The sequence below is a fragment of the Amaranthus tricolor genome, chromosome 9 (genome assembly GCF_026212465.1).
Source record: "Amaranthus tricolor cultivar Red isolate AtriRed21 chromosome 9, ASM2621246v1, whole genome shotgun sequence".
Lineage (NCBI taxonomy): Eukaryota > Viridiplantae > Streptophyta > Magnoliopsida > Caryophyllales > Amaranthaceae > Amaranthus > Amaranthus tricolor.
In genome coordinates this window covers 2207821-2279909 of record NC_080055.1, presented here as the reverse complement: position 1 = coordinate 2279909, position 72089 = coordinate 2207821, and the positions used below count along the sequence as shown (strand labels likewise).

The 72089-nt window shown below is 33.4% G+C and overlaps 1 protein-coding gene and 1 non-coding gene across 2 annotated transcripts; one reads left to right on the top strand and one right to left on the bottom strand.

Moving 5' to 3' along the window:
- The first annotated feature begins 20067 nt into the window (after nt 1-20067).
- LOC130824314 (uncharacterized) lies at nt 20068-30227 on the top strand. The gene is made up of 3 exons (XM_057689247.1): nt 20068-23054; nt 24364-24549; nt 29494-30227. Exons 1-3 carry the CDS (start codon nt 22512-22514, stop codon nt 29779-29781), a joined length of 1017 nt encoding a protein of 338 aa, XP_057545230.1. The 5' UTR covers nt 20068-22511; the 3' UTR covers nt 29782-30227.
- A 28032-nt stretch (nt 30228-58259) lies between these two features.
- On the bottom strand, nt 58260-58375 carry LOC130824681 (U5 spliceosomal RNA). The gene has a single exon (XR_009046772.1). It is a non-coding gene; the product is annotated as a U5 spliceosomal RNA (small nuclear RNA).
- Nucleotides 58376-72089: the final 13714 nt, after the last annotated feature.

The window sequence follows — 72089 nt, the reverse complement described above, 5'->3', positions numbered from 1 at the left end:
ACCCTTATAAAAGAGGCAGGTCCAACAGGGTCTTGGACCCATGACTATCCCTAGTGGCAGATCTAGGGTTCAGAGTCCCTTGGGCACCAACTAATGTACGCAATTAGCTATGTAAACCATTCTCTCAAACGAGGAAAAAAGGTTTAATAGCAAGCAATTCCCCAGCAAAACAGAGAAGTGGGAACTGGGAGGTATAGTCAACCACTCACTTGAGATTCATATTGATCAATCGAAAAAGTCAACCATGGTGTTTTGTTATTCAGCCAACATAAATCTTGATTTCACCTAAACATAGTATTCATAAAATGAATTAAGCAATAAACTCAAATCTATCCACCCCAAACCAAGACTCTTGAATTTGGATTTGTAGTCTAGCTTCATAGTAATTCACGTGAGATTCTAATCAAATACCTAAAAACATAATCTGCAACTCCCATTTCTAATTTCTAAAGAATCCATGTTATTCTGTGAATCTGTGTACTTAGTGTGCTATTTAGTTCACATAGCCTGAATGAACATCAGAGTGGCTTCGCAATTCTAACTTCACTTAAATTTAGATGACATTTTTATCAAATGGAAAAAAAATACTTATATGCAATAAGAATCAAGATTAAGAATAAAAATTAGAACAACATGATTAAGGATTTTAGATTAAGATTAGGATTAAAGATTAGAACATAAAGATTAAGACTAAGATTAAGAGCTTTCTCCTTCTTCTTCTCTCAATTTCAGAATTTATAGGTATAAGATTTTCTTGTCCTTGACACCTAGTTTGCATACACTACACTCAAAAATCAGGGTCAAGTGTAAAGTGAAGAGAAAAATGAAAACAACTCAAAATGTTAAAGAACAATGAACTAACTAATCAAGAAAAACAATTAACAAAGTCGCCACTCCCCGGCAACGGCGCCAAAAACTTGATCGGGACCTTACGTCCTTTAATATTAATACCGCAAGTGCACGGCGTAGCGTAGTACATCGGCAAGTATGGGTCGAACCCACAAGGAGTGAGGGTTAAGTTAATAGTTTCTCGATCGATTAGTGTGTTCAAAAACGTAGAATATGATGTTTGGAGATAGATATAATTAAAACAAGAAATTAAAAGTACTTAAAGCATAAAAGTATATAGGATACAATGAACTGAAAGCAAGGATAAAATGATCAATAAGCTAAGAGGCATAGGCTAGACTTTCTCACCAAAGTAGTCTTTACTAAACCTTAACCTATGGTCATGGATATTTTGTTATAGGGAAGAACGTGTCATAAGTACTAATGTTCTCTCTCGAGCAACATAAGCTTCATAAACATACTTAACTACCTATTCTCATGGAGCAAAGCATAATTTAAGAAATGAAGCACACATTCAACATTTCCAATCAAAGCATCTACTTATTCTCATAGAGATGTCTTAAATTTTAAGCATAGATTATCATTAAAAATCGACTCTCGCCCTCAATTCAACGACACTACAAGATGAAATCAAAATCCATCTTAAACTATAAACAACACAACCAAGCCAAAGGTAAAGAAAGCAATTCAACCTACATACATGGTGATGATGCCTAGCCTAAGCCAAAACAAACTACTTACTCATACTCATAATGTAGATTGCAAATAAGTCAAGAATCATATATGAATAAAATAAACTAGAGTATCCTAAAGAGATGAGTACAATATAAGTTAAAGAACTACAAGCATGAATATATAAAACTAAAGGCAAACAATAAAAGATAACTAAATGACATGAATTGAAAACAATATAATCAAGGATAGAAGTTACTCTTTTAAGCTCAATCTAAGGATGAACAAGATGATTTGATGATTCAAAGAAATACCTGCCAAAAGCTTCAATAATAGTACATCAATGGTTGAAGAATTCCAAGTTGCAAAATATTACAATAAAGGATGTAGTTAAGATTGTATTTGGATAGTCAAAATACTTAATTGAATTGAAAGGGAAATTATGCTAACACTAATTCTTAATTGAAATGAAAGTAAAGCTATGAAGAATACATAAAAATTACTCAAAATGAAAGGTGAAAACTGAGATTATAGCTCCCTCTTCCTCTTCTCTATTTATAGGCTTCATAAACAAGTGGGGGGTGGTGGTTCATGATTGCTCCACAACCCCTAGGTTGTAGGAGGGGGGTGCCACCCGTAGTAGATAGGGTAGGGTGGCTGGCAGTCTTGGCAGCAGCAATTAGAAGAAACAAATGTAATTAGACCTCGAATGATGCTTAAAAAGATTGCACATGCTGCTGCCGCCCATTTCGCTCGACCAGTTGAGCCATCATCAAGTCCAACATCAGAAACTTAAAAAATTGGACAGAATGTGAAATTTAGCTCCGCTCGACCCGAGCCATCTTGCTCGACCAGTCGAGCGGATGTACTGTACACCTGGATTGAGTCTTGCTGATGATTGTTGGCCTCTTAGGTTTTGATGATGACTTCACTTTTAATAAACAAACATATTTTAGAGATTGTTTTGTAGGTGAATATCCGATTTTGTTAATCGTTGATGAAGCCTATGACTTGGTTCGTGGAAGTTGTACATGTCTCAAATATCCAAGAAGTTGGAAAATTGCTTTAGAAGTCAGTTTACTGTTCCTAGAGTTAAAGTCCTGACGAAAGTTGTAGATGGAGACAGTGCGCTGTTCCCCACGATACAGGTCTGAAGAAGACATTGACTGGAAGTTACGAAAATTACGTTTTCTGTTTTTAGTTAATGTAAAAGGTTAAAAGTTTAATTAGTTGCTTAATTAAATTAATTTATTAATTGGCAAAAAGTTTTTTAAACGCCTAAAAATATGGAGAAGACTTATTCCTCACTTTGAATTAGTCTCCTATAAATTCGGACACCCAAGAGATTTATTCTCTACTTTGAACAAGTCTCCTATAATTTAGGATCTTCCTAGTGACTCATGTACTATTAACCGTACAAGAGAACCGCAGTCATTTTCCACCTCTACTTTCAATATCTTCCCAATTTTCTTTGGGAGCAAGTAAGTAAATGGAAGTCATGGGGTGAGTGCACTACATGGAAATCGTGGGTTGAGTGCACTGATGGCTGTTCCCTTTATAAACGAGGGAAGCTACGATCAACCAATATCCATCTTAGAGTGTCCTTAAGGTGAGATCAAAATAAGAAAAATATTCAAAGTTATTTTAATGCCAATTAATTCATCATATTTTTCTTGAGCAACTATTTAATTTTAATCTTCTTAAGAATTGGCCTTGTAAGGGTAATTGAGTGTTTTTGTTGTAACTAGACTTACGAAAAAGTCTAAGGGAATTGAAAAGAGAATTGTGAGAATAGAGAAAGAGAAAGGGAGAATTGAGAAAGAGAATTAGGCCTAGAGTAGAGAAGCTTCAAGTGAAGCATATTTGTTTTATGTAATTGTAACTGATTGCCTAAAACATAGTGAGAATTTTGAAATCCCGGGGGGTCGTGGTTTTTCCTTCTTATTAGGCCAAGAAGGTTTCCGCGTAAAATCTTTGTCTCCTTTTATTATTTTTCTTTTCGTTTTTAAGTTTAAGTTTTGTTCTTTACTTGATACAATTCCGCAAAAATTAGAGGCAAAAATCTTAAACCTAATACACAACAATTCACCCCCCCCTCTTGTTGCATTCGATCATCTATTAGCATTTCTACAATGATGAGAAGCTCTGGAAGTTTGAATGCACTTCGCTCGACCCAAGCCAGCTTTGCTCAACCGATCGAAGGAGCTCAGATATGTAATACGCAGCTTCTGGCTCGAGCATTGCTGCTCGAGCCTATTTTGGTCAAGTGGATTTATTTTGGCTTCTTTTTGGCTTGTTCTTGTGTCTTGGCTCATGATATTTCACTTCTTTGAGCCCTCGGTGTTTAGGTGAGCAATGCATGCAACCAAAGGGGCTAGTTTGTGCTCGGTGTTGATGATTAGATTCTGAAATGAAATAAAATACCAAAGCAACAAAATAAGCGTAAAATCCAATAAACCAATGCGATAACATGTAGTTTCCTCACACTAAACAAGTCACTTATAGGGGTAAAAATAAAGATAAAATGTAGCTAACACATCCAAGAATACTAAACTAATGAAACTTAAATCATTAGAGTAATCTTCTACTAAAATTATACTCCACAATAAGTTCTTATCATCATATTGGCTTATATTTATCAATAACAAATGTTTCTTAACCAATCTTAAATTTCCATATCCACTAATCTAATCTCAACCCACAAGTCCATCTAATTCGATATGGACAAGCATACCCACACTAACTCTTGAAATTTTCATATCACTTACATGAGGCTACAAGATCTTGATGAGCACTAATATTAGGTATCATAATGAAATAAAATTCACAATAATCAATTATTAATTTCATAGTGTCATCCCAACAATAAAGAAGAAAAATAGAATAAAAATAAAACCAAATAATATAAATAAAAGAAAAGGAATGAAGAAATGGACCTGCTTGTTTATGGCAAGAATCAGAAGCAAAATATAGATTTGGTGCACAATTAAAACAGAAGTGAAATAGAATTCGGTTTCATCATTTTTGGCAGAATTCAGAGGCAACATAAATTGATTTGGCTTTCCCTTATTTTCGGCAGAATTTGAAGACCAAGGGCTCGAAATTTCAAAAATTTAAAAAGAAGAAAACGAAAATTAATTTAAAGAATTAATATAATTGATGCTACACAGAAACGCAAAGAGGAAAGGAACTAAAAGAGGACTATACTTGTTTCATTCACTCGAAAATCAGAGGGAGAGGAAGAAGAATCTTGTTTCTTCGAAAATCAGAGGCAGAAATCAGATGGATTAGGGCTTTGTTGCTTCGAAAATCAAATGAAGAAGATGTATAGGGCTCTACTTTCCTTCGAAAATCAAATGAAGAAGACGGATTAGGGCTTTGCTTCCCTTCAAAACCAAATGAAGAAGGCTGATTAGGGCTTTGTTTTCCTTCGAAAATTGAAGACAAAGAAGGATAAGAAGGAGAGGGGAAAGGATTCGAATGGCTTGAGAAGGAAGCCATTGATGTTTTAGTTCTTAAAACTCATGAAATTAGGGTTTGAAAAGTTAGAGTTAATGAAGATGATGAATGGAGGCACAAAACTAATTGCTGTTTCTTTTTATTTTATTTTCTTTTTTAATTTTTTTCTTTTCCTTTATTTTTATACTTACATGACTCATAAAAGGTTTCCTAATTGTTTTGAAACCTAAACACCTATTCTCGATTTCATTCGAATCTCACCAAAATATTATTTATTTATTTATTTATTTATTTTAAATTCCCGAATTAATTTCTTGAATGTTATAGTGATATGTTGTGGTTGTGGTGATGTTGTGTTAGGATGATTTTGTGGTCGACAAGGGGTTTGAATTTTTATGGGACTTTCAAAATGAGATCATCAGTGAGAGAAAAAAAGGGTTAAGATATGAAGCCTCTTACTTTTTGGGAGTCATAAGAAGAACTAGTGTTTCATATTATTAAAGGTAATGTTGGAACTCGTGGTGTTATCCTAGTTCAACATTGATGTTTCATGAGGTAGGCTTCCTTCTTTATTTTCTATTGTTTAACTGATTTATCTAGGCTAATTGAAGACCCTATATTTATAAAGTGTTTCTGAACGATCTCTTGCTACCCACACTAGTGGAAAAAAAATGAATCTGCTGCGTTTTTTTTAAGCCAGCAAAAAAAAAAACAGAAAATTGACTATATATTGCGGTTCCATGAAGCTTGCAGGCAAAAAAAAATAGAGCATATGCTGCAACTTTTCATAAGCCCGCAAAAAAAGGCCTTTACACTGAAATTGAAAATTGAAAATTGACTATATATTGCGGTTTTCATAAGCCCGCAACAAATAAGGCATCTCCAAAAAACTGAAAATTGACTATATACTGCGGTTCCATGAAGCTTGCAGCAAATACTCTTTTTTGTACTGCGGTTCAGCCTAACCCGCAGCAAATAATCCTTTCTAAAAATTTAAACCCTCCTTTCAACATTCCATTTCACAAAAGCTACTATTGTATTCTCCAAAAGCCCTCCTAAAACCCATACGAAAAATCTCCTATTGTCTTCTTCAATTGTCTTCTTCTTCAAGTTCGTTCTTCTTCTTCCTCTTCTTCTTCTTCAAGTTTGCATACTATTGTACTGAAATACACATTATTCATCATCTTCGCATACTACTGCTTCTTCAAGTTCTTGTTCAACCCACGAAATATCTCCCATTGTTGTCTTCTTCAAGTTCTCAAACCCATGAAATTTGGGCTTTGTTCTTGTTCTTGTTCTTCTTCTTCTTCAAGGTATAATTTTTTAAAGCTTATTTTAGGATGTTCAAGCTTCATGGACTTAGTTTTGTTATACTAATTTTTATTTTATTTTACATTGTATAGGTTACCTAACCCAAAACCCACAAAAATTCAAGGTATAATTTTTATTTTTGATTTTGTTTGATATTTTTATATGTTTATATATTTGATGTTATAATTACTTTATTCATTATTTTTTAAGTTTTACATTTTTTAAAGTTCTTCAAGTTATTAATTTAACTTCTTTAAGTTTTTTAATTTTTAAGTTTTACATTCTTTTCAAGTTATTATATTTAGTTTGTTAATAATTTTGATATGTATAGTTTGTTTACTTATTCATGTAGTTTGTTAATTAATTATGTATGTAGTTTACTTATGTATATGTATATAGTTTAATTAATTATATATGTAGTTTAATTATGTATGTATTTTACTTCTATATGAATAATCACAATAGTTTACTTATGTATGTAGTTTGTTTATTAATTAAAATATACATAATTTGAATTATTTAAATAATATGAAGGTTAAATAGGGTTTTTAAAGCATTTTTGTCACTTTCTCGCATATAGTAGTTCAAAATGGGTTTGTTTTGCATGAAACATGGCACACAACACTATTTGGTATATATTATTGTGTTGAAATGATTAGAATAGAAAACAATAGTCATATGCTTGATATTACGTGCTGAGATGCGTTTTTAATGTTTTTAAATTGATTTTTTGCACTTTCTCGCATAAAATGGTTCGAACTTGGTTTCTTTGCCACGAAACTTGGCACACAAAACTATTTGTTATATTTTATTGTGTTGAAATGGTTAGAATCCAAAAAAAAGACATGTGCTTGATATTACGTGCTAAGTTGCGTTTTTGAGGCTTTTTAAACGTTTTTGGCACTTTCTCGCATAAAGTGGTTCAAACTTGGTTCGTTTGCCACAAAACTTGGCACAGAACACTATTTTGTATAGATTATTGTGTTGAAATTTTTAGAATCGAGAGTAATAGTAATATGCTTGAACTTACGTGCTAAGCTGTGTATTTAAGGTTTTTAAACCGTTTTTGGCACTTTCTCGCATAAAATAGTTCAAACTTGGTTTGTATTGTATGAAACTTTAAAGACAACACTATTTGGTTTATATTATTTTTTTGAAATGGTTAGATTAAAAAAGAATCGTCATATGCTTGATATTATTGTTTTTAAAGTGTTTTTGGCACTTTCTAGCATAAACAGTTCAAACTTGGTATGTCTTAAATGAAACTTGGCACACAACACTATTTGGTATATATTATTGTGTTGAAATGGATAGAACCCAAAACAATAGCCATATAGTTGAAATTACGTGCTAAGTTGTGTTTTTGAGTTTTTAAAACATTTTTGGCACTTTCTCACATAAAGTGGTATAAACTTCGTTTGTTTTGCATAAAGCTTGGCGTACAACACTATTTGGTATATTATTGGGTTGAAATGGTTAGAATTCAAAACAATAGTCATATGCTTGATATTACGTGCTATGTTGCATTTTTGATGTTTTAAAGTGTTTTTGGCACTTTCTCGTATAAAGTTTTCGAACTTGGTTTGTTTCCACGAAACTTGGCACACAACACTATTTAGTATATATTATTTTTTTGAAATACTTGGAATCGAAAACAATAGTCATATTCTTGAACTTACGTGCTAAGTTGCATATTTAAGGTTTTTAAATCGTTTTTAGCACTTTCTCGCATAAAGTGGTTCGAACTTGGTTTGTTTGCCATGAAACTTAGCACACAATAATATTTGGTATATATTATTGTGTTGAAATGGTTAGAATCCAAAAAAATAGTCATATGGTTGAACTTACGTGCTAAGCTGCATATTTAAGTTTCTTAAACTGTTTTTGGCACTTTCTCGCATAAAATAGTTCAAACTTGGTTTGTTTTGTATAAAACTTCAAAGACAACACTATTTGGTTTATATTATTGTGTTGAAATGGTTAGATTAAAAACAATCGTCATATGCTTGATATTAATGTTTTTAAAGTGTTTTTTCTGCACTTTCTAGCATAAAACAGTTCAAACTTGGTTTGTCTTGAATGAAACTTGCACACAACACTATTTGGTATATATTATTGTGTTGAAATGGTTAGAACCTAAAAAAAAGTCATTTAATTGAAATTACGTGCTAAGTTGTGTTTTTGAGTCTTTTAAGCGTTTTTGGCACTTTCTCACATAAAGTGGTATAAACTTCGTTTGATTAGCATGAAACTTGGCATACAACACTATTTGGTATATATTATCGTGTTGAAATGGTTAGAATTCAAAACAATAGTCAAATGCTTGATATTACGTGCTATGTTGCGTTTTTGATGTTTTAAAGCATTATTGGCACTTTCTCGTATAAAGGTTTTCGAACTTGGATTGTTTCCACAAAATTTGGCACACAATACTATTTAGTATATACTATTTTGTCGAAATACTTAGAATCGAAAACAATAGTCATATGCTTGAACTTACGTGCTAAGTTGCGTATTTAAGGCTTTTGAACCGTTTTTAGCACTTTCTCGCATAAAAGCTGTTCGAACTTCGTTTTTTTTGCCATGAAATTTGACACACAATAATTTTTGGTATATATTATTGTGTTGAAATGGTTAGAATCCAAACATTAGTCATATGCTTGAACTTACGTGCTAAGTTGCGTATTTAAGATTTTTAAACTGTTTTTTGGCACTTTCTCGCATAAAGTAGATCAAACCTTGTTTTTTTGCATGAAACTTGGCACATAACACTATTTGGTATATATTATTGTGTTGAAATGGTTAGAATAAAAAAAATCGTCATATGCTTGATATTAATGTTTTTAAAGCGTTTTTTGACACTTTTTGGCATAAAGCAGTTCAAACTTTGTTTGTCTAACATGAAACTTGGCACACAACACTATTTGGTATATATTATTGTGTTGAAATGCTTAGAACCCAAAACTATAGTCATATGCTTGAAATTATGTGCTAAGTTGTGTTTTTGAGGTTTTTAATCGTTTTTGGCACTTTCTCGCATAAAGTGGTATAAACTTGGTTTGTTTTGCATAAAACTTGGTATACAACACTATTTCGTATATATTATTATGTTGAAATGGTTAGAATACAAAACAATAGTCATATGCTTGATATTACGTGCTATGTTGTGTTTTTGATGTTTTAAAGTTTTTTTGGCACTTTCCCGCATAAAGTGGTTCAAACTTGGTTTGTTTTGCACGAATCTTGGCACAAAAAACTATTTGGTATATATGAATTTGTTGAAATGGTAAGAATTGACAACAATAGTAATAAGCTTGAGAGTACATGCTGAGTTGCGTTTTTGATGTTTTTAAAGCGTTTTTGGCTCTTTATCTCATAAAGTGGTACGAACTTAGTTTGTTTGCAACGAAACATAGCACACAACACTATTTCATATATATAATTGTTTTGAAATTGTAAGAATCCAAAACAAAAGTCATATGCATGAAATTACGTGCCAAGTTTCATTTTTGAGATTTTTTAAGTATTTTGGCATTTTCTCGCATAAAGTGGTTCAAACTTGGTTTGGTTGCGACAACACCTAGCACTCAACTCTATTTTGTATCTATTATTGTGTTGAAGTTTTTAGACTTGAAAACAATAGTTATATGCTTGAACTTACGTGCTAAGTTGCGTATTTAAGATTTTTAAGCCATTTTTGGCACTTTCCTGCGTAAAGTAGTTTAAACTCGAGTTTTTTTCACATGAAACTTGCACTAGTGAAAAAATTTCATTTGCTGTGGTTTTTTGGCCATAATTTGCTGCGGTTTTGGCCCCAAGCAATGTTAATAGCTGCAAATGGCCCATTTTAAATGCTGCGGTTTTAAACCGCAGCAAAAACGGACATTAGTTGCTGCGGTCAACCCTTAACCGCAGCAAATAAAGAAGAGTATTTGCTGCGGTCAACCTCAAAATCGCAGCAAATAGTTAATATTATTTGCTACGGTTTTGTGGCTGACCGCATCAAATACTCTTCTTTATTTGCTGCAGTTAGGGGTTGACCGCAGCAAATAGTTGGTTTTTTTTTCTTTTTTCGTTTACTACTAATAATAATCCAATGATAATGTACAATGTAATAAACAATGATTAATCCAATAATCCAATGATAATCACAAATAATCACCAATAATCTCTTTGTAATAATAAACTCTTGATCGTATCAATATTATAAATTATGTACGTACATATATATAATATTATATACATTAAAGTCCTAAAAAATCTATACTAATTACAATTTATCAAGGACAAAAATTAGCAAGATACGCGGCAATCTTGTCTTTTAATTCGCGCATCTATCCATCTCTCAGAGGGCGTGTTTCCCTGGGAATGTCGTATAAAACCTATAATATAATATAAAATCAATAGATTAATAAACTTTAGATTTTACCAATAATAATTAATATAGTAAATATATATATTATAATATAATTTAAAGAATGTAACAAATACTTACGGCATCTATATTTTCGACTCCAACATCCTTCACGGATTTTATAATATCGTCCATTTTTTTTAGCGTGTAGTAGCCGCAATCAACGGAAGTATAAGGTTGTTGAAAGCACTAAGAGAAAATAGATGTTAGTGCCAAAAAAGCTTAAAAACGCATAAAATCGCAACTTAACACGTAGTTTCTAGCATATGACTATGATTTTCAATTCTAACCACTTCAACACAATAACATATACCAAATAGTATTGTGTGCCAAGTTTCATGCAAAACAAACCAAGTTTGAGCTACTTTACGCGTAAAAGTGCCAAAAATGCTTAAAAACCCACAAAATCGCAACTTAACACGTAATTTCTAGCATATGACTACGATTTATAATTCTAACCACTTCAACACAATAATATATACCAAATAGTTTTGTGTGCCAAGTTTCGTGTAAAACAAACCAAGTTTGAACTGCTTTATGCGCAAAAGTGCCAAAAACGCTTAAAAACCCTTAAAATTGCAACTTAACACGTAATTTCTAGCATACGACAATGATTTTTAAGTCTAACCACTTCAACACAATAATATATACCAAATAATATTGTGTGCCAAGTTTCGTGCAAAACAAACCAAGTTTGAGCTACTTTATGCGCAAAAGTGCCAAAAACGCTTAAAAACGCATAAAATCGCAACTTAACACGTAATTTCTAGCATAGGACAATGATTTTCAATTCTAACCACTTCAACACAATAATATATACCAAATAATGTTGTGTACCAAGTTTCGTGCAAATCAAGCCAAGTTTGAGCTACTTTATGCGCAAAAGTGCCAAAAACGCTTAAAAACGCATAAAATCGCAACTTAACACGTAATTTCTAGCATATAACTATGATTTTCAATTCTAACCACTTCAACACAATATTATATACCTAATAGTTTTGTGTGCCAAGTTTCGTGCAAAACAAACCAAGTTTGAGCTACTTTATGTGCAAAAGTCCAAAAAAAGCTTTAAAAACCCATAAAATCGAATTTGTGTACCTTTATTGCTGTCCATTTCGGAAATGTGGCACTGGATGTAGATCCCATTTGTCCACGCACTTTTTTCATTGTGCTAAAACGCATGGGAAAAGTAATACTATTTATATATATATAACACTTAATTAAATCAAATTGGTAAAATAATTAATATTACGTACGCATTCAACAACGCTTTGAATTTTGTGTTGCGAGGCGGGCTTTGAGGTTTTTGTAATGAGTCGAAGATGTGCACAATGTTTTTTAAAGCACAAATGACCAAAAGTATTTAATGCAAACTACAAACGCAAAGTTAAAGTCAACAAATTAGAGATTATGTGAACTTAAAAATCAAAAGATAAGTTCAATTTCATAAATAATACTTACTTTTCCACATATGGAGCCAGAATGAACGTGTGTTTACATGTAAGGGAATTAGTTAAAAAAGTCTTAATTATTCTCTGACGTCATTTGGATCATTTACACATTTAGTACCCGAAATCGACTCAGGACAAAACCATCCAAATTTTATTGGAGGTTCGCAAGAATTTAGCTCCTCGTAAGCCGCACTAAGCTCACAAATAAGAAAATTTTGTCAGTAAATCGGTTATTAAAACAATTAAACAACAATGCCTAAGTTGTAAGATAATGAACATCACCTCATGTAGACATGGATAAGAGCTACCTTCAACATCTCTCCTCTCAAAAATTGCCCAATTTCACTAGGACCAATAATTACAAATGGGGTCTCTAAAAAGCCCAATATTAGTATCTGAAAGAGTATGAATAGAAATATATTAGAACACATCCTAAGTAATATTAAGAATATGATTGATTTACAATTCTAATACGTTCAACACAATAATATATATCAAATAGTGTTGTGTGCAAAGTTTCATGTAAAACAAACCAAGTTTTAGCTACTTTATGCGCGAAAGTGCCAAAAAAAAACTTTAAAAAGCATAAAATCGCAACTTACCAAGTAATATTAAGAATAAGACTATGATTTACAATTCTAATACGTTCAACACAATAATATATATCAAATAGTGTTGTGTGCAAAGTTTCATGCTAAACAAACCATGTTTTAGCTACTTTATGCGCGAAAGTGCCAAAAAAACTTTAAAAAGCTTAAAATTCATACCTTGTGAATCACTTAATTCAAATGTATTCCTTCCGTGTGATCTACACACATATAACCATCATCTACATCATCTTGATCCACTAATTTTGGATTGATAAAGGGAGGGGAATCTTCAAAAGCTTCATATTCTTCCTCATCCTCAACATCACCTATACCAAGGATGCTTCTTTTTCCCGGTACAACAATAGACCATTTTTTATCAGATGGGTCAACAATGTAGAATACTTGCTTGGCTTATGTGGCTAGTATGAATGGCTCCTCACTATCACGCAAACGAGCTAAGTTTACAAGAGTGAATCTACAAGGGTCGTCATTTTTTATGCATCGTCGATTATTATCTACCCACTTACATTTGAGAAGACCAATATTGAAAGTAGAGTAGTCAAGCTCCCATATTTCATGTACCCACCCGTAGTATACAAATTTAGCATCAACCGGCGCTTGATCCTTCGCACTCGCGTAAAATGTAGATGACGACAAAATAGAAACCTCACTATTTTGTAGATAAGATGACTTCTTGTCTTGACCCTCAGTCCAAAATGTGAAGCCATTGACATCGTAACCCTCATATTTGTTGACATCATCACGAGGACCAAAAGCTAACCACTTAACACTTTCGGATACACCCTTGAGTTCTTCGCATATTACTCGATTATGAAACCAATTAATAAACGTCTTGTTATGCAACTGCATCAATGCCCTATCCCTTTTAGAAGGATGTTTTGCGCGCAATATATCAAGATGCTCACTCAAAAAAGGATGAACTTTCGGAATATGATGCAACACATACAAGTGTGCTTGTAGAAGGCTGTCTCAAGCAGGTGTGACCGATTTGGAGCCAATTGTCCCTTTTCCCTCAAGTCTTCCTTCATGTCTAGAGGTAGGAAGTCCAATAGGCTTTGCCATGGCCAAATACTCAGCTATAAAGTTACTAATCTCATCGCTCACAGTGCCTTGAATCATACTCCCCTCGGGTTGTGCTGGATTCCTCACCTTGTTTTGTAAAACACCCATGTGTCTTTCAAAAGGATAACACCACCTTAAAAAAACTGGACCCAAAAGCTTGATCTCACGAACGAGATGGACAATAAGATGAACCATTATGTCAAAGAAAGAAGGTGGAAAATACATCTCAAACTTGCATAAAGTTACTATCACGTCGAGTTGAAGTGCATCTAGTTTAAAGGGATCAAGAACTTTACTACAAATTGTGTTGAAGAACGAACATAGCTCGGTAAAAGCATATCTCACATGTTTTGGCAGTATTCCACGGATTGCAATTGGTAAGAACACTTGCATCATTACATGGCAATCGTGAGATTTCATGCTTCCCAACTTCAGCTCACCATTTAGGATCACAAATCTCTTCATGTTGGATGACTACCTAGACGGAACCTTAATGCCATACAAAGACTCACAAAATGTCCGCTTCTCTGCTTTGGACAATGTGTAGCAAGTTGGAGGCAAATAAACTTTGTCATTACTCATCCTCTTCTTACCGCCCTTTCCCTTGTTACTACCACCAACTTCATCAGCTCTATTTCTTTTCTTACTCACCTTAACATGTGCCCACAACTCCGGACGAAGACCCTTACCTTCAAACCAATCTCGCACGGCCCTAACATCCTTTGTCTTACCCGAAATGTTCATGAGAGTCCCAAGAATGGCATCGCATACATTTTTGTCTATATGCATAACGTCAAGACAATGCCTGAGCTGTAGATCTCTTCAATATGGAAGCTTCCAAAAGATTGATTCTTTTTTCCATAATCGGTCTTCACCCCCTTGCACTTGCCCTGTTTTACCAAATGAAGTCTCAACTCCCTTAACCTGTTCATAAACCTCATAACTGGTCAACGGTCGACGAGCTACACGGTCCTCAACCTCCCTGTTGAACATCTTCTTCTTCTTACGATATTGGTGATCACGTGGGAGGAACTTTCGATGGTGCATCAATACGTGTTTGCACTTAGGAATCCACGTGGATTCCATGTCATCAATACATATTGGGCATGCTTTCATCCCTTTATTCTTATACCCCGATAAGTTGCCATATGCCGAAAAATCATTAACGGTGCATAAAAGCATTGCACGCAAGGTGAACTCCTCATTAGCATATGCATCAAACACTAATACATGACATTCGATTTCTATTGATTAATTAGGAAAAGCGTGGTAAAGCTTCTGATTCTGCAAGCAAAAGGAAGTTTTACCATCGCTTGGGCCAAAAAACGTACGATGAGGTCCGAAAAGAGTGGGTGGATGCGGGTTTATACCCCCATCAAAGTTCATCCACGCCCTCATCTACGACTACCTCCGCATCCGTGAATACTCCTGTTGGAGATCAGGTGCGTGATTGGTATTGCGCGCTTCATTCCCGAGATGCAAGTGGTAAATTTACCATTAATGATCCGGGAACGAAGAAGGTTGTTGATACTATGGTGAGTTTTTTGAAATTATTAAGTATATTCTTGATTTGTTTTGTATTCTTTGGCTTTGATTTACTTATACTAATTGCTATATATGTCACTTTTTATTTGAACAGATGGGCTGGAAGGAAAAAGAAGCTACGGGGGAGTTCACCCCAAGAGGCAATGTTGACGCATTGCATATGGTCTTAGGGAAAGACCACAGTGGGCGAGTAGTCGGAAAAGAAGGCGTCCGCGTAGGGTTACAGAAGGCATTCGGCAAAGAGTGTGTTACTACTCAATCCCGAAAGACGCTGCGGGATGAAGTAGCAACCCTCCGAGCAGAGATTACGAAGGACGTTCTCGCCAAACTAGCCATTGTGTTGCAGAAGATGGGACCACCCATTGTTGACTTGGCAAACCTGATTGTCGAGGATCAGGAAAGTCAACATGGGGATCCTAATGCTTTGGTCGAGCCAACACCTAAGCCCATTACCCCTATAGCACCCCAGCCCATTACTACCCCTGAAGCACCCCAGCCCATTACTACCCCTTCAGGGGAAAACCCTACACCGAAGATCATAAACTCCGTTGCTCAAAATCCGGAGCCAGTGCTACAAGTACATAGTTTTTGAATATATAAGCACTTATTAATTTAAATTGCAACGCGTTTTAATATTTTATTATTATGCTTATTATACTAAACGACACAATTTTCAGGAGGTGACTCCTTGTTCTCTTTTGTTGCCTCAGTTAGGTGTTGCTAGTGATGGCGACTTAACTGAGATTGCATATGGTGTGGCCCAGCCAACCAAAGAGGGCCAAACAATGCATTCGATGCCTGTTACAAGTGGCCACATCAGTGTGACCGCGGAAACTATTGTAAAGGGGTTTGAAGATTTCTCATTCCCGGTTCTAATGCCAGCATGGAGCCTTGAGAAACTATCAGACGCCCTAGGTAGTTTCATCACATGGCCATATGCTTGGGTCCGATTCACTAACATGGTAAGAATCATTTGTGCCTTTTTATTTTAATTTTTTTTAATTGCATGCTTACACTAATTTAATTGTATAAATTGAAATAGCAAAAGAGTCCAAAGGGATCTTGGAGAGAGATCGGTTCCTCAGCAAAGGTGTCGACTAGGTCAAAGTCGATGCCAAGCACTCCAATTTTGACTGATGCGGAGCTAAAAGATGTCTCTCAAGATTGCAAATGGCTGCACACTTTTGCATCTCGCCTACGTGAGGAGGACCCAATCATTCTATACCTGCAGAAGGACCAATACTGCTTTTTTGAGAGCCCGTTTGTAATTATTTGTCCTAGTGACATTGGGAAATATTTAAGAGGAGAGATGCTGAACGTAGCTCTTTTCCATGTCTACATGAGGTGATGCTCATTATCTTACAAATTAGGCATTGTTGTTTAATTGTTTTAATAACCGAATTACTAACAATTTTTCTTATTCGTGAGTTTAGTGCGGCTTACGAGGAGCTAAATTCTTGCGAACCTCCAATAAAAATTGGATGGTTTTGTCTTGAGTCGATTTCGGGTACAAAATGTGTAAATGATCCAGATGACGTCAGAGCATACATTGAGACTGCTTTGACTAATTCCCTTGCATCTAGACACACGTTCATTCTGGCTCCATATACGGAAGAGTAAGTTTTATTTTTGAAATTGAACTTATCTTTTGAATTTTAAAATCACCTAATCTCTAATTTGTTGATTATAAATTTGCGTTTGTAGTTTGCATTGGATACTTTTGGTCATATGTCCTTTAACGAACACTGTGCACGTCTTCAAATCACTACAAAAACCTCAAAGCCCGCCTCGCAACACAAAATTCAAAGCGTTGTTGAATGCGTACGTAATATTAATTATTTTACCAATTTGATTTAATTAAGTGTTTTATATATATATATATATATATATATATATATATATATATATATATATATATATATATATATATATATATACATATATATATATATATATATATACATATATATATATATATATATATATATATATATATATATATATATATATATATATATATATATATATATATATATATATATACATATATATATATATATATATATATATATATATATATACTTATATATATATATATATACATATATATATATATATATATATATACATATATATATATATATATATATATATATATGTATATATATATATATATATATATATATATATATATATATATATAGTATGACTTTTCCAATATATATATATATATATATATATATATATATATATATATATATATATATATATATATATATATATATATATATATATATATATATATATATATATATATATATATATATATATATATATATATATATATATATATATATATATAGTATGACTTTTCCCATGCGTTTCAGCACAATGAAAAAAGTGCGGGGACAAATGGGATCTACATCCAGAGCCACATTTCCAAAATGGACAACAATAAAGGTACACAAATTCGTTTTTATGCGTTTTAAGCGTTTTTGGCACTTTTGCGCATAAAGTAGCTCAAACTTGGTTTGATTTGCATGAAACATGGCACACAACATTATTTAGTATATATTATTGTATTGAAGTGGTTAGAATTGAAAATCATTGTCGTATGCTAGAAATTACGTGTTAAGTTGCGTTTTTATGCGTTTTTCAGCGTTTTTGGCACTTTTGCGCATAAAGTTGCTAAAACTTGGTTTGATTTGCACGAAACGTGGCACACAACATTATTTGGTATATATTATTGTGTTGAAGTGGTTAGAATATAAAATCATTGTCGTATGCTCGAAATTACGTGTTAAGTTGCGATTTTATGCATTTATTAAGCGTTTTTGGTACTTTTGCGCATAAAGTAGCTCAAACTTGGTTTGATTTGCACGAAACTTGGCACACAACATTATTTGGTATATATTATTGTGTTGAAGTGGTTAGAATTGAAAATCAAAATCATATGCTAGAAATTACGTGTTAGGTTTCGATTTTAAGGGTTTTTAAGCGTTTTTTGCACTTTTGCGCAAGTAGCTCAAACTTGGTTTGTTTTGCACGAAACTTGGCACACGACACTAATTGGTATATATTATTGTTTTGAAGTGGTTAGTATTGAAAATCATAGTCATATGCTAGAAATTACGTATTAAGTGGCGATTTTATGCGTTTTTAAGCGTTTTTGGCACTAACATCTATTTTCTCTTAGTGTTTTCAACAACCTTCTAGTTCCGTTGATTGCGGCTACTATACGCTGAAGTACATGGACGATATTATAAAATCCGTGAAGGATTTTGGAGTCGAAAATATAGATGTCGTAAGTATTTGTTACATTCTTAAATTATTATTATTGGTAAAATCTAATGTTTATTAATCTTTTAATTTTGTACTATATTATAAGTTTTATACGACATTCCAAGGGAAACACGCCCTCTAAGAAGTGGAGAGATGCGCGAATTAAAAGACAAAATTGTCGCGTATCTTGCTAATTTTTGTCCTTGATAAATTGTAATTAGTATAGATTTTTTAGGACTTTAATGTATATTAAATATATATGTACGTACATAATATTATATTATATATACGATCGAGAGTTTATTATTACAAAGAGATTATTTGTGATTATCATTGGATTATTATTGGATTAATCATTGTTATTATGTTGTGCATTATTATTGGATTATTATTAGAATAAAGCGAAAAAAGAAAAAAAAAATACCAAGTATTTGTTGCGGTCAACACAAAACCGCAGCAAATAACGAGTATTTGCTGCGGTTTTGGGGCCGACCGCAGCAAATACTCCTCCTTATTTGCTACGGTTTTGTGTTGACCGCAGCAAATAATGCCTTTTTTTGCTGCGGTTTTCAACCGCATCATTTAAAATAGGCCATTTGCTGCTATCACTATTGCTTGGGGCCAAAACCGCAACAAATAATGTCCAAAAAACCACAGCAAATGAAGTTTTTTCCACTAGTGTTTGCATGAATTACTGTTATCTTGATCTTCAATTTGGACTTTTTTTTGACTGTAAATCTTTTGTTACTGAAAACCGTTTTTTGGGTGTTAGCCAATGTCGATGAAAAGTCTTTTTAATAATGAAAAAAATAAACAAATAAGGCTAATTACGAATTTTTGTCGTTGTGTTAGAGTATAACTTTAACAGTTTTTCAGGAAGCTTGTAGTTTAGCTTTTATTTATTATTCGATGAATATTAGGGACTAAACGTAGACAATTTTTATCCTAAATATATTTTTTATATTTAATGCTGATGATGAGTCTTTTTAATAAAGGAAAAAAATATACTAATTAATGAGGCTAATTACGAATTGTGGTCATGCAATTTGTTAGAACTTTGACACTTTTGGGTAGCTCATAATGTAGCTTCTGTATGTTATTCGATGATTTATGGGGACTAAACTGAGACAATGTTTATCCAAAAGACTTTGCATTAACAAATAAAGCATTACAAGTTGTACATGATTATGAATTGATTCCAAACATTTAAAGGTTCATGTGTACCTATTCGTATAACATTGCAATGCAATCCCTAATAGCCCATCTAGGTGCTTGTACTTGTTCTAATAGGATGCTATTATCTTCATGGTGGTTTTGTTTTGTTGTGGGGAACATCGTTATTGTTTGACCCTTTTTCCTTGAGTATCTCATGCATCACATATTATTATAAGGATGTCCACACATTATTCAGTGTTTTTGGATGTAATTCATCAAAGGCTTCTACAACTACTTCTACTAACTTGTTAAAAAACTTTGAGATCTTTTTATGCATCAATGATGGCATGTTTCTAAAAAAACCCAACTCCAATGTCTGGTGGCTGTTGAATTAAAATAAACATAAAACCATCATTATTATAATGTTCTTGCTCTTCAACATCGTTTTGAGTAATGTGTGCCTTGCAATTATCTTGTTGAATGAAAATGATTTTCTCTTCTTCACTAGGCCAGTTTGACTTGATTCTTGGAGTTCTTTTAGTGATTAACATATGCCTTGTTGGTTTCTTGTTGACCAATTCTATCATTTTTGTTTCAAGCACCTCCCCTTTTGGTCTATTTTTTGAAGCCCTTTTCGTAAGTATTTCTTCAGTGAATAGAAAAGTTCTTATCTTGCCATCGAAAGTACATTCACCCATTCGATTCCAACATGGTCTTGTCACACATATAAATATAATCTTAAAATAAATTTGGGTGATTTTCCACTTCTTTAGGGCTCAGGTTCATTTTCAACAAGAAAAATTCTCTGTGATTTTCTTGACAAGTAAAACCATTTTTCATCCATATTATGAACAAAGTAATATAGAAATTTGTATTGTGGTTGTACTAAAATTGAATCATATTCAAGTAAACTAATAATCCAACGAATTCTTACCAACTTGTTCTCCTCTGAAATTTTTGATGCATTGCATTAGTGTGAGGATTTAATTTCCCCCTCTTGATCATCTTCCATACAGTGGACCTCTTGCTAATTTAAGTTTACTTACCAAGTCTCTAATGTAAGTTCTATCATACATTTGAATGCTAGCGATACTTTCATATGGAATTGTAATTTCTTTCTTCCGCACCTGTGATACTTATGAACTAAATTATACTTTTGGTAAGTTTCCTTTTGTTTCCCAGCCTTGTTCCATAAACAACTTATGGTCGTATCGAAATAACAAAACTTCTTTACTGTCTTGTTAATTGACGGATGAGGAAGATTTCCGACAATAGAGATGTTGACTAAGTGTAGTAAAATTTATTCTTGCATATTATTATTCAATCTTAGATTGTGGTGACTTGGCTGGTTTTCATTTGGCTCATTATGATTTGCTACAATTTTGTTTTCATTTGGATCATTTGTAATGGGGGATAATGGTGGGGGACCATTGAGGTCAAAATGAGGCTCTAAGTCCCCTATTACTTCATTGTGTACAACTTCTTGATCTTCTTTCATTAACACATCCTCTCCCCCATTAAAAATCACCATAAAATTCTTCACAAATTTTAGATTCGTAATTTGAAAAAAACAATCATTATGAAACAAATGAGTAAAAAGCCAAAACTAAAGCCAATTGAGTAAGAAGCCCAAACTAAAGCCAATTTCAGATTCCTAATCTGAAAAAATATATGTAATGGAAACTGTGACCATATTTAGATTATCGTTTACTGGAAAAAAAGCTGTTGTTTGTTATAATTACATGTTTGCTAACAAAAGCAGGAAAAGCTGAAATATAATCAAAATGATCAATTTAATATGAACAATGGCTGGAATATGTTTATTGGAAAATTCAGCTTACAAGTAACTGTCGATTATGAACAATTTTTGATGGTTCGGTCTCTTAAGTTTAACTTTTATTTATAGTGTAATTAATTTATGTTTACAATTTGTGTTTCATTTCTAATTAAGCTTAATCTATGTACGTCCTCATCTATAGGTTGATGTAGTTATACTCATTGTAATTGGTTATTTAACTATGTTAAAGATTAACAACTTTTGTTGTTTAATTTTTGTATTGTAAATGTAAAACAACCTTTGATATACCATTAATAAAATCAGAATACAACAATAATGATTCTAAGATTTAATTACTTTATCATTTTTATTTACTTTTTATTACTTAGCTCAATGCTTAATGATTACCTCTTATCTTATATTCTTCTTATCTTAATTCCTTCCTATACTTCAAATAAGAATTCTTCTTGTCTTAATTCATTCCTTCCCATATTTCAAATGGGTAGGAATTTAAAAAATAAAGGGAGTAATTTTGTTTAATTCAAAATAAAAACTTAACAATACCATAGTTTCTTGAATGAAGACCTTGTATAGTAGAAGTATATTCTTACAACCTCTCATCAATCTTATTATTGGACGTGTGATTCACAAGTCATTGACCATAGCTCCCTTGGAAAAATCCTACTCTTAATTCAGAGTAATGAAAAGCATTAATTAATCTACCAATTAAACAATTATATATTATAAATATATAAAAAAAACAAGTATTTAAACCCCAAACGTCCAATCCTTTCAGCTGACTCCTTCCTTACACCATTGTCCATTCCAAGACGTGCCTCCTTGTTTAATTAGGTCTTAATTGACTATCCCAAATACACTCTCTTACCATTTCCTTTTTTATCTATTAAAAAATAAAAATAAAAATGCATGCAAAAACAGATTCCGATGTGACAAGCTTACCGGGATCATCTCCGACAAGGTCACCACCACGTCGGGCCGGGTCAGGACATGGAGCAGTCTACTATGTTCAAAGCCCATCAAGAGATTCTACTTCTCATGATGGTGAAAAAGCTACAAACTCCTTCCATTCAACCCCAGTCATAAGCCCAATGGGCTCACCTCCTCATTCTCATTCAAACTCATCATTGGGCCCACACTCTAGGGAGTCATCCTCAACCCGATTCTCCGGGTCAGCAAAGCCGAAAAGTGGGGGTCATATTAAAGGTCGGGGTCAACGTGGATCGGGTACGGGTCGGAGTAACCGTCATCAACAACAACATCATCCATTTGATGCAATTGAAGAAGAGAGTCTATTAGGAGTGGAAGATGAGGATGAAGAAAAAAGTATACCAAGAAGATGTTGGTATTTTATTTGGTTCGTCGTTGCCTTTTTTGTGTTGTTTTCATTCTTTTCATTGGTTCTATGGGGTGCTAGTCGTAATCAAAAACCAATTATCACTATCAAGGTACTAATTATCTAACCCTTTTTTTCTCAATTACTTTTACCATGCTCGTAGTTTTAATTTTTAATAATATTATTCAAGATAAATTTAATCATAATAGCTCAATATTTTTCTTTAATCATTTATATCATGTTGTTCCGGCTAATATTCTTTCTTAAATTGTACGCGTATAAAGTATAAAGAACATCTAAAAACACAAATGATTTTAGTATTTTAATATAGACGAAATCTTCTCTAATGTTATAAAAGTTTTTGTTTTATTCTTTGTAAGTTCTCTACCAAGTGTATTATACTCCGGTCTCTATGATATTGCAACTATTTTATTTTGGGTGATATTTAGTAGATTGTGAAATTTGGTTGGAGAATAAAACAAAAAAATAAGTAGATGATAGAAATTGATGGTTAAAATGGAGAGAAAAAATAAGTTTATGGATGGGATTAAAAGAAAAAAGTGGAGTAATCATTAAAAAAAAAAGTATGCAAAATAAATAGAATAAACTAAAATAAAAAGGTATTAATTAAGAGGGATAGAGAAAGTATTGTTTTTATATATAAACTACAAAAAGGACAATGTATAATACTATTAGGATAAAACCGTAAAAGTGTAGTAGAAAACTAACAAAAACTTGAAATGAGAAAAAGTCGTGTTACTTTTACAATAAATTAAATTATAGTAATGTACACATCATCATATTGTCAAATGCCAAACCAAGTTGATTATGAACATAGTAATGTCAAAAAAAAAAAAATGTGTTAGTTGAGTAGAAAAATGAAAAATAATGTTATGTGAAATGTAACAGAGTTAGAAATTTGATATTTATTTTCCTTTAAATATTTATTTTAAATATAAAACTTACCTAAAAGATATTAAGGAATGTTTTATATTTTTTCTAAAATATTCACATTTGATTTTCACATGTTATATAGAAAAATATCACTATTAATAGCAAGTTTAATGAAATGGAAGAAAAATGGCTAATGATGTTAAAATTGAATGTTTGAATTTTACTGAATCAACATACTTCCACCACTTTTACTCAATTATTTTAATCAATGCTATTTATTTATCACTCTTAAATTGCATTTTATTATTAATCTATAAGTTAAAACATAATCATATGAGATCTTATTTGATTCGTTTTGATATAAAGATTATTAATATCAACTTTTTATAATTTTTAATTATATATACATAACTTGATATATTTAGGATTGAATAAGTGTATTAGATAGAGTGCATAAAGTAAATGGAACGCGTAAGATGAATAGGAGTGACTATTAATAAAAGTTAGTGTTGTGGGAGTGAGTGCAGAGCATAAAGTTTGAGCAATTTGATGTACAAGCTGGACAAGACAACACAGGAGTACCTACTGGAATGGCTACTGTTAATGCAACCGTGAAGTTAAGGTACCGAAATAGAGGCACTTTTTTTGGAACCCATGTCACTTCTACTCCTCTTGCTCTTGCCTTTCAAGAACTCATATTAGCTTCAGGAACGGTAAGTCAATCCTTAATGCTTAATCTTATTTGCAAGGGCCTGCTTTTCACTTTTAATTAAACTTTTTGTTCTTTGAAAACGGATTTAATTATTTGTTAAGACCTTGTCCTTTAATAATTGACCATTTACAAATTATAGCCTTAATCTTATTTGTTGTGAAATTATTATCATAATAATATCAATTTTCCGGAATTTAAAAATTATAGGCAAATATACGAGGTCTCTAAAATTAAGATAGATATTGAAATTTTATCGGATATCACTTCCTATTGCTTTTGTTGGTACAATTTCTTCGTATTTTACTTTTATAGGCAAACAAACGTACAAGTTTACCTCAGTTTCTCCGCCCCATTATATTCCAAAAGAAACAAGAGAATGGGTTTGAATTTATTCACTTAAAAATGATTTTTTCACTTCAATCAAGGGAGTGTCTCTCTCTGTTTCAGGCCTTAAAACAAACTATTACACCATTTGCTTATTTTGATTTTTTTTTTTATTGTTACGTTTGGCAAAATTTGTGTTTGTGGTATTGAGTAATTTATGAAAATACTAAGTTACAATAATGTGTGAAGGCACATTGGTTTAAGTATATCTATTTCTATAGTTAAGAATCAGTACTTCAAAAATGTAAATATCAGCACTTCAAAAAACATAAATGACCTTAGAAGTACATTGTTTATAAATACATGTGTGCTCGTTGTTGGGAAACTCTTAATTTTATGAATTGTTTTGTAATTGATTGTTAACTTGTTTGATTATTTGGTAGCTTATTTTTTGTTAACTCCAGAAACTATCTATATAAGCTACTTATGAAGAGTTTTTGAAGAAAGTAGCTATTGGTTCTTTAATAAGAAAATGGGGTTGAAAAGTCAAAATTTAATTAAAAAACTATTTATAAATGACTTTTTTTGATAATTTGAATTAAAAACTATCTTTATGCTTAGTTTATTAGTCATTATATAACATTTTTTTTACTATTTAACAAATAAAAAGACAGTAGCAAAATATATATATATATATATATATATATATATATATATATATATATATATATATATATATATATATATATGGTTACCTTTGACAAGAGTGTCCAAGATTCGAACACAACACAATTAACCTTAAAATCTTCGAAAACACTTGATATGACTTAAAACGACTCGAAGATGTAGATCAAGGTAAAATTACACATAAAGTGTATAATATCAATCTAAAATCATGAGACTTGACAGTACAACGGGGTTCTAAACATGTTCTAAACAAGCACATCAACCGTGCATGTATAGAAAAGATGAGAGAAAACAAGGAAACTAGGATGAACATAAATCAGAAAATGAAGAATATGCAACAACCCTTTTTCCTATGCTACTTCCACTATTTATAATAGAGTTTGCATGTCTTAATACAAATCATTTCATTGTTGTAACGCTTATATGTCCCACTAATTACATAGTATATAGTATATACTCCTCCGTTTCATAATACCCGCTACATTTTCTGTTTTTGACAATTTCATATTACTTGCTATATTTCCGTTTTAGTAATAAAACAATCATTTAAAGTTCTATCTACCCCTATTTTTATCCTACTTTATACTCTATACTCTAATAAAATACTATACTATACTCTATAAAGTAACTTAACAACTTATTTTTCCTTTTTCTTTTTGAATTAACAATAATAAAATATTATACTCTATAAAGTAAACAATAAACTATAGTGTAGGTCAATCACTTTTCTTAATACCCGTGCCCATACAAATGTAGCGACTAAAACGGAACGGAGGAAGTATATGCCAACATACACTAAATATACAACAGTTCTATCTATCATCTTCATTGTTTACAGTTACAAATTTTTTTTCTTGTAACCATTATCATTTTTATTAGTGTATATAACTATCTCTAATATTTTGCTATATTATACTTTATTATATCATTCAATGCTTTTATTCAATAGTTAATTTCTTTAATTATAAATAATAAAAATTAAAAAAATTAATATTAATAATTTTAGCATTAAGATGAATCAAAAATTATTTTATTTGATATATTTTAATTAATTTATAAATTAAAAATAAAATTAAAATTAAAATTGATTAATAAAAATTGCCCAAAAAACAACTATTGCAAAATATTAGAAACAACGAGAGTATTCAAGGTTCTCGTAGCGAAGTCATAATTTAATTTCTTGCACGACATAGCATGAAATAAATTGGTAATTGGCATGGCTACATGATGTCCATTTTTGATTGTGAGCTAATTAGACACGAAACATGATGTTTGACTTTTTTATGTCCAAAGACTAAATGCCAATATGTTATGCGTGGAGTGTTACGAAAATCTCAGAAATGTCCCCTAATTTATAGGGTTATAAATAAGTTAGGCTTTATTATTATTATTATTATTATATATTAGATCATCTAAATAGTAATTATTGCGCAGTACCCTCGAAGCTTCCTTTGTTTGCTCTACTTGTGCCACAAAACTAGGAATCTATATATACGTATCTAATCGTTCCACATTGTCCTTTCGAGAAAATTGTTCAAAATAAATTAAATTTTGCTTATTGAAAATAAATTTAACTATTATTTGTTATTTGATATAATTATTGAGAATCAACTTAACTATTGTTTATTCTTAATTGTTTGACATAAAAATAAGTTTTAAAGAAAGTTATGAGCAATATATGAGTTTATTTTAACAAGTACACATAATAGTTTGATTAATTTAAAAATAAATAATAAGCGGATTTATTTATTAATTTATTATTAACGATTTCTCTATTAATATAATTGTATAATTTGATTGGACTTTGTAAGCTTTTAAAATTTTCAGTGTTCACATTATGTAAAAATACCTAATTAATAACCGTAATTTGTAAATAATCATAAAAAGATGAAAAAAATATATAAAATAAATAAGATAAAAAAAGATTTATTAAATAACAAAACACTCACCCTATCACATCCTACCACATAAGAGTGATTTATTCACCTCATAAATATCCGTTATTTACTAAGACATTCTCCACATTATATGCTACTTGGCCATCTGTAGGTCAATCACTTTTCTTAATTCCTGTGTCCATACAAATGTAGCAACAATATCACGGAGGAAGTAAATTCTAATCAAGCCTAATAGCTTTTTCTTTCTTCTTTTTTATTCAAGTATCATACAAATTATGGTGTGCCTATTTTCTTCAACATCTTTTCAATATTTGAGGGATCCTATCCACTTTACTATTGTTGAGTGATAATATTAATGACCGTTTTGGTTATTGGTATTAAAAGTGGTAATGAAAATAATTTATAGTGTAAATTTTCATGATAAGTACTATGTTATTTTATGGTAATGAAAATTTGATCATAAATTTTTTTGTTTACCATTTTCTATGAGCAATAAATTTGTTAAGAGATATATTTCTACCAAAATTAGATTAATTTTTATGCATTATTATTCACACCATTTAATATACTGACTATCAAACGAGCTGTAACCATGGACGAAGCCACATCAGGGGCCGAGGGAGGCACGACCCCCTTACTGAAAATGCTATCTTTTGTGATTTTTGCTTGGCCCCCCTTACTAATATGACATATAATTTGAATAGTGCATAAATATGACAAAAATTACTATAGCTCAATGGTTGGCGTAATCTATTTTTAATGTAAGGTTAATGGATCAAACTTAAATTTGAACTATTATTTTTTGATAGACCAATACATTTATATTATAATGTCACTAGATAGATTCATATGTAAAACACGGATGTTATAAAGATTTACTGATATGAATGCTGATATTATTTTACGAAATTAATTCATTTACAACATAAATTTAATTATTAATCTTTGTATTTGTTAGTATGCGTTATCAATATGATAGTGAATAAATAATTTATTATACAACAATATTAAAACATATACATATAGTAATGATTAATAATTAAGACAAATAAATTTTAAAGTCTTCAACCATGATAAATAGAAGAGAGAATTTAACTGACAAAGTGACCAAATTAGTTATTTATTTATTATGCGATAATGATTTATTATCTATGTTAATTAAAATAAAAAATTTCATGTATATTCTTTTTTGGTATATAATAGGAAATATAGTATTTCAATAAATCATCATATATAATTTTAGTCAATCAACAAATATTACGCATTTAAATGAATTAATTGTTTCTTTAAATATCAAGTCAAATATCAAAAGTTTCTTTGTCAATTATAGAAAAAAGATGGAAAATTTTTTAATGAGAGTGTGACACGTGTTTCAAGTCGTTTCTTCATTAGTATTTTGTTGATTATTTTTTATCTTTCATAATTTCACATTCATCATTATTAGTGTGTATATTTATATTTTTACTATCTTAATTTTAATAGTGTTTTTTTTTGAGACTTAGTATAGGCAAATATACGGAGTTAAAAATACTTAGTATATTTTTTTTTTCGAAAGGGGTAATTATAAGGAATCTTCAACTCCATCTGTTAAATATAATTTTTCCTATCATTCAGTTTTATTTCAATATATATGATTTTAAAATTTTCATAGTTTAATTAGTTTTACATAATTAATAATTTAATAGTATATCGATAATTTGGACCCTTGATAACCAAAAATCATTGCTCCACCCTGGCTGTATCAAACACATTGTTTTCAATGGAACCTTAATAAAAAAAATTATATGCAACTACAAATAAATAAGAAATACGCATTATATAATTAATTATTTTTACTATAATATATCAAAACAAAAAAGTATAAAGCTTTGGTCCATCAAAATAAAGGACATACAATTTCTAATATCTAGGAATAAAAAAACTCGATGTTACAACCTCATCGCTTAGCACGTCTTCAGCCTAATATATTTATCAGTAATGTAGCCGAATATACAATAATTAAATAGACTACTTATGTTGAAGAAATTGAAATGCAGATGGAATATTTTTATCAGAGGAGGAAGAGTCAGAAGCAGATAACAGTGCAAGTGATGGGAGACAGTGTTCCTTTATATGGGGGAGGATACAGCATTAGCAGTAGTAATAAGGGAGGAGTAATAACACCAGTGCCACTTACCCTTAAGTTTAGAGTCAGATCCAGAGCATATGTCTTAGGAAGATTGGTAAAACCTAAATTTTACAAGTCAATTAATTGCAATTTGGTGATGAATCCAAAGAAGATGAACATGGCTATGTCTCTCAAGAATAACTGCACTTACACATGATTGGTTGGTCCAAACAAGACGACTATTTATGATAAAAGCTCCACGGTTTGGTAAGTGGTAATAAACGGTGGTAATGGGAATGAAAAACTGGTATAATTTTGGTGGAAAAATCTCTTGTTTATCTTAATGGTTATGCTTGTTCAACTTCAATCATCTCCTTTTCTTCGTAAAATTCATTCTAATGCATTACCATTGGGAGAAGTGGTATTAGATGTTAATGGAAATTTGTAAATATAAAAAATTTTTTATGATCAAAGTTTCATTACCATAACAATGATATGAAACTTTTGATAAAATTTTACACTATAATCATTTCCATAATCATCATTTAATACCACTAATCAAACGGACCGTTAGTGTAGTGTTTACTCTATCCTTAGATTAATCAACTCAAAATGCTGCATGTTTTGATTTTTATTTCAATGAGAAATTTTGTCATTTGTACATTTGTGTTAGACATTTATTTTTTTTTTCTTTGCAAAATTTTCAATCTCTTTTGAATTTGCTCATAACAAGTTTTTTTTTTAATTTTTTTATTTATATTTTTTTGTTGAAAATTCGGAAATATATTGATAAAGTTGAAACAGCAAAGACTTAGACCGTCAGCATAAAAAACCCCAAAAATGAGAAAAAGGCATAGGACCAAGACCTAACATTGAGCCAAACCACCCAAAATAAGTAGATTTCAATACAACACCAATACCAGTTAGACTCAAACCTAAATCAAAAAATATACATGTGAACGAGACCTTACAAAAAATAATCTATATAAAATATAAAGACTAAAAACTAGACTAAAAACCCGTAACCAAAAAGTCGTTGCGGCCAAGATACGTCCTAAGACATCAACAGCTCCAACGCAACCCAAAGCACCGAGCTACTCAACGAAATACGCGTATTAAAACCACCACCTACGTATGGCCACAACAAACACAATGTCCCAAAGCAGCATCAGACATGCACTAAACCAAAACATACACCAAAAACAAACACATATACACCAGAGACACGACCAAACTTATCCAACACCAGTTGCAGAAGTTATAATCCATTTTTATATAAGAGTTTTTTTTTTAAAGAAGTGTGACAATTGAAAAACAAAAAAAAAATGTAATATTAACTAACAATGGTCTGATTGAGATTGGTTCTAACCATTGTATCAGATCTAAAATCCTATCCACTTATTTTGAGCATTTATAGATTTAATCCCGAATTATCTATACTTAAAGTTTACCTTAAAGGGGTCTAAATGTGGTAAAATTGGAATAAGGAAAATTTCTCTCCGTCCATGGGATACTTCATCAAACCTCGTGTCCTGACACCCCACAACAAAATGGGATAGCAGAACGCAAGAACCATACTTTACTTGGGATCACTCGATCTCTTCTAATCGAGTCTCATTCTCCACCTTCCTAGTGGCCCGAGGCCATTGCTACCGCTACATACCTTATCAACCATCTCCCCTCCCGACCTCTACACTATAAGACTCCCCTTAAAACCCTGGGTTCCTTTGTCTCCCTTCCCTTTGTTCACTCCTTACTCCTTTGCATCTTTGGCTATGTTGTCTTTGTTCATCATCTCAAACAAGCTAGGATCAAACTTGAAGTACGAGCAATTAAGTGTGTCTTTCTTAGCTATAGGGTAAATCAGAAAAGGTACCGATGTTTTGATCCTATACATTACCGGATGTGCACTACTATAGATTGTGATATCTTTGCGAACTCCTACAATTACCTAGCCTAGTTCTCAGGGGGAGATGACTAGTGATGACCTAAGCTGGCTTGTCTATCCAGTTATACCAGATCAGGTTGTGATTGATTCTACGGATCCAAAGAACAAGTAAGCAAGACTATCAAAGTTGTATTTGATATCATAGTATCTCCTCTTCAGCCTACTCCTGTCATATCTGATGAGCATCTTGACCCAGAAGAGTTAAATTATGTAGTTCCCCAAGCTATATCTAATAACCATGAAAGTGTTGTCAATGTCAATGTCCCAAACAGATATGAGTTAAACCCTAGCAGCACAAGGGGAATCCTTCCGAGGAGATATGATCCCGAATATGAAGCGGTAAGGTTGAGATATCCAGTAACTTGAGAGAGTAATGAGAATGTAACACCTTGTCCCATAATTACCTGTAATTACTGATACGGAAGCACACTACGGATGGGTGTATTACGTTGACACAGAAGTGAAGGCGGGAAAAGGGAATAAAATATTATAAACTAATCAACATTATAAACATATGGCTAAACAGTGGACTTAGGAAATTATGTATTAAAAGTTTTAACTCCAAAAAGGAAACGTGAGGTAGAACAACCTCAAATAGATAAGTAAAATGAGGACTGTTTAAAAACTTTTTCTACTAGTTCAAAACACATGCGACACTAAATTAAAACTTCAGAGGCAAGGCTCTAAGTTCACAAAATGTTGCCCCAACGCCCGATTGACAAATATACAAGTATATCATTCATAATCTTCACCTGAAAATATTAACAACGATCCACAGTCAGTGAGGAGTAACTAGCAGTCCTTCTAAGGTAATATCTAACATATAACGTAGAAGTATAATTGTGTTCATAGAATACTACATCAATAATTCAACACATAAATTCATTTTAATCCTTATAATAAAATTAACTACTGTAAACATGCGCCGCATAACAGTATCTAATGTAATCATATGCAAGCATAACAGTATAAGCTGTAAAATCACACATTAATTATAGCAGAGGAACATACGCCAGTACTACACGCAATCTAAGGGTTTTCCTCTCTATACATGTATCACATATATTAATAACATCATGAAGGATTGGGCAACCAATTCATGCTTCATGCTATCGAGGTGAAATAATACTCATGCATCATAAGATATCCATAACATATTATATTAAAATAAACATGAAGCATAATTATCCTCAAAAATAAGGTTAACAACCATTTTGCATTAAAAGGGTGGCTTAGTTTAATCCCTTCTTTAGTTGATTCCTTCAGATTTTTACCAAACTTTCAAAGGTCATAACTTTCTGTTTAGAGCTTCAAATTAAGAAATTTTTGAGTCTAAATTGGTTAAATTTTTATAAACTTTACCTTTCATTGAAGAAGCATTTACCGATTCTAAGTCCATAACTAGGGAAAAACACTAAACATAACAACTTGTCCTAAAAATAGAATTGCTCTGTCCAGTGTACAACTTCAATTTAAGTGATTCTTGAGCCTAAATTCAAGTACTTTAAAAGACCTACAAGTTTTATTTAGACAGTTTAAGCTAATTCTACCCCTAACTAAGTCAAATATGCTAAAACATTATGAATCTTATTTTTCAATTAATACTCTAAAAACAGAGCACTTGTTACTCAACGAAGTGAAACTACGTCATGTTCTTAGGCTCATTAGGAATCCTATATGAACTTATTTTAAACTGATTTTTGGATATGTTTTAGGCCTATATTTAATTTTTTCAAAACATTAAGAATTACGTAATTTGGGTTAGCATATTAGTCTCTAAGTCTAATTTTTTAACAGTAGGTAAAACTGACTTTTCAGATTGCATATTTCTACAAATCCAATTACAAAGACCACTTATAAAATTACCCAGAATATTAAATTTGGACTCAATTATATTAATATAAGTAGGAGTTTTATGTCCAAATTTGAGATTATTTAAAGTAGTGTAACAAGTCCTTTAAGTTTGATTAATTTAGGGCAAAAACATTTTACCTTAACAGAAAACACTGAAAACAGGACGTTAATATAAAAATAATTATAAATGCTCATAAAAATACCCAAATCACAAATTTAACATGTAATATCAAAAATTTCATTAGGAGTAATATTTAAAAAGATCGAAGCTAAAATAATTTCTTAAGTATCCTAAATAGTCTCAACATGCTTAGTAGGTCACAGCATGTACCCCGTTTGGTCTTTGCTCAATTTCACCCATTTATAAGGCATGAAACTTGGATTATATCATTTGTACATACTGTATATGAAAAATACTAACTTAAAATGGGTGCTAGTTACCTTAATTCATGGGTTAAAATCACCAAAAGGTTGAAGAAATCACTCGTCAAACACACGTCCTGCTAGGCGTGTTATTGCTGCTTCTTTGGTTGTGTTTTTGGTGATCTTTTGTGCAAGATTTGAAGAGATTTCTTTCTTGAGTATGTAGAGGAAAATTTTTAGAATAGTGGACAGTCTTTAGTTTCCTTAATTAAGAAGGATGAGAAACTAATTTAAGGGGATAAGATGGATAAGTGCAGCCAACTCAATTGAAGAGGCAAGGAGGTGGCTTTGCTTAGGCTTGAAGTTCTCCCTTATGTTCATGCCACATGGTAGCTTAGGTGGATTGGTGTCACATATTGACACACTTGCTAGTATGGAAGGCTAATTAGAACATAAGAAGGTCATTTTGATGGCTTAAAACACTAGACATGAAGAATTAGAAATTAAAGGGTCTTAGTTGTGTACATTGTTGTACATTGAGGTACTTGCTTACCTTAGCTAACTTGAAAAAGTGTAATTATGCCTACATTGCATAATTTTGGACATGAGTGGGGTTAAGTAAGCTCGTATTAGGAATCAGATTAAATTTACTCGGGGAAAATTTCCTTATAAACTTAATCGTTTCTAAGCTTCTTGTTCGAATTAAAATTAGAACGTTAATGCCTTAATTTCCAAGGTTATTAACCTTAATTATGTGTACTAGTTTCTTGGGTGTTATAGAGAATCTTTCACAAACATCTATTGCCTTGAATACGTTTCTCTATTCCAATGATGTGGCTCGTATGGCGGAAGAAGCTCTTCGGGATCCAAATTGGAAAAAGGCAATGGAAGAAGAAATCTCAGCTGTTGACAAAAATGAAACATGGGAGAAATGTGAGATACCAAAGGAAAAGAAGACAGTTGGATGCAAATGGGTATATACCATCAAATATTTGGTTGATGGCACTATTAAGCGGTACAAAGCCAGATTGGTCGCACAAGAGTGCACTCAGACTTATGGGGTGGATTATTTTGAAACTTTCTCTCCAATGGAAAAAATTGACACAATCCGATTTCTGTTCTCTATTGCGGCAAACAAAGACTGGCCACTACACCACTTTGATGTGAAGAATGCCATCCTACATGGGAAAATTGAAGAGGGGGTGTACATGAAGGCTCCTCGGGGTTTCTCTGATGACTATAATATAGGAGAAGGCTGCAAGTTGAACAAAGCTCTGTGTGGCCTAAAATAATCTCCAAGGGCTTGGTTTGGGAGATTTACCGCAGGAATGACAAAATTTGGTTACCAGCAAACGAACTCTGATCACACTTTATTCCTCAAGAGGCAAAATGATTATATTAGATGTCTGATCATCTAGGTCGATGATATGATTATTACAAGGGATGATAAGGAAGAGATTTGTATTCTAAAGGAACAACTGTCTCGTGAATTTGAAATGAAAGACTTGGGACAACTTAAGTATTTCATTGGAATTGAAGTACTGAGGTTGAAATAGAATATTTTCATTAGTCAAAGAAAATATATTCTTGATTTGTTAGCAGAAACAGGTATGGTTGATTGTAAACCTGCAGAGACATCCATTAGTGCAAACCATGGTCTCCATATGATCGAAGGAGAAAAACTAGCTGATAGAGGACAATATTAGAGAATGTTTGGAAAACTCACATATCTCTCTCACACACGCCCAGATATTGCATATGCAGTTGGAGTAGTGAGTAGGTTTATGCATCGACCACAAATACATCATATGACAGCTGTCATGAGGATTCTGAGGTATCTGAAGGGGTACTAGCAGCAAGGGGATTCTTTTTAATAAAAATGATCACTTAGATCTCCTTGCCTACACACACGTAGATTGGGCGGGAGATAGAGATGACAAGAGGTCCACTTCAGTTTACTTTACACTTGTTGGGGGAAACCTCGTTACATTGAAAAGTAAGAAGCAGAAAGTCGTGGCCTTATCGAGTGCAGAGGTAGAATTTAGGGATATTTCCAAAGGAACAACAAAGATTATATGGCTAAGAAAGCTCCTCAACGAATTACACTTTCTGCAGAATAAGACATGCAAGGTGTTCCGTGATAATAAAGCCGCAATCAGCACATTAGAGAACCCAATTTAACATGATCGAACTAAGCATGTAGAGATCGATAGATTTCATAAAGGAGAAACTCGAGAAACATATTATAAGTCTTCCCTTTGTAAGATCAAAAGACCAACTAGCAGACATCCTTACAAAGGAAGTTACGTTAGAATCATTTGAGCAAACTTTATGCAAGTTATGTATTGGAGACCTGAAGACCTAACTTGAGAGGGAGTGTAGGAAAGTGAAAAACTGTATTACTATTTTAAGAATGTTTGTTAGTACCTTTTTACTTTTATTAGTCTTATTGCCTTATTTAGCTTACATAAACTTATCCCAAAACCTGTGTATCCATTTGACATTTAAATACAAACCAGTATTCTAAAACCCTAAACCCTAACTTTATTTAGTCTTTTAGGTTATCCATTCATTCTCGGCTAGTACTTATGTGCGAGTAATAGAAAAGATAAGAAACAATAGGAGGTCATACTTAACTAAATGAGAAGATGCAATCAAAAACAAAACAAAATAAACATGATAAATCAAATAAAAGAATTTAAAGAAACATAAATCCTAGATCTTTGTACGCACTAAGAGTCTAGTTAAGAGGAACACACATAACTCTAAGGTTATGTCATTCTTGGGTGAAGCTAGTCAATATTAAAAGGATAATTCGCCTTAAAATATGGAGTAAGGGAAAAATTATCTGTCTAGTCAAATCACAATATCAGCATTGGTAGACTATTGTGCTCATTTGTGAGCACATTTACGACTCCTTTATTATGTCAAGTCTTCCAATTATCAATCAATTGATATTGTTCATGTTATACGTGATTTTACCTTGTTCTTGTCCATGAGTGGTTTTATAGTTATTTAAGATGTTTCGGACGCATCGAGATTAATATTTGTGTGTTAGAGACTTTGGCCTGTATTTCAAGACTTTCCCTAAAAGCATGTGGAGTTCGGAAGACCTTTTATACCTTAAAGATATAAGGAGGCTTAAAGTTTAATTTATTCAGTCTAATAGTATGTTATTCGGTCGAATGCACATACACAAACCCATTGTAAATCCTCAAATCTATTGCATTGGTTGAATCCAACTAGGTTCAGTTGAATCCGAACAAGTTTGGTCAAATGGAGGCTCTTGCACATCTTTCATTTAAGGGAACCTGGAGCAGCTTTCAGCGAAGCAACTGCAGCTTCGATCGAATCTGGGTCAATTTCGGGCGAATCCTTGATAACTTCGAGCGAAGGAACTCTAGTTTCGGTCGAATCTTACCCAGGTTTGGTCGAATGGCCTTAAACTATCTAGTTACAAGCATCTCTCTCATTCTATCATTCACCCTCACCACCACTTTAAGGATAATGTCACTTACAACATCCTTTATATTACACGAGTGGTTATAAAAAATAATCCTGTTGTGATACTTCCAAAGGATGTAGATGATCTCCGTCCAAATTACACAATGAGTTTAGCACGATCTGTCTTTTTTTGTTCAACTTGTTCATCCTCAAAATTTCATCTGAGAAGTTGGTGTCTTCTAGACTATGAAAGAGGAAGCCAAAAAGGCAACTTCTCACTTGTTGAGTATTCTAGCAGGCATACATCAGGTGCTGAATAGATTTATTTTCCCTGTTCCACATCACACAGTTTGCATCCACATTCTCTATCCATTTCACAACTCAATCTTTGGTTGCTAACCGATTCTGAATAGCTAGCCATGTGATGAACCTTGCATTGGAGCTAGCGATGTTTCTAATCTTGATATTCCCCCACGAAACCTTAGGAGCTTCATCGATAAGCAAATCGTACACTCTCCCAATGTCAAACTTATCCCTAGTAGAGGTAGTCTCCCATCCCCCTAATAGGTCCACCATGCTTCTTTGCCTGATGATTTTCTTAAAGCTCTAAGAAGCATGGATGGACTTATTATTACTTTACTTCTTTACTTCTTTCTTGTTGGTTTCATTCAAGATATTCATGCTTTCATTTATGACTTCATTTCTTGCTTTTGCCCTAGCTATTTCAAGTATGAGTGAGTAATTTCATCAGGGGTTTGATTAGTGAAACCTTAGGAATGGTCATGTTCCTCTTTGTATAGGATTAGAGTGAGGTTAATGATACTTGTTTGTTGACAATTGATATGCATCTTGTCCTGCTACTCCTATGGAGACATAGGGCGATTATAGGTCGTTTGTTTTGTTTGTGGGACCACCAACTTCCTCTTGTTATCTTGAGTGTCATGATTAATCTTCGTTTGATCTCCCTTAACATATGGTGTGCCTAACCTATCCACTTTTTTCCTTAATTATTTTACTCCTTTTTTAGTCTTGCTTATTATTTCTGTTATTAGATTAGCTTTAAATACCCAACCTTTCATAAACCTTTCCTACATCAATAGTTAGATTATAGTTTCCCTTGTCTTGGTGGTTCGATCACGTATTCCCACTATACGTGTGTAGTGTTTACAATATATATAAATATTTTTTGATTAGGGTTTAACATAACGACTACCAAAGCCCTTTATCAAAGTGGCGTTGTTACCAGGGACAAGGCATTATGTTTAGATATTTTTCTTGATTTAGTTTTTTTTCATTTTCATTGTTTTATTAATTTCTCTTACTTGTCAAGGCTTATGCTTTTCTAGTGTTGTTTGTATGCAATTTAACACATTTAGATCATGGCAACAGCTTGTGCCATACAATCCTAAGATCTAAAGGTTGAGAAAACAAGCTCCAACACCTATCACCAATGCTTTACAGCCAAACCCTCCCGACACTCCTACATCCATTATGGCCATAGATCATCAACCGTTTGGCCAGTTTGGGATTCCTAGCTCTTAAGAATTCCAAGGGGTTGTTGTGCTCCCCGTATCTGCAAACCTATGCCAAATCCACCTACAATTCATCCGGATGGTGAATAAGACCCCCTTTTATGGTTTGACGAACAAATGTCCTCTCCAACACCTAGAGGCATTCTCAGGTATATGCGGTCTCATCCCTCCATGACTGAATAACCGCAATGATGTACGACTGTACCTTTTCAACCTGGTTCTATCTACAAATGCTAGGGACCAGTATAAATGCCATGAGCTAAACTCCATCATTACTTGGACTCAATTAAAGACGACTTTCCTAGAAACATTCTATTTTATTGTGCGAATACAAGAATGGAGCAAAAAGATTGCGTTATTTGCTCAAGAAGATGATGACAACCTAAGTGTTACATAGAGTAGGGTCAAGAGAATGATCAAAGCGTGCATTCACCATGAATATCAGAAGAACCATCTCAACACTTTCTTTTATGATGGTCTCAACGACTCTACCAAGGCTCTCATAGAGTCTGCTGTAGGTGGCCAACTTTATTTGGTCCTATGCAACGAAGTCAAAGAAAAGATGAAAGAAGTTGCACCATGAAAACTTACGGGGAGGAGTGAGGTGTACTTGATTACCGAAGGGAATGTTCGATACAAGCAACTTGGATATAATTAGCGCGAACATTGAGGCTATTATGGATAAGAGGTTGTCTAAATTTAAACTTGAAACTGTAGTTTCAATGTCTCATCGATGCATAAGAAGTTCTTTTCATGCAAAATCTACAGGGGTAGCAACCATAACACTTCTTACTATGGGGGTGCAAGTTTTGAACATATAGGAGCAGTGGATTATAGAGGGTTCAATCAAGAAGGGGCTCTGGTCATGAATTTTATTGGGTACGGGTAAAACCCTATTATGTATGGCCAAGGAAGCCTACTGAAAGAAAAGGGATTGAAAGAGAAAGACATTAAAGAAAAAGAAGATGGCTCTATCTTGGCTTGGGGGAGCCTTACACTCGAGTCCACCTCCTACTGACCCTAGTCCTATATTGCTTACCTCCGCTACTACTGTTGAGTGGAGATTTTTGGGTCACCACGCCGGCGGCGATGAAGATGCTAGGAGTATGCCCAGTTTTAAGGAAAGCAAGTTTTTATGTTTTTCAGCTGGTGTTCTTAGTTGTTTCGAGCTTATCCCACAGTGAATAATAGGATTACGGGAGATAACCCGATATTAAGTTAGTTTTGTTTGTTTGCTTAGATAAAGTGCCAATAAAGCCAATCTTTCTTATCGATTTTTATTCACCTTTCCCAAGCGTCGAGACGGATCTTAACCCGGCTTGGGGGAGGGTCTTATGGTTTTTAAGCTTAGAAAGATCTGCATTATTGTCACTATTTTATTACTTTTCGCATTTTTAGCCTAGGTTTAGTTGTTGTCTAAGTTGATGTTTTGAGTTGTGAAACTAACATGCTAGATTCTATTGTGTACATTATAGTGGTCACATGCTTACTAGTTTTTTCCTAGCCTTGTGCATATTTTGGGATTGAGTTGATTGGCTATTTTTTGCTTGACTTAGAAGATCCTTGTTTGATTGGTTTGTGGCTTGGATGACTGCCTTTTCAGGCGCACTTTGACTAACCATGTAAGGGTTGAACCTTCTAGGATTCCATTGTGAGTCCTTTCTTTTGAGTACTATTTAGGGAATTTAGAAAATTATGTTTGTTCTACTCCAGCGTAGTCTACTTTTCATATGTCAAGGGTGATAATATATTTGTAGTTACAGCTATATAGCCAAATTGCCTACCTTGTACATTAATTAACTTTAGTTTGAGCCAACTCTTTCCTTTTAACTTTTTCTTTGTTGCCACACTATTTACCTCGACATGGGCTAAATATTACCTCTCCTTACCTAGAGGATAGTTAAACGATTATGATTGTGATGTGTGCTTGCATTGGGTGTAGGTAATTTTTCTTAACAAAGTAGTTTTTGGATCTATATGACAATAACATCCTTATTGGTTTATTAACAAAAAGAAAAACATATATTCATTGTGTGAGAAATGTCAATCAAAATGGGAATTAGTAGTAACAAAAACAAAGTGAGTTGAAAACACAAAATGAAAAGAAAAAGTGATAGGGAAAGAAAAACTTTGAGAATAAATTTTGTTTGATATGTTAAAGTTCACCTATGCTTATCTTGAGGCTTTTGGGTTAATATTGATGTTGAAGTGGTGGTTGTTGGTTTTATATGCTCGAATTGCTTGTTATCCTCCATCTTTACCACCACATTCTCAAACATTACCCTACCTTAACCCTAGCCTAGATTAGAACCCTTTTTCTTCGAGTTGGTCTAAAAACTGAGTTCTATGATGGAGAGTAGATATGATACAATTCCAAAGATTTCTCCCCATTAGGTGCTTGATTCCTAACTCATCTTTAGTCAGATGATTTGAGTGAAATACATGCCCAATCAAACACGTGAGCTTTATGAGAAATTTCTCACATCATTTGGGAAATCACCTTGGGAGAGTAAACTTGCGACCTCATTAGGTAGTGGGTGGCATGGACTGAGATGTAGCTTTCTTGGTGATCCCAAGTCGTTGTAAAATGTCGTTCTCCTTGGTATCATGCACTCTCGAGTTCATTTTACTTGCACACCGTTGGCTTGTAAAGAGTATGTGCGTACACACGTCGCGTGCATTGTTTTGTTTCCCGCTAGCCTTGTTTTTCTTCATTTTAGTTTGTTTTTCCTTGAGCTTTCACGTCTCTCTGTTAGTTCATTTGCTAGGTTTGGCTTGGGGAAGTTGATATGCTCATTTATGAGCACATTTACGACTCCTTCATTGTGTTCTGCATCACATTTTTCTATTGACATTATGCACATTATGCGTTATTTCACTTTGTTCTTGTCAATGGGTAGTTTTGTGGTTATTTCAGATGTTTCAAACTCATCGAGGTCAGTTTCTAATTGTCTGAGACTTTAGCATGTATTTCAAGACTTTCCCGAAAGCCATGCGGAGTTTGGGATCCCCTTTGTGCCTCAAAGACATAAGGAGGCTTGAAGTTTATGATTCGGTTGAATGATATGTTATTTGGTCGAATGGACTCGCACAAATGATAACCGACCTTTAGCGTCTTTAACCAAAGGCCAAACTACGCAAACAATATTTATAAACACCCTAAACACTACATATAATATAGCATCAGTAGGGGATCGAACCACAAAGACAAGGTTGTAGGACTAAACACTTGATGTAGGGAATATAAGGGGTATAGGGTTGATATAACTAGACTACTAAAAACAAAAAAAAAAAAAAAAACAAGAATAAAAGCGATTAATAGCAATAGAAGACAAACAGGGATGGAATAGATGCACCCTAGGTTGGTCTATATGAACTCACACAGAGCTATGTTGAGGGAATTCATACAACATTCAATCAAGACACTCTAGATTGTGAGAAAGTTTGTGACCCTATAAGTCATACAAATAACCTATAATCGTCCCATGTCTCCTAACGAGTGGCAGGACAAGATTCACATCGAATATCAATCAATAAATAATCAACAATCTCAAACACTAACCTAACACATGAAGAACAAGACCAAACCTAGGGTTTCACCAAACCAATACCCCTAAGAGAACCACTCACACATACTAGAAATGACTAGAGGACAAGCAACAAACAAAACCATTAATGAAAACGTGAAGAACTTAAATGAAGACAACAATAAAATAATAGAGAAAACAATAAATGGAACCACCAACTACTCTACAAAGCAATGAATGAAGCAACAGAAATAAAGAAAGCAATGAAATCTAACAACCATAAATGATAGTATAAAATGACAATAAAGCATAAAGAGAAATGAAACCTACATAAATACATAGCTTGAATGTAAATGAAAGCCATAAATTAAAGCATAAACTAGGCTAAGGCATAAATGATAGAAAAGCAAGTAAATATTGATGTTCTAAGTTGAGGCAAGAGCTCCCAAAATAGGCATAAGGGTTTCATACAAAAAAGTGGGTATTTTAATCCTAAAAACATAAGGAAGGATAAGCCCTTAAAGAACCCTCGAAAATTGGCTTTCGAAGAAAATAATGTAGAAACTGGTCTCATTCAACCGAATGGTAAGGGCCAATCGCCCTAATGCTCACTCATTCACCCGAATGGTCTTGATTTAGGGTTTCCTACATGTCTTGGCATCAAACTTGGTTTCCAATTCACCCGAATCACCTTGTTCATTCCCTTGAATGGTCCCTATTTGACCGAATGGGGGCACCATTCACCACTTCCAGAAGGTTTTGCTCTTATGTCTTGAAGCCTCTCATCATGCTTCGACTGAATGGAGGCTGGCTCGAGCAAATGCCCATCTAATTTTGCTTTAAGGGATTTCGAACTTTGTGGGGCCTTCGAGAATGATTTAGAATGCTTGTAAAGGCTTTGATATGCGTGTCTAATCTTCAATAATGGTTTCTAAGCCTCTAACTCACGCCACTTGACATTGAAATCTCTGGAAACACCTGAAATGGCGTTAAAACATCTCCGAGACAAGAACAATGTAAGATCAAGCGTAATGTGTAAAAAATAAATATAAAACCGCAAGACTTGACACTATAATGCGGGAATAAATGTGCTCTAAAGCTTGCACATCAACTTCCCCAAAGCCAAACCTTTTCTAGTCCCTAGCAAATGAACTAGTAGGGCAACCCGAAAGCATAAGGCAAAATAAGACTAAGGCAAACAAAAGCAAGGTGAGCGAAAAGGAAAATAATGTAAGCTGTGTACACGCAAGACTCTTCTCTAGCCATGGGTGAGCAAGTACAATGGGCTCAAGAGAGCGAAATACTAAGAAGAAAAACACTTTCCATGGACTCGGGATCACTAGGTAAGCTATAACACAGGCCATGCTATCCACTACCTAAAGAGGTCACAAGTATACCATCCTCAGGTTGTTTCTTAAAAGATGTGAGAAATATCTAATCACGCTCATGTGTTTGAATTGGTATGTGTTTCACTCATAGTCATCAGACTAAAGATGTGTCGAGAATCAAATGCCTAATAGGGAGAAGCCTTGGGAATTGTATCATATCTACTCATCAGGACAGAACACACTAATCAAACCATTCGAACAGGTTTGTGAAGGGTTGTAATGTAGGCTAGGGTTAAAGTTGCATACATTTGGGAATGTGGGGCTTAATTAGAGGATATCGTGCGATCCAAGACAATAAAACAAACAAACACCACATCCAAAAATAATACTAACCTAGAAACCTCAAATAAAGCACAAATGAAACTTTATCATAAAACACAAACAAAATTTTTGATTTAATCACAATTTCTCTATTTTGTGTTTTTCATGCTCATCTCCCTTTCTTTAATTTATTTCCTCACTCAATGATTATATAAGTCTCTTTTTTGAACAAGAGGAAGTTTCCTTACTTTATGAATATATATACATAAATAATAATCTCTTTGTAAAGCACAAGAGGAAAAGGCACAAACAATCTGAGCCATATATGAATGTGTAGTCATGTCAAAACAAAAACCACTACGCTAACCAAAAGCTACACCATAATGCAACACACACAAACACCACCATCTTCACTTAGCTATCCTCTAGGTCAAGAGAGCAAACATTTGGCTCATGTGGAGTTAAATAATGTGGCTACAAAAGAAAAGGTAAAGGAAAAAACTTTGCTTAACCTAAAGTTAATCAGTGTCTATGGTAGGCAATTTGGCTATGTAGCTTATAAGTAACAAATGTGTTATCATCCGTAGCCTACGAAAAAGTAGACTATGCTGCAGGAGAGTAAACACCATACTTAGACTCCCTAAGTAGCACTCAAAAGCATGAGACTCACAATGGAGTACAAGAAGGCTCAATCATAACCGGCTAGTCGAGATGCGCCTCAATAGGTAGTCATCCAAGCCACCAACCATGCAAGCATAGATCCCCCAAGCCAAGTGGAAAACAGTCAATCACTTGGTCCCAAAATAGGCATAGGGCTAAGAAAACATGATTGTGAATAAGACCACAAGAATGTACATTCTAGAAGCTTGCATGTTAGTTTCACAACTAAAAATATTTTAACGAAAACAAAAATTAAAAAAAAACTAAACATGCGAAAACTATAATAAAATCTAAAACAATAGTGACAATAATGCAGATCTTTCAAAACATTGAAAGCGCGAGAACGCTCCCCCAAGCCAGTTCAAGAGCCGTCTTAGCACTTCGGAAAAGTGAATAAGAAAACTAAAAGGGAGAAAGATCAGCTATTAGAACTATGAGAAAGAAAGCAAACAACCAAACATACACTGGGTTATCTCCCTTAAGTACTTTTGTTTAATGTCGGTAAGTTCGAAACTGCTAGCCACCAGCTCAAACTAAAAAGGAAAAGAAAGAAACCATACATGCGCTTGGAGTAAATTGACTCCTAGCATCCTCATCACCTCATGCATGGTGACCTAGAACTCTCCACCAAGCAGAAGTGGAGAAAGAAAGCAAAGTAGAACGGGGTCATTTGGAGGTGGGATGTAATGTGGGACTCCCCCAAGTCAGGGTGGAGCCATCTTCCTCTTCTTGTCTTTTCTTCTTTTTCTAGCCCAATTTCTTTTTCGGGCTTTCTTGACAGTACCTTCAGCATCGTCATCATCATCATTAACTAGAACAATCTCCTTCTCATTCTCAACAAAAACATCTTTCTTCATCTTCTCATCATCATCAAACACCTTATCAAACAGCGGGACAACATAAGCAGCATTAACCTCAACCTTCTTCTCGATCATACACTTAACAACCTCAAGAGAACAAATTTCCTCAACCATGGGCTCTTTGGAAGACTTGGCAAAAACAAACACAACCTTCTCTTAGGATACCCTTATAGTAATGTCTCTAATTCACAGTCGATCAGGGCACCTAGGGTCTTCAGAGCATCTCTCCCAAGGTTGAGGAGAGTATAAGTGTTGGAACTCTTAGGTTTTGATGATGACTACACTTTATTTAAACGAATGTATTTTTAGAGATTGGTTGCAGGTCAATATCCGGTCGTGTTTAAGATCGTTGATAGTACCTACGACTTGGTCTATGAACGTGTACTCGTCAAACGAATCCAAAGAAGTTAGAAAAGGTATATCACTTAGGATGTCAACTGTAGACAGGAGGTCTACTGTTCCCAAGTTTGATGGTCTAACGCTGCTGGAAATTGGAGACTGTGTACTGTTCCCAAACTGAAGTCAGGAGATAATACGTCTGCTTGAATTTTGATTATTATTATATTTTGTGATTTTTAGTTGATGTATTGGTTAAAATTAATTTGTTGCATTAATTAATTATTAAGTTAATTGATAAAATATTTTCTAAACCACCTAACGTAGGATTTTTTAAATTCCTTTTGTAAGCCTTTATTTTCGGATCTATATTTAGTGAATGACTAAATTTGCTAAATATAGTGAAGGGATCAATAGCTTATTTTAGGGATCCTTGGCTATTATTAGTGAAAGGTAACCGTGCCTATTATTGGAAAAGGTAACCATAGCTAATTTTAGTTAGGAGGAACCATAAGCTATTATTAGTATAGGTAAAGTATAACTAATTTGCCTATTATTATTAAAAGGGAACGATAGCTAATATTAAGGAAACCGTGGCTTTGATTTAATCAAATGTACACCTATTTTTTCCTTTGGATTAAGGCAATAACCGTAGGATTGACCATACTAATTGAGATCCATTTTATTCTCCTTATTATTTGGGATAAGGGAATAGTGGGTAGTTACCACCTTTTTATTAAGGAATTTGACTCTATAAATAGTGAACTCGGTTGTTCCTCAAATAAGGTATTCGTATGAGCAATTAAATTCATACGTTATTTTTGGAAAATCAACAAGAAATGTTTTGTTTTAAAATTGCCAATTAACTTATAATATTTTCTTGTGCAACTTATTGATTTTACCTTTAGAGAATTTTATCCTTGTGTAAGGGTTTTTAAGAGAGTTATTGTAACTAGACTTGGGTGAGTCTAGGAGAGAATTAGATAGCTTCTAGTGAAGCTAGAGAAGAGATTAGCTTTGAGTGAAGCTAAGAGAGTTGCTTTGAGTGAAGCAATTGAAAGGAGAAGTTGGCCTAGTTGATGCGCTTCAAGTGAAGTAAGGTGTTTAATGTAATTGTAACGAGTTGCCTTAAACGTAGTGAAGAGTTTAGAAATCCCGTCGGGTCGTGGTTTTTCCTTGTATTTAGGCCTAGAAGGTTTCCATGTAAAATCGTGTTGTCTCTTTCATTATTTCGCTCTAAGTTTAAGTTTTTATTTCTTTAATCTAATTCCGCAAAAACAGGGCAAAAACACTTTAACTTGTAACAACAACAATTCACCCCCCTCTTGTTGTTGTTTCCATCTGTAACACAGTCTACAATTGGTATCAGAGTCTTGTTCCCATTTGATCAGGAAACCCTGAGGGCAATATCCTGGTGTTTCTAGAGATGTCGATAATGAACGAGCGAATGGAAGAAGGGTACTCTACTTAAAGGCCACCCATGTTTGATGGAAAATTCTATACATATTGGAAGAATCAGATGGAGATCTTCATCAAAGCCGAAAATTATCAAGTTTGGAGAGTTATTGAAATTGGAGACTTTAAGGTTACAACTACCAACTCCAATAACGAAATCATCCCCAAACCTATCACTGAATTTGAAAAGGAAGATTTTCAGAAAATGGAGATAAATGCTCTTGCTATTTAAGTTACTTCACTGTGGTCTTGGACGTAACGAGCATAACCGCATTATGGGTTGCAAATCTGCCAAACATATATGGGACCTGCTAGCAGTTACCCATGAAGGAATAAGTGAAGTAAAACGTTCCAAGATAGACTTTTTGATGACTAAGTATGAACGGTTTGTTATGGAACCAAGAGAAAGCATCCAAGTGATGTTGACAAGGTTCACTAACATCACAAATGAACTTGTCTCTCTTGGAAGACTAATTCCCACCGATGAACAAGTAAGGAAAATTCTAAGGAGTCTCCCTCAAGATGAATGCTGGAGAGCCAAGGTCACTGCCATCCAGGAATCTAAAGATTTTACAAAATTCAATATGGAAGAGCTGGCTGGTTCCCTAATGACACACGAATTACATTTGGGAACAGCTGACAGTTCCCGAAACAAGGGACTGGCTCTGGCAGTAGCAGATCAAGATGAATCAGAATGTGATGAGGAGGAGGCTGCCATGCTGGTACGAAAATTCAAGAAGTTCTTCAGGATCAGCAGGTATACCAATCAAAGAAATAACAAGGAAAAAATAACTATCAATACTAAATCCAACCTTGAATGCCACAAATGTGGAAGTACCGAGCACTTCATCAAAACATTGCCCAATATGGAAAAATGAAAAGGGCAAGGGAAACAAGAAGATTTGAAAGTAAAGGAAATTTCAACAAAACCGAATTTCGCAAAGCCATGATAACTGCATGGGGAGAATCCGAGAGTGATGCTAATACTAAAAACCCCGAAGAGGAAGAAACAACTAACTTATGTCTTATGGCCTCACACGAAAGCAAGGATGAGAAATCCAAAGGAAAGCAAGTAAAGTCTTCTAACTCATTTCTAACCATCCGTTTAAATTAAATAGATATAAATTTATAGAGTTGCTTATGAAGACTCAAGATAAATTGAAAGAATGTAATGATAAATGTCTCCAATTGGAAAAAGACCTTAAGATAAGTAAAGACCATATTTCTACATAAACACCTTTAGATCCGATGTCCAAAACAGATTTTTCAGTTTGTTGGATCAAAATACAATTTAAAGGAAACAATGGAAAGAGTGAAAAAGGAAAATATTATTCTTAATGTTGAATTGACACAATATAAGTTACTAGGCTTGAATAAGGGATTAAATGATGCATCTATTAAAGATTTGTGTACTGATTTTCAAAATTTGAAAATCAATTCAGAATCCAACCTAACCAACAATGATAAATTAGAACTTGAATTAAATTCAAGAGAAAAAGGGAAAACAAAAAATGTTCCCAAATGGATTCAAAATTCTAAAAGTAAAAATTCTAAAGGGCTAGATTACTTTAAGAATAATAAGAAGAAAAAAAGCCTATGTTGATCTCCCAAGTGATAAAGTCTGTTCCTTTTGCGAAAAAACTGGACATCTTAAAATCCAGTCTACTAAAAGGGAACAGCATACTGTCTCCAACAGAGAATATGTCGATCGTATTTGGATTAAGAAAGTTGATTCATGTAAAATCGACAAGGAACCCAAGAAAGACTGGATTCCTATTACTAACAATTAATTTTCATACAGGTCCAAGTGAGGGAGAACAACTCATGGTATCTCGACAGTGGGTGTTCCAAGTACATGACAGGTGACAAATCAAAATTTCTCTCACTGTAAACCTATGATGGGGGAATTGTGACTTTCGGCGACAACATGAAAGGTGAAATCATTGCCAAAGGAAAAGTAGGAAGGTCAAGTTCCCATGCAATTGATAATATATTTTGGGTCGAGAATTTAAAGCATAACTTACTAAGTATTTCTCAGTTCTGTGACAAAGGTAACTCTGTAAACTTCACATCTGATAAATGCATTATTTCTAGGAGTGACACAGGAGACACTGTTCTTGAAGGAATTCGAAAAGGGAACACTTACGTTGTGGACCTCAACACTGTTCTCAAAACGAGTCTGACTTGTCTCAGTGTCATAGAAGATGACCCTCATCTTTGCGATAAACGTCTAGGTCATGCTAGCTTTACTTTAATTAATTCTCTAAGATCAAAAGACCTAGTAAGAGGATTGCCGTCTTTAAATTCCTAAAAGATTAAATTTGTGATCCTTGTGTCAAAGGAAAACAAGTAAGGTTGTCCTTCAAACCAAAGAATGTAGTGACCACTTCTAAGCCACTTGAGCTAATCCATATGGATCTTTGTGGACCTATGAGAATCCAAAGCCGTAGTGGCAAACGTTATGTGTTTGTTATTATTGATGATTATAGTAGATTTACATGGACTTTATTTTTAGTAAGCAAAGATGAAGAGTTTAGTGAGTTTGTTTCTTTCGCTAACAAAATAAAAAAATCTAGTAATAATCAACTTATTCACATTAGGTCAGATCATGGTAAGGAATTTGAAAATTCAAGCTTTATGAATTACTGCAATGAACATGGAATAAGTCATAATTTTTCTGCACCTAGAACACCATAACAAAATGGTGTGGTAGAAAGAAAAAAATAGAATATTAGAGGAAATGGCTAGAACCATGTTAATTGCTAGTGGTCTACCTAGAAATTTTTGGGCCGAGGCTGTCAATACTGCATGTTATACTTTAAATGGTGTATTAATAAGACCTATTACTTCTAAGATAACCTATGAATTATTTAATGGTGTAAAACCAAATATTTCCTATTTTCGTGTGTTTGGATGTAAATGCTTTGTTCATGTTAATGGAAAACGAAATATAGCAAAGTTTGATGAAAGAAGTGATGAAGCAGTATTTCTTGGCTATTCATCTCATAGTAAAGCCTACAGGTTTACAACAAAAGAACTATGTGCGTAGAAGAATCCGTTCACATTATTTTTGATGAAACTAACTTTGTGACTAGTGAACAGGATATAAATGATTTTAAAATAGGTCTCGCAAATTTGGAAGATGATGAAGATGTGATGAAACAGCAAGATAAAAGAACAATAGGAGAACAACAGAATCAAGAACAAATCGAAGTACCAGACAATACATAATAGCTAGTGAATGAGGACCAGCTAACTGTTCCCAGAAATGAGAAAACTGATCCAGCTGAAAATGAGCAGAATAACAATCAAGTTAATGACCTTGACTACAACTTTTCCCACAAGAGAATTTGTGCCTAAACCTTGGAGATATAAAAAATGTCATCCTCTTTATTTGATAGTCAGTGATTTGAATAAGGGAACACAAACCAGATCCCAAATGAGAAATTTCTGTACACACTTTGCGTTCCTATCATCACTTGAACCCAAAAATCACGAAGAAGCTCTAAAAGATTCCGAACGGATTATAGCCATGCAAGATGAACTGAATGAATTTGAAAGAAATAAAGTATGGTATTTAGAATCCAAACCAAAACACAAAAAGGTGATTGGATTAAAATGGGTATTTCGGAACAAGTTGGATGAGCATGGAATTATTGTAAGAAACCAAGCAAGGCTCGTGGTTAATGGGTACAATCAACAAGAAGGAATTGATTATACCGAGACATTTGCTACGGTAGCGAGGTTAGAGGCTATCAGAATTTTAATTTCTTTTGCTGCATTTATGAATTTTAAATTATATCAAAGGGATGTGAAATGTGCTTTCTTAAATGGTTTTATTCATGAAGAAGTCTTTGTGGAACAACCCCCTGGTTTTGAAAATCCTCCTTGTCTTGATCATGTCTACAAGCTTGATAAAGCTCTTTATGGCTTAAAACAAGCTCCTAGGCAATGGTATGAAAGATTATCAAAGTTCTTGATTGAAAAAAATTTTGTAAGAGGTAACATTGACAAAACCTTATTCTTTAAGAATACAGGTTCTGATATTGTAGTTGTTCAAATTTATGTTGATGATATTATTTTTGGTACAACGGATGAATTGCTATGTAAAGAATTTTCTAACCTAATGAGCAACGAATTTGAAATGACTATGATGGGAGAATTAAATTTCTTTCTTGGTTTGCAAATTAAACAAACAACAAATGGATTCTTTATTCATCAACAAAAATATATAAAAGAACTTCTCAAGAAAGATGGTTTAAACAATGCTAAAACTAACCACACACCTATGGCTATAAATGTTAGATTAGATGAAGATTCAAATGGTATAGATGTTGACCAAACTATGTATCGAGGCATGATTGACTCTTTATTATATCTAACTGCTAGCAGACCCGATATTGCTTTCAGTGTTGGTTTATGTGCTAGATTTCAGTCAAACCCTAAAGAATCACATCATACAACAGTGAAAAGAATTCTGAGATACTTGAAGGGAATAGATGACTTGTCCATATTTTATCCTAAAAGTGATGTCTATGACTTGAAAGGTTATAGTGATACAGATTATGCAGGAGATCTTGTGAACAGGAAAAGCACTTCAGGTATGGTACAATTTCTTGGCTCATGTTTAGTATCGTGGTGTTCCAAGAAAAAAAACACCGTTGCACTATCCACCGCTGAAGCAAAATATGTGGCAGCAGCAGCTTGCTGTTCCCAAATGTTGTGGATAAAACAATACCTAAGAGATTTTGGTATTAAGTTTGAACGTGTTCCTATTTATTGTGATAATACCAGTGCCATATGTATACCTAAAGATCCAGTGCATCATTCAAGAGTTAAGCATATCCACATAAGACATCAAATTCTTAAGGACAATGTTGAAAGTAAAAATATTATTGTCAAGCATGTTAACACTAACGAGCAAATAGCCGACATCATGACAAAACCACTTCTAAGGGAACAACATGAAAAAATGAGATTAGAACTTGGCATGATTAAGCTACACTAAAGTATGTGACAAGCATTCTCCTCAAAGAAAAATGAAAATTGAATGAGAGAAATCATCCACAAAAATCCTGATTGAAAAATCAATTATTGAAAGGATCAGGTACGCAGTTATTTTAAAGTATATGCTATGGATGCTTTTATGTTTGCATGTTTAAATTGATCGGACCAAAGCAGCATAATTCTGTTCTTATATAAAATATTTCATATTTTAAATTTCTATATTTTTCCAACAATTTCTTTTAATAGATGGTTAATGCAAATCATTTAAGCAGTGGGAGACGGATCATCGTAATGTTTTGAAAAATTGTTATTAACTTCCCTTTCACACACATTGTTCACACATGCAAAATTTAATAATGTGTAGTGCAACCTTTTGGTAACCGTCACTTCATCATCAATATACACGCCTACCCTCAGGTCACAACTCCTCACTTCATCACTCCAACTTTACCATCAGTCAAACCGTAATCTCGTTTCCTCTTTTCCAGGCCAGAAATTCACCATGAAATCCCAAAAATCAACTTCAAGCAAATAGCAATCCAACAAAACGCTAAAAAACACTCAACCTAAACCGTTGAAGGTAGTTCATCCATCACCCCAAATTGCTGCAGCACCATCTCCATCACAAGAACAATCTGGTACCCCAAGTACATCCAAGATGCATGTGAGAAACAAAAGACCCATCGACACTCCAGTTGACAAATCTTTATCAAAATCTACAAAGAGGGCAAAGAATACTGATCCCAACAGCACTGAGGAAGTATCAAAGGAAATGTCTATATGATTTGGACTAGACAAATACTGGTATGAATCCACTCCCTTTCCTCAACTTCACGCCATATTTCAAAATCAATACTGGGAAACCTTAATGGCTTATTACTGTTGTAACCCCATTTACCCTGACCTAATGCGTGAATTTATTTTGAATTTTTCGATTGATAAAGATGTTTGTTCAAGAATGGTCAAGGAGATAAAGATTGAATTTAACAGTTTAATGTTAGGAAAATGGTTTGGAGTGCCAGCTGTTGGCTTTGATACTTATCATGTTGGGTTGATATTTTTTTTTTCTGGTATTAACGAGAAGAAAGTATTGAAGTTCTTAGGGATTCAGGAAAAGAAAGGAAAAATTAGTCACAATGTGCTGTCTCCACTACATAAACTGCTTTACAATATAGCCCGTAGATTTATCCTACCACGCAACTCTAAGCGTAGTGAGGTAAATCTACGAGAAGCTACATTAATTTATTATTTAGCAAATCACATTAAGATTAATTTTTTCTAATGATCTCTCATTTAAGTGACTGTATTGAGAAGAAGTATTTGGTTGGATATGGAGGTTTATTGACGTGGATATTTAGGAAGTTTTGCGTCCCTTTTGAAGGTTTGTATTTTCCAATGGGTCACAATAATAGAAGAGGTGCAAAAAGTCTTAATAATTTGCACTTGAAATTAAATGACAATGGAATTTTGGAGAATGTACATGAGCAGGTTAATGTTGATTCTGACAAAGAAGAGGAGACACAAAAAGATGAAGAGGAAAAGAAAGAAAAGGAGGAGGAGGTACTGGAAAAGGAGGATCAGGAGCCTGTTCCCCCTGCCATTGAAAGGGCAGAAGCTTGTTCTATAAAGGAACAGGGGGAAGAAAGAAGTAAGGGGGAAGCTGTAAGAGAAGATGAGGATGTGGAGGAGGACAATGATGCAAATGATGATAATGATGAGGAGGTCCTATTGCCGGTTTAGAAGCAGCCCATTGCAACACCTAGGAAAAGTCGAAGGCTGGCTTCTAAAAGAAAAAGTCCGGTTGTGGATTTGGATGATGACTCTACCTCACACAACTCTTTTGAGCCTACCAATGACCAACCTCCCTCACCAAAGCCAACCACACCACCATCGCATCAAATTCCATCACCACCACCATCACCTATACCATCTTCACCACCACCAGTTACAACACATACTTCACCCAACTATGGCTTTAATCACACTACTGTTCCTACAGCTCCTTTATACTCTATCCTTTTGAAGCTAAATGATTTGCAGTCTCAATTCTTTGCGTTTCAGGATGAAATTCGTGTCTCCCTGGCATTAATTACTGATCAAGTAACCCAGATGGAGGCCCGTCTTGGTGCGAAGCTTGATACGGTAGAGGTGCAGATCGAATATGTTTAAGAAGAAGAGACTGCACCACGATCCCTCCTCCTACTGAAATTTAATTGTCTCAACCATATGTTTCTTTAACTATTTAAACAATATTTTTCCTATGTCTTTTTATGTACTAGCTGGGGTACAAACAATGTAACTTTTTATTTTGATGAAAGTATTGCTATTTCTTATGCTAAACAATGTCTGTGATGTTTTCACATTGCATATTGTGCCTGCATCTCTTGGTATTTGCTTTTGACTACTGCCTCTTATTTCTCTCTTTGACTATATCTACATGAATAATGTTGTGATTTGATTGTCCTAGTTCTTTTTGATTGATGTCAAAAGGGGTAATATTTGGCACAAACTTAAAGGTATGCTTGAGTAATGTCTTGTTCTTTACTTGTTCTTTCTGCTCTAATTACCTAAAGATAGTGAGCACGTTCTTATATGCTCTAAATGTGAATGCTCTTATAATATATATGCTATATACTCTGAAAATGTTGTATGATCATGTTCTGAATATCATATGTGCTCTGATTGTTATATGTGCTGAATAAGTTAAGCTTTGATCTTTGATTAGTAATGAATTGGTTAAGCTATGCTCTAAACTCTAATATACTAAAGCTATATGAAAGCTTGCTCTGATATTATTCTAAATATACTGAGCCGTATTTGAATGATTAACACATGTTTTGATTATCTACTTTAGTATTCAGTATTATTATTTATGCTTGCAATACTCATGCTCTAGTATTCATTATTAGTATTGCTCTGATACTCAGTAATATTCCAATGTTCTGATTATGCTTAGACTAAGGATCTTTGTAAGCTATGTTTTGTTATTTTAGACTTATTTAAAGCCTTAAGCAATAAACTACTTCCAATCTTTTGATTATGCTTAGGATATCTTATATAATTCTAAATTTTTAGAGTAACCTGTTTTTAATATATGCTTGGTAAATTATATTGTAACGAGTTGATTTACTAAGTTATGTAGAGTCGCTTTAATCTCTGGCATGCTCTATAATATTGGTTTTACTCTATTTTATTTAAGTTTGTTTAAAAGTTTGTCATCATCAAAAAGGGGGAATTTGTAGGACCTCTTAGGTTTTGATGATGAATACACTTTATTTAAACGAATGTATTTTTAGAGATTGGTTGTAGGTCAATATGCGGTCGTGTTTAAGATCGTTGATAGTACCTATAACTTGGTCTATGTATGTGTACTCTTCAAAGGAATCAAAAGAAGTTTAGAAAAGGTATATCACTTAGGATGTCAAATGTAGGCAAGAGGTCTAATGTTCCCAAATTTGATGGTCTAACACTGCTAGAAATTGGAGACTGTGTACTGTTCCCAGACTGAAGTCAAGAGATAATACGTCTGCTGAAATTCTGATTATTATTATATTTTATGATTATGTATTGGTTAAAATTAATTTGTTGCATTTATTAAGCTAATTGGCAAAATATTTTCTAAACCACCTAACATATGATTTTCTAAATTCCTTTTGTAAGCCTTTATTTTCGGATCTATATTTAGTGAATGACTAAATTTGCTAAATATAGTGAAGGGAACAATAACTGATTTTAGGGATCCTTGGCTATTATTAGTGAAAGGTAACCGTGCCTATTATTGGAAAAGGTAACCATAGCTAATTTTAGTTAGGAGGAACCGTAAGCTATTATTAGTATAGGGGAACTATAGCTAATTTGCCTATTATTAGTAAAAGGGAACGGTAGCTAATATTAAGGAAACCGTGGCTTTGATTTAATCAAATGTACACCTATTTTTTCCTTTGGATTAAGGCAATAACCATAGGATTAACCTTACTAATTGAGATCCATTTTATTCTCCTTATTATTTGGGATAAGAAAATAGTGGGTAGTTACCACCTTTTTATTAGGGAATTTGACTCTAAAAATAGTGAACTCGGTTGTTCCTCAAATAAGGTATTCATATGAGCAATTAAATTCATACGTTATTTTTGGAAAATCAACAAGAAATATTTTGTTTTAAAATTTCCAATTAACTTATAATATTTTCTTGTGCAACTTATTTATTTATCTTTAGAGAATTTTATCCTTGTGTAAGGGTTTTTGAGAAAGCTATTGTAACTATACTTGGGTGAGTCTAGGGGAGAATTAGATAGCTTCTAGTGAAGCTAGAGAAGAGATTAGCTTTGAGTGAAGCTAAGAGAGTTGCTTTGAGTGAAGCAATTGAAAGGAGAACTTGGCCTAGTTGATGCGCTTTGAGTGAAGTAAGGTGTTTAATGTAATTGTAAAGAGTTGCCTTAGACATAGTGAAGAGTTTAGAATTCCCGTGGGGTCGTGGTTTTTCCTTGTATTTAGGCCTAGAAGGTTTCCACATAAAATCGTGTTGTCTCTTTCATTATTTCGTTCTAAGTTTAAGTTTTATTTCTTTAATCTAATTCCGCAAAAACAGGGCAAAAACACTTAAACTTGTAACAACAACAATTCACCCCCCTCTTGTTGCTGTTCGTATGTCTAACACAGTCTACAATAAGGATCTTTAGCAATGTCAAGAACAAAATTACACGGGACCACAATGTTTGGATAGGTAGATCCTCGAACTCTTCACATGGTACTTTTATGCTACAATTGGCAAGTTGGATTGTTTTCTTGGATGGCTTGAGTTCAAAGGTGAGTTTCTTAGCAATAGACATCGACAATAGGAATGGAGTTAGAAGTCTCCGGTCTATGGAAGATTGCCTTGCAAGTGTGATGGTTAGGGTTGGAGTTTAACGTGTTAGGTGATGGAGGCTGGTTTTAGGGTAGGATGGAATATAGTAATGGTGGAGGTGGGTGGGCTAACGGAGCAAGTTGAGAGTCAAACATCTTTAGTTGGGTTTGAAGTTGTTGCATTTGGGTTATCAAGGTCTGATTAATTTAGGAGATGGTTTGGTTTAGTTGAGCAAGAGAGCTCACTTGAGTTGAAAGGTATTCATGGTTTGGAGCAGGGTTTGCTGGTGGTTGTGCAGGAGGGTATGGTAGGTTAGGGTTAGACGTTGGCACTTGGAGGTTTGGCCTATTCCTATTAGGCCTAGGACAGCTCTGACTGACTTGATAGTTATAAGGCACATGACTATTGGAGTTGTAACCTTGGTCGAAGTTTCTTTGGCTAGGATTGGGATTGAAGGGAGGTCTAGAGGGTTGGTTGTTGTATGAACCTTAATGAGCATACACTTAAACATGGCCACCATAACCCACGGCTGCCACACATTCTAGATTGTACCCATATCCATCATAATTTATGATCGGAGCCCCTTCTTGGTTGTACCCTCCATAATCTACATCTGCCACATGTTTAGAATTCGAATCCCCGCAATAAGATGCATCGTGGTTAGATCATTCGGTTGATCGGGTCGGTTTCGGACGGATGTTATTCGGTTCGGTTGCATTTCGAATCGGTTATTTTTCGGCTGTGTGTTATAACGGGTCACACTCGGGTCGATTCGGCTAGTCATGGTTCGGTTAGAGATCGGTTATTCAAGCTTTAGCATCAGTTCGTTGTCGGTTGAAGTTCGTGTCGAGTGTCAATCGGTCTCAGGTTGTCATCGATTACTAATTGGTTCGGTTTTTTCGTATACAGATCGGGTTCGAGCTTTATTTTTCGAGTAGTTATCGGTTACGGATAACTATTGATCGGGTCAATATCGAAATAAGTTAATAGTCAGGTCGGGTTGTCAAACAGGTCGGGTTGGGTCATTTTCAGGTTCGGATCATATAAAAATGGGTCAATAAACCATTAACCTGAACCTGACCCATTTAATTAATGGGTCAAAAATTGAAACTCCGACCTGATCTGTAGCAGATCGGATCAACCTGCTAATGACCAATTTAACCTACTTTTTTTTAGGTCATTAAATTCATATATTTCAGGTCATTTGACCCATTTAACCTTAATTAAAGGCTTCCTCCAAAAATAAACGTATGCCACTTAATGCAGCGAGCACACGGTATTCTTTAGTAAATGGCAAAAGAATAGTTCGCTTTGTGCTCACGGCGTGACTGCGTAAGTTGGTATGAGATCTGTGGAAGTGATTTAAAGGATTTTTATTTTATTAGTATCTTTCATGGCCGATGTGGGACAACTTCCTTTGTTATTGAAAGTCATCTTCAGCTGACAAATCCCACTGACAACTTCCTATCTTATTGAAAGTCATCTTCAGCTGACAAATCCCTCAATACATGGTAATTGGTATTATCTTAGTTTTACGAAGTATTTGGCAAATGTTGATCCGTCTTAAATTTAATAAATGGGTTAAACAGGTTTTTTTCGGGTTTAAATATTCAACCTGAACCTAACCCATTTAATAAACAGATCAGGTCGGTTGACCCATTTAATTAATTGGGTCAAAAATCTAAACCCAAACCCGCTAATTTCGAGTCGGTTTCAGATCAGGTTAGCAGGTCGGGTCAGCTTTTGCCAGCCCTAATATTAGGCAGATCAATTTATTTCAATTAGTCTATATATATATATATTTATATATATATATATATATATATATATATATATATATATATATATATATATATATATATGTATGTATATATATATATATATATATGTATATATATATATATATATATGTATATATATATATATATGTATATATATATATATATATGTATATATATATATATATATATATATATATATATATATATGTATATATATATATATACATATATATATATATATATACATATATATATATATATACATATATATATATATATATATATATATATATATATATATATATATATATATATATACATATATATATATATATATATATATATATATATATATATATATATATATATATATATATATATATATATATATATATATATATATATATATATATATATATGTATATATATATATATATATATATGTATATATATATATATATATATATATATATGTATATATATATATATATATATATATATATATATATATATATATATATATATATATATATATATATATATATATATATGTATATATATATATATATGTATATATATATATATATATATATATATATATATATATATATATATATATATATATATATATATACATATATATATATATATATATATATATATATATATATATATATATATATATATATATATATATATATATATATATATATATATATATTCTGTATGCAATCTCTTCTGTATAGAACTTGTGTTCTTTCTTTTTCCGTATTATTAAAAAACTTAAATTGGACTTAATTTGCTAAAATTAGGTGAAAATTTGATTCGGATTTATAACAGTTCGATTTACAATCAGTTCTGGTTAAAAACAGTTCGATTAATAATCGATCGGGTTTGTATCAGTTCGGGTTAAAAACAGTTCGATCTTAATCGGTTTTAGTCAGGTTACATTCGGTTACGTGCATAATTCGGGTCGGATTTGACTCGGGTCGATCACTGTTCAGTTCGGGCAACATCGGTTAAGGTTTATATGTCGGTTATAAAATTCGGTTGCAGTTCGAGTTCGATTTTGCCCTTTTCGGTTATCAAACGGTTCGAGTGAAGTATCGGTTCGGGTAATTGCGGTTCGGTAAACCTAAAAAACTTCCATTTTTTCGGGTCGGATAATTTTCGATTCCGGGTCGGATTTTCGGGTCGGGTTTTTTTGAACAGCTCTAATCATGGTTAGTGCGCCTGCATATTCTAGATGAGAAGGATTTGGCTTCATTTGGAGCAGATACATTGGAACTACCCTAAGCTAGCTTGAACTTAGACAACTTCTTGTCCATGATTACTTCGATTTTTACCCCAATGGAGTGTAAGTTACTTGTATCAATCATTCCCTTAGGTAGTCCACCACTCCTTGCTACACCCCAAGAGCTATTTTCCGCTACCTCTTTAATCATGGCCTTCACTAGATTGCATGGACTTTTGAGAGTTGCCCACCAATCGCCGAATCTAGAAGTGCCTTGGTGGAGTCATTGAGACCATCGTATAAAAAGTTGTTTAGGTGATTCTCCATGTACTCATGATGGGGGAAGGTTCTGATCATCCTGTTAAGCCTACTCCAAGTAGCACAGAGGTTCTCATCATCCTCTTGAGTAAATGATGCTATTTTCTTGCACCATTCCTATGTTCAAATCGTAAGGTGGAACCTTTCTAGAAAAGTCGTCTTCAACTGAGCCCAGGTAGTGATGGAGTTGGGCTCTAAGCACTTATACCAATCTTTGCCGTCGCCGGTTAGACTCAGGTGAAAGAGGTGCAATGGCACACAGCTTGAACTGTTGAGGCATGGAGGAATGAGCACACATATATATGAGAATGCCTCAAAGAGTTGGAGATGACATTCATTTTTCAAATAACAAGATGAGGTCTCCTTCACCATTTGGGTAAATTAGAGGTGAATTTGGAATGGAGCAAGGGCTACGAGTAGCACAACACCCCCTTAAAACTCTTCAGACCCAAGTGTCTCAAACTGACCAAATAATTGTTAATTTTCAGCAATAGGTGGTGCAGGAGGATCGGGTGTGGATGGTTGTGACTAAGTTGGGGGCACTACAAGGAAAGTTATTTTTAGCAACAGAGAAAGTCGTTGCTAAAAACCTGATTTCTTTGCTAAAAATGTTTTTTGCAACGAACTACATTTTTGCGGGTACAGCCGTAGCGAAAGCTTTTAGCAACGACTATGGTGGTTGCAAAAGGTATCTGTTTTTTGCAACGAGATCTATTGTTGCAAAAAAAATGTCGTTGCAATTCCTTTAAACGTTTTTAGCAACAAAAAAGCTCGTTGCCAAATTTCCTGCATTTTTAGCTACAACTATTTTCGTTGTTAAATTTCTGTTTTTCACAACAATTCAAGTTGTTGCAATACATGATAGTCAATCTTTTGCAACGACTTTACTGTAGGGAAAACAATGAAGTAAAATTTGTTATTAATGTTTTTAGCAACAACTATTACCGTTGCAAAAAACATACACATTTTTCGCAACGACTATTTATCTTTTGAAACAACCTACAATAAACTAGACAATTAAAATAATAAATAATTTAAAACCAACTAAACTAATATCACCGATTATCATTATATATTAATTCGTATCCCAAAATATCACACGTCCCAAATATTATCGTGTGTCAAAAATATACGTAATTCATATACATGTAACGGATAGGATAACCAATTTTCCAACATAATTCTCCAACCATACACAAGTTTTTATGCAAAAATTTACAAGTGATAGGCACTTTGAAAAAGTCCAAAAATATACAAGTGCACATATAGCTACTTTATAACCCAAAACATCATGCATCCAAAATGCTTGTAGCTATCACCAACTTCGTCATTGAGTACAAAAAATTTCCAACGAAGATATGTTTCCCTACACCAAATAATTTTGTTAGTAATTAAGAATCAAATGAGCCCCAATATTGAGTACTTCATAGGGAAAGCATTTAGCATGATATTCACAATCAAACCATCCCTACACTTTTTGTTGAGACATAATAAGCAAAGCATTTAGCATGATATTCACTAACAAAAGCATTACGTGTATAGGGAATGTCAGAAATGATACCAGTTTCCAGCAAGCAAGTGATATCCCTGAATGAATACGACTAATTAGTACCACAGAATAATTATACTGTTCTTGAAACAACGCTGACAATAAGCCCAAAACTATAATTGGAAGCTGACAATAAGCCCAAAACTATAATCACAAGACAAATTGAAAATCAATACCAATTTTTAATAGCCCAAAACTATAATTGTAAAGTACTTGGCCAGTTCATTATAATTTGTCTACATTACTTGATGCAGTGGCGGACCCAGGAATTTCAAATTGGGGGGTCAAAATCCAAACGTCACGTCATTCGGATAATCTGATCGTCGTCCGAATAATTTTTTTTTTAAAGAAAAATAGAAAACATAATAGAAACACTGTTACTTTTGTAAAATTGTAGTTAAGAATTCAATAACTTTGGTATGAATCTCAATTAGTATAACAACGACCTGATCAACTGACAACTCTAAGATAACTCTTAATCTGAGCCAACACAATATTAGTTCACAAATTTTATTCTCACAAAATACTATTGAAACAAACAACACAAATGCCCGCATGGACTATGCTAAGGGAACCATAAAGGAATACAGTTCAGAGTTGACGAAAAATGTAGTTCAATCTTGTTCCAGGCAATCAACACAAAATAGAAACTTCTCAAGTTTTTAAAAGCTTAACATTATGCAAGGCTCATTAAATCATTTGAACTTCTAATAAATGTTTTATTACAAAAACTGCTCACAATCAAAATGGTCAATTGAAAACAACTTCTTTGTTATTACAAGGGTACGGTTGCATACATAGACTCTCCCAAACCCTCAGCAGAAGCCATTTTGCATTGATAAAATGACATGTAGTATCAAAACAATTCCATTTGAAAGCAATCTATTCTATGACAATTAGGGTAAAATGAAGCAAAATTGAATAGCAAATTCAGGAATGGGAAATTCAACTCAAGGAGTACCAAAATTTTCACAAAGATGCATAACAATGGAGGAAGATAATCCTAATCTTCACAATTTATGCAAGACAATTCACATAGACAAAAACTTCCAATTGACATAAAGATGGCTATGGCAAGCTACATCCATTTGGCAGCAAGCATTTCAAAAAGAAGGCAGAAGAAATATCAATTGGAGGCTAAGACTAACAACAAACAAAAGAAACAAGATAGTGTTACCTTCGGATGATTCTGGTCTAACCCTTGCAGTCCTATATTTCTGAAATTAAAGCAACTCATTTTCGTGAGTTACATATACCAATGTCACATAACTATGAAAGGAAATAACACAAAAACTCATACCTGTAGGTGGCTTTTCACATGGTAAATAGTTAAACCTTCTACATTCATGAGCTTGAGAACACCTTTCAGACTAGCTCCTGAAATACACAAAATGACAAGTCAAATCTGATGTTGAAAAACAGAAGGGCTATCTCAGGCCCCAAATCCAGATCAAACCCATCTTTCCTAGCATAATTAAGCTGGGCTTCTAAAAATTAGTAAACCACTGTAGGTTTACAGTTTGAACATTACTTTAGTTCAAATTACACCAAAATCATCAAATGAGATGGATTGTTCTTATTTAAGGTGGGTAAATTTATACAAATGAGGGATTCAATTTACGCTAATGATTGTAATGCTCCATCAACAATTCAACATATGATCCTTCATTACATATTAATGTAACTGCTATCGGACATTCTACTTCTCAACGCAGTACAGGTTTGCTTAAGAAAGGATTATAGGAGAAAATCAACTAAAACAATAATGAAAAATAAAAACCCACAAATTTTACAAACCAATGAAAACCCTCAACATCTAATTGTAAATCCTCAGTGGCAAAGAAAAAGGTTAATCTATGTCATGAAATACAACCCAACATTTCAAAATCATGAAATACACATACATAAATCTTATAATTAGAACAAAGCCCAACAAAAAGGCGAAATCTTGTTCCTTCGCAGAGCCAAGACTGAAAATACGTACAACCCAACATTTCAAACTGATGAAATACACATACATTAATCTGATAATTACAACAAAGCCCAAGAAATTCAAAGAACAACCCATAAATTGAAATCCACAACAAACAAGAACAACAAATTTAAAGAAAACGAAAGGCAAAAAAAAAATTAAAATTACCTGTCGTGGGTTCAGAGGCGGCTGAAGGGCAGCATAGCGGCAGCACCGGCGTGCAGAAGGCGGCTGAAACTCCGGCGTGCAGGCGGCAGAGGCTCCGATGTGCAGGCGGCAATGGCTTACCTTCGGTGTGCGGGATTGGGGCTTGTGAGGGAATCGGGTTTGTGAGGGAATGGTATGGGCGTGGTATGGATTCTGAAATTTCGAGGGAGGGAATGGGATTATGAGGGATTGGGGTTCAGTTTTGAGAGGAAAATGAAAAAAAAAATTATTAGTATAAGGTTTTTTGCAACGACTTTATTGTATCTGTATGATTAAATATTTTTCGCAACAATATATACTGTTACGAATTATTTATTTAATTTTAGCAACAACATTGTTTGTTGCAAAAAATTGGTTTACACCGGAAATTATTCTAAGGGGTGGGAAAATTTATTTTTTTTATGGCAACGATTATTTAGCAACAACAACGGATTTTGCAACAACTTATATTTTTTGCAACGAAAAAAATTTAGTCGTTGCTAAAACTTGTTGCTAAAAACAAGTTTTCTTGTAGTGGGGTGGAGATCGTCTTCTAACCCTTTGAATTTCGGCGTTAAGGAACGAGCTATAGGTATGATCTGCGAGTGTTATGATGCATGCATACAATAGTAGAAACAAAGCGTAAGCACTGAAAAGAAAGATTATAAAACAATAACTAATGAAAAGAAAAAAGAAACTACATCAACCCCAAAATCTAAATACAACGCCTTTTCCTTCACAACGACGCCATTTTGATAACCGACCTTTAGCGTTCTTAAACAACACAAAACTATGCAAAGAATATCTATATACATCGTAAGCACTAGACATAGTATAGTGGGAGAAGGGATCGAACCACGAAGACATAGGTTTTAAAAGACTAAACACATGATGTAGGGAGTGTAAGGGATATAGGGTTGATAGAACTAGACAACTAAAAGCAAAAAAAAAACAAGAATAAAAGTGATAAATAGCAGTAGAAGACAAATGGGGATGGAATGGATCCATCCTAGGTCGGTCTATACGAACTCGTGAAGAGCTAGGTTAAGGGAAATCATACAATAATCAATTAAGACACTCTAGATGGTGAGAAGAAGTTTGTGACCCTATAAATCACATGAACAACCTATAATCGCGCTGTCTCCTAAGGAATGGCAGGAAAAGATTCACATCGAATATCAATCAACCAATCATCAACAATCTCAAACCCTAACCTAACACATGAAGAACATGACCAAACCTAAGGTTTCACCAAACCTAAACCCCTAAGAGAACTACTCACACTAATACAAATGACTAGAGGAAAAGCAATAAATAAAACCATTAATGAAAGGATGAAGAACTTAAATGAAGATAACACAAAAACAATAAAGAGAACAATAAATGGAACCAACAACTACTATAGAAAGAATTAAATGAAGCAACGACAATAAAGAAAGCAATGAAATCAAACAACAATAAATGAAAGCATTAAATGACATTAAAACTAAAATAGAAATGAAACTTACATAAATAAAGTGCTTGAATGAAAGACTTGAATCAAAAATATAAAGCTTGAATGTAAATAAAAGAAACAAATAAAAGCATGAACTACACTAGGGCAAAAATGAAAGGAAAGCAAGTAAAGATTGAGGAAGAGCTCTCAAAGTAGGCATAACGGTTTCCTAAAGGCGCAGAAACAGGTCTCATTCGACCGAATGGTAAGGACCATTCGCTCGAATGGTCTTGATTCTGGGTTTCCAGCGTGTCTTGCCATCAAAAATGGTCTCCTCTTCTCATTTTCCCGAATCTCCTTGTTTATTCACCTGAATGGTCCACATTCGACCGAATGGGGCACCATTCGACACTTCCAGATGGTTTTTCTCTAGAGCCTTGAAGTCTCTCATCGTGAGTCAACCGAATAAGCCTACCATTTGACCGAATGGAGGCTGGCTCGACCAAATGCCGATCTAATTGTGCTCTAAGAGCTTCCGAACTTTGCGGGCTAAGAATGACTTTAAATGCTTGTAATGGCTTTGACGCGTGTCTAATTTTTGATAATAGTGTCTAAGCCTTGATCTCACACCACTTGACCTCAAAATCTTTGAAAACACTTTAAATGACCTTAAAACACATCAGACAAGAACAAGGTAAGATCATGCGTAATGCGTACAAAATCAATATAAAACCGCAAGAGTTGACACTACAATGGTTTAGAATGTGCTCTAAAACGAGCTAATCAATAAAACCATTGTAAATCTTCAAATCTCCTATATTAGTTGAAGGACCCTAGATTCAGTCGAATCCAACTAGGTTTGGTTGAATCTTACCTAGGTTCAGTCGAATGGAGGCCGTTGCACATCTCTAATTTAACAGAACACAGAGCAACTTTGGGCGAATGAAGTGCAGCTTCGGGCAAATTATCATTAGTTATGGGCGCATCCTTGATAGCTTCGTTTTAGGCCTTTTTGCGCATAGAGTAGCTCAAACTTCGTTTGTTTTGCACGAAACTTGAGATACAACACTATTTGGTATACATTATTGTGTTGAAGTGATTAGAATTGAAAAGCATAGTCATATGCTAGAAATTACGTGTTAAGTTGCGATTTTAAGGGCTTTTTAAGCGTTTTTGACACTTTTGTGCATAAAGTAGCTCAAACATCGTTTGGTTTGCACAAAACTTGGCACACAACACTATTTGGTATGTATAATTGTGTTGAAGTGGTTACTATTGTAAATCATAGTCATATGCTAGAAATTACGTGTTAAGTTTCGATTTTAAGGGTTTTTTAAGCGCTTTTTGAACTTTTGCGCATAAAGTAGCTCAAACTTGGTTTGTTTTGCACGAAACTTGACACACAACACTATTTGGTATATATTATTGTGTTGAAGAGGTTAGAATTGAAAATCATAGTCATATGCTAGAAATTACGTGTTAAGTTGCAATTTTGAGGGTTTTTCAAGCGTTTTTCCTTTACGCATAAAGTAGCTCAAACTTGGTTTGTTTTGCACGAAACTTGGCACACAACACTATTTAGTATATATTATTGTGTTGAAGTGGTTAGAATTGTAAATCATAGTCATATGCTAGAAATTAAATATTAAATTGCGATTCTAAGGGTTTTAGGAGTTTTTCGCACTTTTGCGCATAAAGTAGCTCAAACTTGGTTTGTTTTGCACGAAACTTGGCACACAACATTATTTGGTATATATTGTTGTGTTGAAGTGGTTAGAATTGTAAATCATATTCATATTCTAGAAATTACGTGTTAAGTTTCGATTTTATGGGTTTTTAGGCGTTTTTGGCACTTTTGTGCATAAAGTAGTTCAAACTTGGTTTGTTTTGCACGAAACATGGCACACAACAGTATTTGGCATATATTATTGTGTTGAAGTGGTTAGTATTGTAAATAATAGTCATATGCTAGAAATTACATGTTAAGTTGCGATTCTAAGGGTTTTAGGTGTTTTTCGCACTTTTGCTCATAAAGTAGCTCAAATTTGGTTTGTTTTGCATGAAACTTGGTAGACAACAATATTTGGTATATATTATTGTGTGGAACAGGTTAGAATTCTAAGTCATAGTCATATACTAGAAATTACGTGCTAAGTTTCGATTTTAAGGGTTTTTAAGCGTTTTTGGCACTTTTGCGCCTAAAGTAGCTCAAAACTTGGTTTCTTTTGCATGAAACTTGGCAGACAACACTATTTGGTATATATTATTTTGTTGAAGTGGTTGAGGTTTTAAATCATAATCATATGCTAGAAATAACGTGTTAAGTTTTGATTTTATGGGTTTTAAGGCGTTTTTGGCACTTTCACGCATAAAATAGCTCAAACTTGGTTTATTTTGCAGGAAACTTAACACACAACACTATTTGGTATATATTATTGTGTTGAAGTTGTTAGAATTTAAAATCATAGTCATATGCTAGAAATAACGTGTTAAGTTGCGATTTTAATGGTTGTTAAGCGTTTTCAGCACTTTTGCGCATAAAATAGTTTAAAACTTGGTTTCTTTTGCACTAAACTTGGCACAAAACACTATTTGGTATATATGATTGTGTTGAAGTGGTTTGAATTATAAATCAGTCATATGCTTGAAATTACATGTTAAGTTTCGATTTTATGCATTTTTAGGCGTTTTTGGCACTTTTGCGTATAAAGTACCTTAAACTTGGTCTATTTTGCACGAAACTTGATACACAACAGTATGTAGTTTTTATTATTGTGTTTAAGTGGTTAAAAATGAAAACAATAGTCATATGCTAGAAATTACGTGGCGATTTTAAGGGTTTTTTAAGCGTTTTTGGCACTTTTGCGCATAAAATAGTTCTAACATGGTTTATTTTGCACGAAACATGGCATACAACACTATTTGGTATATATTTTTGTGTTTAAGTGGTTAGAATTTTAAATCATAATCATTTGCTAGAAATTACGTGTTATGTTGCGATTTTAAAGGTTTTTAAGCGTTTTTTGTACTTTTGCGCATAAAGTAGCTCTAACTTGGTTTGTTTTGCACGAAACTTGGCACACAACACTATTTGGTATATATTATTGTATTGAAGTGGTTTGAATTTTAAATCATAGTCATATGCTAGAAATTACGTGTTAAGTTACGATTTTAAGGGTTTTTTAAGCGTTTTTTGAAACTTTTGCATAAAGTAGCTCAAACTTGGTTTGTTTTGCACGAAGCTTGGCACAAAATATTATTTGGTATATATTATTATGTTGAAGTGGTTAGATTTGAAAATCATAATCATATGCTAGAAATTACGTGTTAAGTTTCGATTTTAAGGATTTTTTAAGCGTTTTTTGCACTTTTGATTATAAGTAGCTCAAACTTGGTTTGTTTTGCTCGAAACCCCACACACAACACTATTTGGTATACATTATTGTGTTGAAGTGGTTAGAATTTTAAATCATAATAATAAGCTAGAAATTACGTGTTAAGTTGCGATTTTAAGTGTTTTTAAGCGTTTTGTGCACCTTTGCGCATAAAGTAGTTGAAACTTAGTTTGTTTTGCACGAAACTTGGCACACAACACTAGTTGGTATATATTATTGTCTTTAAGTGGATTGAATTGTAAATAATAGTCATATGCTAGAAATTACGTGTTAAGTTGCGATTATAAGGGTTTTAAGCGTTTTTCGCACTTTTGCGCATAAAGTAGCTCAAAATAGGTTTTTTTTTTCATGAAACATGGCACACAACACTATTTGGTATATATTATTGTGTTGAAGAGGTTAGAATTGAAAATCATAGTCATATGTTAGAAATTACGTGTTAAGTTGCAATTTTGAGGGTTTTTTAAGCGTTTTTCCTTTGCTTATAAAGTAGCTCAAACTTGGTTTGTTTTGCGCGAAACTTGGCACACAACACTATTTGGTATATATTATTGTGTTGAAGTGGTTAGAATTGTAAATCATAGTCATATTCTAGAAATTAAATGTTAAGTTGCGATTCTAAGGGTTTTAGGAGTTTTTCGCACTTTTGCGCATAAAGTAGCTCAAACTTGGTTTGTTTTGCACGAAACTTGGCACACAACACTATTTGGTATATATTATTGTGTTGAAGTGGTTAGAATTGTAAATCATATTTATATTCTAGAAATTACGTGTTAAGTTTCGATTTTATGGGTTTTTAGGCGTTTTTGGCACTTTTGCGCATAAAGTAGCTCAAACTTGGTTTGTATTGCATGAAACTTGGCACACAAAAATATTTGGTATATATTATTGTGTTGAAGAGGTTTGAATTCTAAGTCATAGTCATATTCTAGAAATTACGTGCTAAGTTACGATTTTAAGGGTTTTTAAGCGTTTTTGGCACTGTTGCGCATAAAGTAGCTGAAACTTGGTTTGTTTTGCACGAAACTTGGCACAAAACACTATTTGTTATATATGATTGTGTTGAAGTGGTTTGAATAATAAATCAGTCATATGTTAGAAATTACATGTTAAGTTTCGATTTTATGCGTTTTTAGGCATTTTTGGCACTTTTGCGCATAAAGTAGCTTAAACATGGTTTGTTATGCACGAAGCTTGGCACAAAACGTTATTTGGTATATATTATTGTGTTGAAGTGGTTAGAATTGAAAATCATAATCATATGCTAGAAATTACGTATTAAGTTTCGATTTTAAGGATTTTTTAAGCGTTTTTTGCATTTTGCTCATAAGTAGCTCAAACTTGGTTTGTTTTGCTCGAAACCCCACACACAACACTATTTGGTATACATTATTTCGTTGAAGTGGTTAGAATTTTAAATCATAATCATATGCTAGAAATTACCTGTTATGTTGCGATTTTAAAGGTTTTTAAGCGTTTTTTGTACTTTTGCGCATAAAGTAGCTCTAACTTGGTTTGTTTTGCACGAAACTTGGCACACAACACTATTTGGTATATATTATTGTGTTGAAGTGGTTTGAATTGTAAATCATAGTTATATGCTAGAAATTACGTGTTATGTTACGATTTTAAGGGTTTTTTAAGCGTTTTTTGAATCTTTTGCGCATAAAGTAGCTCAAACTTTGTTTGTTATGCACGAAGCTTGGCAAAAAACATTATTTGGTATATGTTATTGTTTTGAAGTGGTTAGAATTGAAAATCATAATCTTATGCTAGAAATTACGTGTTACGTTTCGATTTTAAGGATTTTTTAAGCGTATTTTGCACTTTTGCTCATAAGTAGCTCAAACATGGTTCGTTTTGCTCGAAACCCCATACACAACAGTATTTGGTATAGATTATTGTGTTGAAGTGGTTAGAATTTTAAATCATAATAATATGTTAGAAATTACGTGTTAAGTTGCGATTTTAAGGGTTTTTAATTATTTTGGTCACTTTTGCGCATAAAGTAGCTCAAACTTGGTTTGTTTTGCACGAAACTTGGCACACAACACTATTTGGTATATATTATTGTGTTGAAGTGGTTAGAATTGTAAATCATATTCATATTCTAGAAATTACGTGTTAAGTTTCGATTTTATGGGTTTTTAGGCGTTTTTGGCACTTTTGCGCATAAAGTAGCTCAAACTTGGTTTGTATTGCATGAAACTTGGCACACAACAATATTTGGTATATATCATTGTGTTGAAGAGGTTAGAATTCTAAGTCATAGTCATATTCTAGAAATTACGTGCTAAGTTTCGATTTTAAGGGTTTTTAAGCGTTTTTGGCACTTTTGCGCATAAAGTAGCTGAAACTTATTTTGTTTTGCACGAAACTTGGCACACAACACTAGTTGGTATATATTATTGTCTTCAAGTGGATTGAATTGTAAATAATATTCATATGCAAGAAATTACGTGTTAAGTTGCGATTATAAGGGTTTTAAGCGTTTTTTCGCACTTTTGCGCATAAAGTAGCTCGAAATTGGTTTTTTTTTCATGAAACTTGGCACACAACACTATTTGGTATATATTATTGTGTTGAAGAGGTTAGAATTTTAAATCATAGTCGTGTGCTAGAAATTACGTTTTAAGTTGCGATTTTAAAGGTCTTTTACGCGCTTTTCGCACTTTTGCGCATAAAGTAGTTAAAACTTGGTATGTTTTGTGAAACATGACACACAACATTATTTGGTATATATTATTGTGTTGAAGTGGTTAGAATTTTAAATCATAATCCTATGCTAGAAATAACGTGTTAAGTTGCGATTTTAAGGGTTTTTAAGCGTTTTTGAGCACTTTTGCGCATAAAGTAGCTGAAACTTGGTTTGTTTTGCACGAAACTGCGCACACAAGACTAATTGGTATATATTATTGTCTTCAAGTGGTTTGAGTTTTAAATCAGAGTCATATGATAGAAATTACGTGTTAAGTTGCGATTATAAGGGTTTTATGCGTTTTTCGCACTTCTGCGCATAAAGTAACTCAAAATTGGTTTGTTTTTCACGAAACTTGGAACACAACACTATTTGGTATATATTATTGTGTTGAAGTGGTTAGAATTTTAATAAATCATAGTCATATGCTAGAAATTACGTGTTAAGTTGCGATTTTAATGGTTGTTAAGTGTTTT

Bases quoted from the DNA above. Each gene is read 5' to 3' on its own strand.
- LOC130824314 (XM_057689247.1), top strand. From the start codon at position 22,512: ATGCATGCAAAAACAGATTCCGATGTGACAAGCTTACCGGGATCATCT. The intron at 23,055-24,363 runs GTACTAATTATC...GAGTGAGTGCAG, and splicing joins AACCAATTATCACTATCAAG to AGCATAAAGTTTGAGCAATT. The intron at 24,550-29,493 runs GTAAGTCAATCC...ATTGAAATGCAG, and splicing joins TCATATTAGCTTCAGGAACG to ATGGAATATTTTTATCAGAG.